Source organism: Pipistrellus kuhlii, unplaced genomic scaffold (assembly GCF_014108245.1).
Source record: "Pipistrellus kuhlii isolate mPipKuh1 unplaced genomic scaffold, mPipKuh1.p scaffold_m20_p_59, whole genome shotgun sequence".
NCBI classification, from domain to species: Eukaryota; Metazoa; Chordata; class Mammalia; order Chiroptera; family Vespertilionidae; genus Pipistrellus; species Pipistrellus kuhlii.
The window spans coordinates 506717-574046 of NW_023425561.1; the positions used below are offsets into that span (position 1 = coordinate 506717).

At 62.1% G+C, this 67330-nt stretch overlaps 4 protein-coding genes across 10 annotated transcripts; 1 reads left to right on the forward strand and 3 right to left on the reverse strand.

The window, feature by feature from the left end:
* Positions 1 to 431: 431 nt before the first annotated feature.
* On the reverse strand, positions 432 to 15128 carry FADS3 (fatty acid desaturase 3). The gene is made up of 12 exons (XM_036417210.2): positions 14735 to 15128; positions 5257 to 5367; positions 4608 to 4805; positions 3768 to 3869; positions 3539 to 3661; positions 3209 to 3269; positions 2693 to 2769; positions 2319 to 2416; positions 1978 to 2074; positions 1770 to 1849; positions 1468 to 1593; positions 432 to 740 (listed from the first exon to the last, which is right to left on the reverse strand). Exons 1-12 carry the CDS (start codon positions 14957 to 14959, stop codon positions 689 to 691), a joined length of 1350 nt encoding a protein of 449 aa, XP_036273103.1. The 5' UTR covers positions 14960 to 15128; the 3' UTR covers positions 432 to 688.
* Positions 15129 to 23941: 8813 nt separating this feature from the next.
* On the reverse strand, positions 23942 to 40680 carry RAB3IL1 (RAB3A interacting protein like 1). 7 transcript variants are annotated; one of them, XM_045574045.1, is made up of 11 exons: positions 40457 to 40680; positions 30208 to 30445; positions 29748 to 29843; positions 29596 to 29673; positions 28814 to 29032; positions 27839 to 27985; positions 27299 to 27427; positions 27106 to 27218; positions 25827 to 25926; positions 25010 to 25076; positions 23942 to 24183 (listed from the first exon to the last, which is right to left on the reverse strand). In XM_045574045.1, exons 1-11 carry the CDS (start codon positions 40606 to 40608, stop codon positions 24104 to 24106), a joined length of 1419 nt encoding a protein of 472 aa, XP_045430001.1. In that variant the 5' UTR covers positions 40609 to 40680; the 3' UTR covers positions 23942 to 24103. The 7 variants fall into 7 exon arrangements, with proteins under 7 accessions (XP_045430001.1, XP_045430000.1, XP_045430002.1 ...); XM_045574044.1 differs by having other exon boundaries at positions 23942 to 24186; positions 40457 to 40676; XM_045574046.1 differs by having other exon boundaries at positions 23942 to 24186; positions 27839 to 27934; positions 40457 to 40675.
* Positions 40681 to 57588: 16908 nt separating this feature from the next.
* Positions 57589 to 59647, forward strand: BEST1 (bestrophin 1). The gene is given in 4 exon segments (XM_036417221.2): positions 57589 to 57640; positions 57643 to 57709; positions 58980 to 59183; positions 59185 to 59647. Coding segments are annotated over 4 exon segments (771 nt in total). The 5' UTR covers positions 57589 to 57603.
* A 1221-nt stretch (positions 59648 to 60868) lies between these two features.
* FTH1 (ferritin heavy chain 1) lies at positions 60869 to 63278 on the reverse strand. The gene is made up of 4 exons (XM_036417220.2): positions 62959 to 63278; positions 61613 to 61759; positions 61275 to 61400; positions 60869 to 61183 (listed from the first exon to the last, which is right to left on the reverse strand). Exons 1-4 carry the CDS (start codon positions 63073 to 63075, stop codon positions 61022 to 61024), a joined length of 552 nt encoding a protein of 183 aa, XP_036273113.1. The 5' UTR covers positions 63076 to 63278; the 3' UTR covers positions 60869 to 61021.
* Between the last annotated feature and the right edge of the window lie 4052 nt (positions 63279 to 67330).

Below are 67330 nucleotides of genomic sequence, written 5' to 3' on the forward strand. Positions count from 1 at the left end.
GCAGTGGCTGCCCGCAGGGTGAGCCCACAAGCTGCTCTCAGACTTCAGGATGGAAGTCTTTGCAGCTGCAGCAAAGCACCCGCTCCCGGCAGGCCGGGGAGAGCCGGCGCCACCTGTGTGGGGTCAGAGGCTCCGGGAGAAGGCAGTGCAGGTCCAGGACGTACTGGCTTCTCCATCCCGCATGCGTCCACCTGCACGGTGGCCCTCAGCCCAGGACCTGGTCCGCTGTGCCCAGGAGTACAGAGAGGGGAGCCTGTGTGACCCCCCAGGTTGCTGGGGAGGGGGTGCAGCACAGGAAGGAGCCAGGCCCTTAGCTGTGTAAGCCCACGCAGCTGCCAGCTCCCGACCCACCATCCCCCCATCCTCCCGCCCCCAGCACCCCGGTGGCCCTCAACTCCTCTTGGGGATCTCGGCGGAATCCAGCTCCAAAATTCATGCAAGTTCAATACTTTATTCCATCGTAGATCTGGGGTTGTCTTTATATAAAAATAACAGGTTGCCTAAACTTTTGCTCCAGGAAAACGTGCCATGCTCACCTTGCGGCTTCATGTCCCATCCCCCTCGCCCTGTCCTGTAGGGCCCAGAGCTGTGGTCTTAGGGCTGCGAGAGGGCGGAGGGAAGGTGGCAGGGCCAGGAGGTGGCGGGGCAGAGCCTGCCCACTGGCCGTGGGGCGCCCCGGGTGCCACCTTCACTGCTGGAGGTAGGCTTTCAGCCAGAGGTTGCCAGACTTCTTCAGGGACCTGGGAGGCAGGGGTGGGGTGGGGTGGGTGTTGGGGGCCTGGCCCCGCTCCCCACTGCCCAGGCCCCTGCCGCCCGGCCCACCCTCCCTCACCGCCGGGACTGCCGCAGGGGCCCACCCGCTCTGTCTGCTTCCGCTCTCCCCCCTCCTGCGCATTCTCACAGGCAGGGCATCTTCCCAGAACCAATTCCTGTGGGTCACACAAGCCCACCCCCCGCCAGTTCCCGCTCAGCGGCGCCCACACACCCGCACCTGCTCGGGTTTTTGCACTGCTTTCCCTGCCCAGAATATTCTTCCTCACACGTCTCCATGGCCAGCCCTTCCCCCCCCCCCCCTCCCGGCCTGTCTGCTCCCTCGTCACCTCAGTGCCGGCCCCTGCCCGCCACCAGCCACTGTGGCCCCTGCCCAGCGCTCCCAGCCCCCTCCGGCCTCCATCCGTAGGTTCTGCAGTTTTGTTTTCTGTCACTTCCTTATTTTAGGCGCTTGCTCTCTGCGTCCCCTGCGAGGATGCCAGGCCCAGGAGGCAGGGGTCCAGAGCCCTGGTGGCACCTCGGACGGGGCCTGGGCCCAGGGCAGGGGGCCGGTGCGTGAAGGCTGGGGAGGGAGGCCAAGGGCTGGGGACAGAGAGGCTGCTGGGCACGGCCTCCTGGCCAGCTCCGAGCGGGGCTGGGGGCTCAGAGCGGGCAGGAGGGACGGGGGCAGGGCCCGGGAGCCACCAGGAGCCGCACCTGACGATGTCCACCAGGGCGGTGAGGAAGGGCTTCACCTCGTAGGTGAGGCCGTGCTTGGCGCACAGCGCCCTCACCAGCGGCGCGACCCGGTGGTAGTTGTGCCGGGGCATCGTGGGGAAGAGGCTGGGGGAGGTGGGGAGGCACGTGTTGGCACCGGAGGAGAGGGTGCCAGAGGGGCCACCACCCATTTCCCCTCCTCCCCCCGCGCCCCCCGGCCCTGCTCACACCCTCCCCGGCCCCAAGGAGCCAGACCTGCCGTGGAGGACGCACGCCCACCCCGGGGCCCGGGCCGCACTCACTGGTGCTCGATCTGGAAGTTGAGGTGCCCGCTGAACCAGTCGATGAAGGGCGAGGACTCCACGTTGCAGGTGGCCGCCAGCTGGGGGCGGGCGGGGGCTCCGGTGAGGGAGGCGGGCACGAGGCCCCGAGCCCCTCAGGGGCCCCCTTCCCTCTCAGCTGTGCCCCCGCCCCCACCCCACCCCCCCCACCCCTCACCCCGCTGCCCACCTGCGAGCTGGCCCAGTCCCGGTGCTTCTCGTGGCCAATCTCCTTAGGGATGTGGTTCATCTGCGTGACCCACACGAACCAGTGGCTCTCCAGGACCCTGCGGGGAAGGCTCAGCGCTGCCTCAGCTTCCTCCTCTGTGCGGTGGGCTGCGGCTCCCCCTCCCCCGCGGACATCCACGGGGCCGCTTCCCCCAGACCCACGTCCCGCGCAGCCCGCCAGTCCTGTCACCCAGGTCTCCCATGCCCGGGAGGCTGTCCTGCTGGCCGTCCCGCAGACGGGCACGTGGAGGCTCCGAGGGCGAGGGCGGTGGCGGGCCCGCGGCCGGCGTGTGAACCCCGTACCTGACCGCCACGAAGAGCAGCAGGGCCCCGGACACGCTGTAGAAGGGGACGTAGGACCAGAAGAAGCGGCAGTAGAAGCTTGCGGCCCAGAGCAGGTCCTGAGAGAGCGGAGGGCAGAGGTCGCCCCCTTCCTGCTGGAGGTGCCTTGGAGCCCTGGGCAGGACACTGCCCCTCGCAGCCGGGGGAGGGGGGTGGAGGTGGGGGCTTGCCCGGCCCAGTGAGCACGGAAGTGAGGGTGCCAGCAGAGGCTGGGGTGGGGAACCCCTGCCTGGGAGACACTTGCTGGGTGGAGTCATCCGGGGGGATCCCCACCCCGGGGAGAACCCCCGCCCCCAGCCCCCCGCCCCGCTCCCAGCGCCCCCTCCCGCGCTCACCTGCCACTGCAGGCACAGCAGCATGTAGGCCAGGTTCTCCACCTCGAAGTTCACCAGCGTGAGCAGCGGCGGGCCGACTGCAAGGACAGAGGCTCAGACCGGGCGGCGCCCGCGGGCCTCGTGGGGCTGCGACTCCGGGATGCCCGGCCCTGGATGCGGGGCCCAGCCAGGGACGGCCCCATCACCCCCAAGGCCTGGTCCCCGCTCTCCCCTCCGCGGCCGAGCCTCCTCAGGCCGCCCCTGGCCTCACCGCCTCCGTGCCCCCCTGCAGGCGAGGGCGCTGGCAGGGGGCACCCCAGGAGGGGCCAGCGAGGGCACAGGCGTGGCAATGGGGCGGTCGGCTCAGGCTGCGGGCAGGGGTGGCAGAGCAGGGGCTGCGAGGCGCCGTGAGGAGGATGGCTGACAGGTGCCCCTTCCCCGAGGGGCGGCCGGCAGCTGCCCAGCGGGCACAAGCGGACAGTGTAGGCTCAGGCGTGCCCCCCGCCGTGCCCCCGCCGAGGGGGGACAGGGACTCACTGAGGAAGAAGTACAGGTGCTGGTGGTTGTAGGGCAGGTATCGGCGCTTCTTCCTGCCGTACTGTGGAGACAGGCGGCCGCTGGGGTGGCGCTCTCCGGGGCCCCCTCCTCCCGGGCAGGGGCAGGGGGCCAACCGGGGGGGCCCCCCCCCCCGGCAACGACAACTCTAGATTCTAGCAACCACGCCCCTCGTCACAGCAGGCTGGGCGGTGGGGAGGGGGCACCTCTGGGCTAGGGGCTCAGCCTGGAACTAGAGTGGGGGCTCGGTCAGGGCCCGGCCCCCCTCCACCGGGAGGCCCAGCCGCTGGGGTCCACGCCCTCCCCACGAACCTCGACGGACGACTCCCCCAGGAGGAAGATGGGCGCCAAGGTCACGTCGGGGTCCTTGTGGGACACGTTGGGCTTGGCGTGGTGCTGGAAGTGGCGGAAGTTCCACCAGTGGGCGGAGAAGCCCTGCGGGGAGACGGGGCTCAGGGGGGCCGGCCACGCCCACCACCCGTGCCCGCGCGCTGGGCACCCCGGCTCAGCCCTTGCTTGCCTGCCACGTGCCCGCTCTCACCTTGAGCTGCCCCATCACAAACTGCTGGGCCACGTGGTTCCACCGGGGCCTCCGGAAGACAGACGTGTGGCCCAGGTCGTGCTGCAGATACCAGCTCTGGGCCTGGGGACAAGGGCAGGCTCAGGGCCCCTGGCCCCTGACTCCGGCCATGGGAGAGGGTGCTGGCTGCCTGGGGGGCCCAGCCCTGGAGTCCCAGTGCACCCTCAGCTCACGGGGCACACCCACAGCGACCCGTCCCTTTTAGGACCCGGTCCGCCAGCTTCCTCTTTGCACAGAACACCGAGTTCCAGGCGGGCTGGGGCCTGCACGTCATGGAGCCCGGGTAGCGCCCTCTGGCTCCCTGCCCTGCGCTCGCTCAGGGCTAAGGAAGGCGCTTCCTCAGCTCCTTGCAATGCAGCTGGAGGCCTGGCCGCAGGCTCCAGGGTCAGAGCGCCTGCCCAAGGGTCGCCAGTTCGATTCCCCGGTCAAGGTCAACGTACCTCATCCCTCGGTGACAGGTTGCCCAGCCCCAGGGGGGAGTATGTGGGAGGCAACCCATCCATGTGTCCCTCTCAGGTAGACACTTCCCTCTCTCCCCTGCTCTGCCCACCTCCCCTCCCCGCTTCCACTCTAGAAGCCCAGGGGAAAAGGTCCTCAGGTGAGGCTTAAAGTAATTCATTTATTAGTTAAATAAAATGCAGCTTGACCCTCAGATACACACCTATGGAGTCTCTGCTCCGTCGTTCATTCATTCACTCGTCCATTCATTCATTCATTCATTCAGCAAGTGAGTCCGGCATGTCCACGTGTGTCCGCTGGGCAGGTCGGGGGCTGCAAGAGGGCGGGGCACGTGGCGGTCACCTGGGAGACGGTGAGGATGAGGGCCGTGAGGGTGCTGGGCAGCCAGCCGGGGCCCAGGAGGTAGACGATGAGCCAGGCCAGCAGCTCCAGGGCCAGGATGTGGGCCAGCAGGAGTGCGAAGAAGGCGGGCTGGGCCTCAAACAGCCTCATGTCCTCGGCCTCCTGGCGCAGGGCGCGGAAGTCCTCCACCAGCTGGGCCTGCACGGCGAGCGGCCGGTCAGGGGGGGAAGCCAAGTCCCGGCTGCCCCCAGAAGTGCCCCGCAGCCACTCTGCCCTGCCAGGCCCCAGGGGTGTGGCTGAAAGGGCCAGATAGACAGGGGCTCCGGGCTTGGGGTGTGGCCTGGATTGCTACCTGGAGGCAAAGGCCCCCCTGCAAAGAGTGGGTGTCTGGGAGCAGCAGGAACAGCCGGAGTGGGCTGCGCCCTTCAAGCTCAGCTCATCCAAACGCTCCTTGTAGACGGGGATGCCAGGCCCGGAGCAGGGAGGGCTCCTGGAGGCGGCCCTGCAGCTCACCCTCACCTGCCTGCCGAGGAGGGGCCGGCAGACACCGTGGCCCTGGTCCCCTTGGGGCACTGCCGGCGGAGCTGCTATGGCCGTGCCCCCCCGCCACCCCGCCCCGATGGCTCAGCCTCCACCAGCCGCGGCTCACGTTCTGGGCTCCATCCTGGCTGGGCTCCTCGGGGGCCAGCTCTCCGATCAGCAGGGGCTGCAGGAACTTGCGCACAAAGCTGAGGTCCTGGTGGAAGGCACGGAAGGCGTCCTGAGGGAGAGCAGACAGTCAGGTGGGCGGACAGACAGGCAGACGGACTGCAGAGCAGCGCCCAGAGGCCGCCAGCGAGCTCGAGGACAGCTGACGGGAGGGCACAGCAGACAGACAGACAGACAGACAGACGGGCGGATTCTGCTGGCTGTTCCGTGGCCACAGGACAAGCCGCACAGGGGCCAGCCTCGCCCGGGAGCCGCCTGGTCCTCTCCGGCCCCGGGACCCTGCCAGCCAGGCCCGGCTGCTCGGACTGTGTGCAGCCTTCTCCCCACCTGCTGGTGCACACGTCTCCAGGTTTGGAGGTCTCCTTGAAAGCCTCGTGATTCCTTTTACGATCGTTTACAACGTAAAAAAAAAAAAATCTCTGGGAAGCTTTCTGGAAGTCACATGCTTTTCTGCGGCATCGAAAATAAGGTCTGGGTCACGGGAGTCCCGTTTGGCCGCGGGGGAGGGAGGGGCCGCTCACAGAGGGCCAGGCAGGCTGAGTTCTCGGGGGTTTGCAGGGAGGACACTCAGCAGTCAAACCCGTTAGGTTTTAAAAGCTGGAGCAGAAACTGGGCCTTTCAAAAAGGAAATGAAGTAAGTCTGACCTCCTCTGTGAAGAGCAGGGTGGGTGGGAGCAGTGCAGGCGCGGGGATCGGAGGGAGAGACAGATAACGGGCCAGACACTGGCCGGGGAGGGGCCTGGGCATGCCGAGTGCGGTGACCTTGACCGGCACCCCAGGACCCTCAGCCTTCCCGCTCTGGCCTTGGTGCCAGGGGCTCGCTGCCCCTCACAGCTCAGCTGCTGTCACCTCGGGGCGCTCAGAGGTGGAGGAGCCGGCCACAGCCCCTGCCGCCGAGCTGAGGAGGCAGGGGCCGGCGGTGCTGTCCCCCGGGCCCCGGTAGGTGACTGGGTAGGTGACTGGGCTGCTGACGGAGGTGCCGCTGAGGAAGGGGACTGGACAGGGGCGGACCCTGTCCTCTCATAGCGAGCCTCCAGCTGCTGGTGAGTTAAACAGAAGTGGCAGCCGGGCCTGTCCTCACTGCCAGGCGTCCTGCAGTCCTGGAGGGGAAGCAGCTGGGGAACCCCGGCCCCCCCAACCCCCCTCCCGGGTCCTCAGGGGCCACACCTGCAGGAGGCCTGCTCTCTCACTGGCCCGGGAAGCCTGGGCAGGAGGAGTGTGGGGGTGGGGGGTGGAGAGGGGAGCTGGGAAGGTGAAGCTTATGGAATAAGCGAGGCCCGCGGGGAGGGAAGAGGCGGCTGTGTACACTGTGGGGTGCAGACCCTCTCCTGGAGGAACCCTGACGGAGGGGCACACGGCTGGGAGGGAGGGCAGGAGGGAGGCTGGTCCCCCGGAAGCTGCCAGGACCCTGCCCAGCTGGAGGGGGCAGGGAGGGACTCGACGGACCCTCTTTGTGACCTTGAGTGGGTCCGTTCTGCCTGGAACTAGGCAAATCCAGGGGCAAGACTCCAGGCCATTCTGGCTCCGGACTGCTAAGGTTGTTTTCCTTAATTACGAAAATACATATGTTCTTATTGGTTTTAGAGAGAGGGGGGGGAGAGGGAGACGGAGATGGAGAGAAACACGGATCAGCTGCCGCCCGCACGCACCCTGCAGTGCACAGGATGACCTCCACCCCGAGCCCCGGGCTTTACCTCTCACCCGGCAGAGCCACGTACGTGCACGCGGTCACCGTTCCCCAGAGGCAGGCAGGCAGCCATCACCACGCCCCCCCACCCCCCAGGGCTTTCTCATGTCCCGAACTCGGCGCTCCCACTGACCGCAAACCCCTCCCCAGCCCGCGGCCCGGCAGTTCTGCGTTCCGTCCCCTGACTGTAAGGGTCCGGGACCTCACGGAGGAGAATGGTACAGCGTCTGTCCCTTTGTGACTGGCTGCCACTCAGCATCCTGCCTGCGAGGCTCAAATGCTGTCCCGTGTCAGAACGTCGGTCCTTTCTAAGGCCCATGAGCGCTGACTCCGATTCCCTCTGAACCTCCCCTGGCAGCGCACAGAGGCACATGCACAGGGACACACACAGGGGTGCACGCACCAGGGCACACACAGGAGCACACGCACAGGGGCACACGCATAGGGGCACACACACAGGGGCACACACACACACAGAGGCACATGCACAGGAATACGCACAGGGGCACACGCATAGGGGCACACACACAGGGGCACACACACACACACACAGGAACACGCACAGGGGCACACACAGGGGTGCATGCACTGGGGCACACACAGGGTCACACACATAGGGGCGCACACACAGGGTCACACACATAGGGGCACACGCACAGGGGCGCACACACAGGAGCACGCACAGGGGCACACACAGGGGTGCACACACCGGGGCACACACAGGGTCACACACATAGGGGCACACGCATAGGGGCACACACACAGGGGCACACACACAGGAGCACACGCACAGGAGCACACGCACAGGGGCGCACGCACAGAGGCACATACACACACAGAGGCACGCACAGGGGCACATACACACACATAGAGGCACATGCACAGGGGCATGCACATGGGCGCACGCACAGGGGCACATACACACACAGAGGCACACGCACAGGGGCACACACACAGGGGCACGCACACAGGGGCACACGCACAGGGGCACACACAAGGGCACACGCACACACGCACACAGGGGCACACGCAGAGGCACATGCACAGAGGCGCAGCAGGTCCTTGGAGAGCAGGGCGGTATGGGTGGGGCGCCCCCTGCCTGTGCTCCCAGCGAGGTGGGTCCCTGGCCCAGACCACACCTTGACTCCCAAGCAAACTGCTTGCTTCCCTGGAGCCTGTCCCCTCTGTGATCCCGTCCCCGGCTGCTGCCTAAGGACCGGCCGCAGCGAGGCTGAGCCGCTGTCCGCTCCCCTCCATGGGGGCCGGCTCAGAACCCTCCGACTGGACAGAGTGCTTGTGGCCACTCAGCAGCCCTACGAGGTGTGTGTGTGTGTGTGTGTGTGTGTGTGTGTGTGTCTGTGTTGGGGGGGAGCCCTCACCATGAGGCTGGTCGCCGTCCCACCAGCCGAGGACCCGCTGCCCTGGGACAGCTGGGGGAACGGGGGCGGGGGGGGTGGGGTGCTGGCGTCTCTTGGCCACTCTGGCCACGTTGCAGGAAGCAGCGGGGCACCCGTCGTCCGCTCTGGGGCGCTCAGAGCTGACCTTCCAGGGACGTGTACAAACCCAGGACCCCCTCCCACCTGGCGAGCCGGAGGTGGCACTCCAGGTCTCTCCCTGAGTCCTGGGGCAAAGCTAGGGGTAGCACCGGGCCCCTCACACACTGCTGCCAGTGGCAGGCCCGGCTCTGCTCACAGTGCTGCCCCGGGCGGGGGCCGGGTAGGAGCGGGGGCGGGATAGGGACGGGGACCAGGTATGGCTGGGGGCCGGGTAGGGGGCGGGGCCAGGTAGGACTGGGGGCCGAGCAGGGGGCGGGGCCGGGCAGGGGGCGGGGCCAGGGAGGGGGCAGGGGCAGGGAGCAGGGGTGGGACGTGGACAAGAGTGGACCCTGCACCGCCCGAGGCGGGTGAGGAACGGAGGCCGGGTGCTGGGAGCCGAGGGCAGCCTGCAGGGCAGAGCTGGGGGTGAAACCCAGGTCCTCTGCGATGCCCACGCCCTCAGCTCAGCTCCGCAGCCCCGCCTCAGCCCCTGGGTCGCTGGGAGAGGCTCCGCCCGCTGAGGGCGGGAGTGGGAGGGCGCCGGGCAGGCCTGCCGGGCAGGGAATGTGAGCCGCCACTCCGAGCGGGGCTTGGGGTCACCAACATCACCCCTCCACTCGATTTCTCATCAGGAACCCAATGTCCCTCTGTGGGAGGACACAGCCAGCAGGTGGAGCACTCAGAGGGGCCTGGTGCTGACCGGAGCGGCTGTGGCCTGCCCTGAGTCCCTCCGATGGGGAGCAGGGAAGGTGGGCGCAGGGTGGCACGTGCTGTGGGTCCTGCGTGGTCAGGTCCCGAGGGAATTGAGGGGGCACCCCTCCACCTAGAGATACAGCAGGAGCAAGGGACCATTTCTGGCCACGCTCCAAAGATTCTGGAATATTCCAGATCAGACAGATGGTGGAGCCCCGGCCAGTTTGGCTCAGTGGGTAGAGCATTAGGGTCCCAGGTTCAATTTCAGTCAAGGGCACAAACCTCGGTCACAGGCTCCATCCCCAGCCCTGGTGGGCACATGCGGGGGGCAGCCAATCAATGTGTCTCTCTCACATTGATGTTTCTCTCCGTCTCTCTCTCTCCCTTCCACTCTCTCTAAAAATCAATGGAAAAATATCCTCAGGTAACAAAAAGTTTTAAAAAAGAAAGAAAGAGGGTGGGGTAGGCAGGGGGTGACCTGGGCCTGCACCTTAAGCCTTTGCTGAGGAGGCAGTGGCTATGGAGATAGGGGTGAGGGGAGACCTACCTCCTTCCTTCCCTCCCTCCCTCATTTCCTCACGCCCTCCTTCCCTCCCTCCCTGCTCCTCCCTCCCCCCTCTCCCGGGCGAGGACAGCACAGGAGCGCATGCCCAGCGCTCAGGCTCCCCTTCCGGCCTCTCCCTGGCACGCCTCACAGGCAGCCAACAGGTGAGCGCCACAGTATCCCCATTTCGCAGTTGTGAAAACCGAGGCACAAGAGGCCGCAGGGCACCCAGCTGGGAACATGGCAAATCCAACTCCCACCTGTATGCAAGGCCCAGCTCAAGGACAGAGCCCCCAGCGGCCGCCCAGTGTCCCAGCTCTGCTGGTGGCCTGTGACCGGCCGGCCCGCCTCTCAGGGACTCGGCCACCCAGCACTCTCGGCCTCATGTGCCCCTGGCCCAGTGGTGACACCCCCCAGGCAGGCCCTCTGGCTGCTGGTCCTCGCTCCGCCACTTGGCTCTGGCCCTGCTCGGCTGCTCTGTGAGATGCCCATGGCAGCGTGGGGACCCCTGGGAAGACACGCGGAGGACTGCCAGCACCCCTCTCTGCACGCTGCGCCCCTGGGAAGGGGCTGGGGGTGGGGATGCAAAAAGCGCCCATGGAGCCCAGAGAGGTCACAGGTCACCAGGCAGCAGGGTGTTCCCAGCAGCCAGCGTGGTGGGCGGGAGCAGAGTGTGAGCTCTGAAGCCAGGTCCTCCATGGTCATGGCCGGTCCCCGCTGCCCCTACCCTCACTGGAGCCTCAGGATGGGCCCTGCCTCTCCCCGACCCCCACCAGACACAGCCCCACCCTCTAAGCCCAAGGAGGGAGGCCCTGCTGTTCAAGGGCCCCAAGAAGGTGCTTTTCCATCACCCAGAGTCAGCCTCAGTCTCCCCATCTGCAAAATGGGCTGACACTACTACCTGCCTCTGCCCTGACCACACCTGTCCCTTCCCGGGCAGCTCTGCCTCCCCTCCCCATGAGGGGTCATTTCAGATCTGTGTCAGAGCCCCCCGGCTTCCCTGCTATGCCCTGCTAGGCTCTGCTTTTACCCTTGGACCTGCCCGCCTGCCCCTCCGCCCAGCTCCACACCAGCCCTGCAGACCGCCCGCTGGTCTTTGAACACAGAGCAGGTCCCCTCGGGGCCCGTGCTCCAGCCGGTCCGCCTGCCCAGGGGCTCCCTCCTGGCGGTTTCCACAGCCATCTCCTCGGCGAGGACAGACACGGGGATGTGCTCCCTGGCTGTCTGCTGATGGCACCGCAACTCAACATGAAAACCAGTGAGTGAGTGAGCGAGCAAACGGAATAAACAGCTAAGTCCAGTGTATCGATAGCATGTGGCAAAGAGCATGTGCTGTGGGTTCAAATCCCAGACCTGACTTTATAAAAAAAAAAATATATATATATATTGATATATTGATATATATATATTGATATATATATATTGATATATATTGATATATATATATATATTGATATATATATATTGATATATATATGTATCTGAGTGCATAATAATCTGGCCACTCAGTGTATATCTTATATAATAAAAGGCTAACATACAAATTGTCCCCTTGACCAGGAGTTTGACCAGCAGGCAGGCCCATGTCCCCTTCCCCTGGCCAAGCTGGCCGGGCCCCACCCAGGCATGAATTCATGCACCGGGCCTGTAACACACACACACACACACACACACACACACACACAAACATTATTATGCCTTCAGAGATCATAATAATCTGGTCACTCAATGTGTGTGTGTGTGTGTGTGTGTGTGTGTGTGTGTGTGATGTCAGAGAGGAAGGGAGAGGGAGAGAGAGAAACATCAGTGGAGAGAGAATCATGGATCGGCTGCCTCCTGCATGCTCCACACTGGGGGTCAGGCCCACACCCAGGCATGTGCCTGACTGAGAATCAAACCGTGACCTCCTGGTTCATAGGTCGATGCTCAAGCCCTGAGCCCGCCGCAGATCTAACTTTTAATTCCGAGTCACTTTGCCTGGCTGAGCTGAGCCCCTGCCTCCTGGTCTGTGAAGCGGGAATGATACACAGGACGTGGGGTGAAAAGGGAGGGTAACAATAAACCTGGCTTCAGAGCCACGGTGGGTGCCCAGCCCAGGCACACCCTGGCCGTGGAGTCCCAGCAGCCTCTTTGGCAACAGCCAGCACTTGCCTCTCCCGCTGGTTCCGCTCCCTGCAGGCCGCCTATGACTCTTAGACAAACCTGGCCCCGAGCCCAGAGCTTCTCCCCGGGGTGCCGCTCTGGATCCCAGGACGGCCACAGGCTGACTTAATGGCCCAGGAACTCTGGGAATTTCCTGGCAGGAAGGCTCCTGTTGCCTGGACATGAGCACAGCTGATGGACGGCCCTGGCAGGACAGCTGCCCCACCCCCACCTGGTCTCCCGGACCTGGGATCCGAAGCCTGGGGTCTGGGCTAGATCCCGCAGGGCAGCCACTGGGCTGGTCCAATTCCTGGTGTGTCTGGTGGGGCCGTATGGACAAAGATGGGGGTCCCCCAACCTCAGCCACCTCATAACCCTTTTGGCCTGAACAGACCAGGTGTTCCTGGCCATTCCCGCCCAGCGTTTGGGGCCTTGAGGAAGCTAAGAGGTGGCTCTTTCCTGTGACAGACGTGGCAGGACCAGACACGGTCACCCAGTAAGGAGTGGCTATGCCACGGCTGCCCCCACGCACCACACAGTCTGCAGGGCACACACACTCATCAGGCAGATACCGACCAGGAGCAATGACGTGGCCGCCCTGTGGCCACGGAGCTGCGAAGGCCCAGTCCTGCCCTCAGCTGCTTGCTGTCTGGCCCTGCTCTCCCCATTTTACAGATAAGGAAACTGAGGCTCAGAGGAATGACATGCCTGGTTCAAGGTCACTCCGGGCCTCCAATGGCTGAACTGTGACCCAGCCCCAGGGAACATTTTTTTCTGAAACAAGAAACAGACTTCATTGGTGATGAATCAGTAAGAAAACCATCTGATGGAGGTCTCAGGGTCAAGGGCTAACTGTGTGATAGGGTTTCACACTGCATGGGGGGGGGGGGGTCCCCACACTGCATGGGAGGGTCCCCAGCACGGGTTTGGGCAGCAAGGAGGAACACGCAGTTCCTGAAGGCTTTCTGTCGACTTCTCGCCTGCCCCCCTCCCGCCCTACAGACCAGAGTTTGGAAAAGGCCAGCACGCGCTTCCACAGGGTCTGTGAGGGGCACCAGGGCCCAGCCAGGCTGAGAGGGGCGGGCTGTGGCACCTGGTACCCCCAGATCTTGACAGAGGTGCACACACACACAGCGCTCTCACACATGCGGGTCTGCACACGGTCACACACTTACTGGCCATGGTCAGCTTCACCTCCGTGGCCACCACCCGGCCTCTGGGCCCAAGGACAAGGCTTTCTGTCCGTTTCTGGAGGTTTGGGGGGCTCGGACCCTCACCCCTCAGCCTCCTGAGGTGGAAGTGGGGAAAGAGGCCCTCTTTCCTTTAGAAACAGCCTTTTCAAACGGTGTGCCCCGGTAGGAACACCGGCGCGCTGAAGAATGTTTAAACTTTGCAATATCTGCCCCCGCCGGTTTGGCTCAGTGGATAGAGCATCAGCCTGCATGCAGACTGAAGGTCCTGGGTTCGATTCCCATCATGGTTGCAGGCTCTTCCCTAGCCCGGGGCCCTGGTTGGGGCAGGTGCAGGAGGCAACCAATCAATGTGTTTCTCTCACCTCCATGTCTCTCTCTGTCTTTCCCTCTCTTTCACACTCTCTAAAAATCAATGGGAAAATATCCTTGGGTGCGAATTAAATAATAATAATAATAAAACATGCAATACCTGACTAGTCAGGGGCACTGACCTCTTTGCCTTCGATTGTTAAATTTTTAAAAAATGACAATAGGTAGCACAGTAGTTGTCCGGTGTGAATGAATCAAAATTATACGTGTGTGTGTGTGTGGCCAGAGGAGAACACTATCATTTCTGGTGTGTTGTCACAGAATTGTGACAGCTCGTGAGCTGGGCGATGAGAGGCTGGGAATCGCTGCTCTAGAGTCTGGGTAAGACTGGGCGGGAGGCGGGAGGTGGGAGGCGGGAGGCAGAGAGCAGGGGCCAGCAACAGGGAGCCGGCCCTCCTGGGACGGGACGCGCTCCCTTTGCCGCCTAAAGTTTTGACAGGGGCTCATCCCCTGGAATCTGGTACCTCCCAAGGCCAAGGACAGAAGAGCACGCCCGGCTCCCCTGCCCCCGTGGGGAGCTCGGGAACCGGCGTGAGGAGTCCTAGTTGGCTGCTCTGCCGCTGCACTCCAGCCAGATGGTCCCCCTGGACCAGGCCACACCCCTCCACGGCCGGCAAGTCTAGACACGGGCTGGGAAGGGGAAGCCGGGGTCTCGGGAGCCAGCCTGTGCCAGGGGTGACTGTGCTTCCCGAGGAGGCCCACCCAGCCCGGCTGGCAGAGTGCTCCCACGGCAGCTGCCAGCCCTGGAGAGGTGAGTCACTGACCCTCTGACATTCACCGCGGCTCTTGGGCAAGCCGCATACCTTTGGGCCGGGACTCTGCCGCCCAGCCCCCAGCTCCGATGGAACATCCTCGCCCAGCCCCCAGGGTCCCCGCCCTGCCCTTGGCACCCAGCGCGAGGGACCTGGCTGGGAGGGGAGAGGGGGGGAGACCCCAGAACTGAGAGGAGAAATCTCAGAGGTGTGTGGGGGGGGCTCTTTCGGTCATGACACACCCACTTCTGAGAGCCCCCCTCCACCCAGCTCCGACCCCGGCCCACGGCCCGAGGTGCGTCCTCCCAGCAGGGACGTGGCCCGCTTCCTCCACAGGAGGCCTTGGCCAGCCCATCCCAAGTCAGGGTCCCTGGCCAGGAGGTCAGAGGTCAGCTAGGGGAGGGCGCTAAGCTCCCCCTCACCCCCCGCAGTCAAAGCGGGGCGCCGTGCCCAGGATCCGGCACCGGGCGCCCCGGGCTCCCTCCCGCGCCGGCGGCCCCTTACCGTGGCGTCCTCGGCGCCGTGGTGGCCGATGAGGCGGCTGCCCCCCGGGTGCCGCTGCGCCCAGCGGCTGATGTCGTAGACGCGGCGCTCGATCACCAGCCACTTGTCGCCCGGCAGGTCGTGCGGGCGGATCTGCTCCCAGCGGAAGGCGGGCAGCGGCCCCCCACGCCGCGCCGGCCCCCCGTGCGCCCCCGGCCCCCCGCCGGGCTCCCCGACGCCGCCCATGGCTGCGCGCAAAAGCCCTGGGCGCTGGGTCCCCCCGAAGTCCCCGCGGGACACCCAGGCGAGCGAGGGGGCCTCTCCGGGCTCCTGCCCTCGCCACCGGCTCCCCGGTCCCCCCGCGGCCGCGCCCGGCGATGCCAACCCCAGAGGAGCGCGCGGCTCTGCCCTCCGAGCGGAACTTTCCTGCTTATAACGCGCCGCCCGCCCCGCCCGCCCCGCGCGCCAATCCCCGCGCCGCGCCCCGGGCCCCGCGCGCCCCATTGGCTGCGGGCGCCCCGGCCGGGGAGGCCGGTCCGGGCGGGCCCGCCCCGCCCCGGCCCGGCCGGGCCGGGCCACCGCCGCCCGCTGTCCCCAGTCCCCGGCTCCGTCCTCCGCGGGCTCCCGGCTCGGCGGGCGGGGCGGGAGGGGGAGGGGACGGGTCCGCCGCGCCCTCAGGGGCCCCGTCTGCGCCCCGCCGGCCGGAACAGCGGTCCGTCTGGTCTGTCCTATGGGCTTGCTGCCTCTCGTCCCGGGACGCGGCACCAGAGCGCAGAGGTGGGGCGCTACCTCCGGGACCGCAAACAGCAATCAGACAGCAGAGCCCCAACGTCTGAGCCAAGGGCAGAGGGCTTGGCCCTGTCCCGCAGGGTTTCGGGGTGAAGCGGGGCAGGTTAGGGTAGGGGTGGGGGGCAGTGGTCTTCCCGCCGCCGTCGCTGTAGGGTTGAGTGAGGGGTGGCCACTGGGGCGAATGGGAGGGAGGGGCACCGGAGTCAGCAGTAGTGAGGCGCTGCCATTCACTGGGGGTTCGGCTGGGCGGCTTGCACCCCATTTTTTACTGAAATAAACTCAGGTTCTTTTGGGAGTGTGGGTTTTCTCCAAACGACCTCGTAGGTCTCTGAATAAAGATCTCACGTAGGAGTTGACACCCACAGCAGATGGAGCCAGGCAGCATGCTGGGGGCAGCTGTCAAACTTGTCTGCGGGTCCGGTTCCCAGGGGCTCACTGAGCCGCGCCTGCAGGGCAGCCTGGACAGGGACTCGGGGATTGCACCAGTCCCCAGGCGGAGCTGATGGCCGGGTTCAGGAATGCACTCGGAGAACCCCAAGCCCGTGGACCCTTGAACAACAGGGGATGGAACTTTGTGGGCGGATTTTTTTCAGTAAACGCCATGGGCCTCCACATTTCTGGAGACGGAAAGCAGCGTTTTCCAGGCCAGGGTGGGAGTCCCTGGATGCGGAGGGCCGACTGGATGCTTCGTTATACACCGTTTCACATGAGGGACTTGAGCAGCCATGGATCTTGGTATCTGGGGTGGGGGTCCGTGGAACACTACCGTTTGGGAGACTCAGCAGTGATACGTAGATTTAAAGCAATTTTTTTTCCTACGTATTGATGTGAGAGAGGAAAGAAGAGAAAGAGAAACATGGTTTGTTGTCTCACTCATTCACACATCCGCTGGTTGATACTTGTCTGTGCCCTGACCTGGGGCCACACCTGCAACCCAGGCCTGTCAGGGTGACATTCCAGCCGACCGAGCTCCCCGGCCAGGGGTACATGGAGACTTCTGGCTGCAGGGCATTGGCACCCCTAGTCCCTGTGCTGTTCCAGGGCCAGCGGTGTAGTTCTCCGATGTGCTACTGTTTGTCTGGTCTAACCATCTGTAGGCCATCATTGTGGCTAGCATTTGTGGGGCGGGCACACCAGGGCCCAGAAGAAGGGCTGAGGGGGCCTCTGGGCTCTCCCTGGTACCAGGAGCACCTGCTTTGGTTGTCAGGACAACCGGAAATGCTGTGAAGTTGTCACCAGTGGAACTACCTACTCCATCCTCGTGACCATGGTGGGAGCAGGGGGATCTGCAGTGACCTCCAGCCTCAGCTGCCCCCCCTCCTACCCCTTACACACACACACACACACACACACACACACAGGCTGTGGAGCGGGTTTGAGGAAGCAGCCCCTTAAAGGAAAGATAGAGCTACTAGAGGCCTGGTGTACAAAATTCATGCATGGGGAGGGGTCCCTCAGCCCGGCCTGCCCTCTCTCACAATCCAAGACCCCTCGGGGGATGTCTGACCACCTCTGCCTCTGTCCCCGTTGTGGCTGCTTCATCTGGAAGGACATGCGGAATGACATCTGGAAGGCCGTTCGGCTGCCCAGTCTAATTAGCATATTATACTTTTATTATTATAGATAAGCTGATGGAGGGAGGGGGGTGAGTGAAAAAAAACGCCAACAAAAAGCCTCTGGGGCTGCCCTAGCCGGTTTGGCTCAGTAGATAGAGCATCGGCCTTCGGACTGAAGGGGTCTCAGGTTTGATTATAGTCAAGGGCACATGCTCCAGTTGTGAGCTCGATCCCCAGTAAGGGGTGTGAAGGAGGCAGCCAAGCGGTGATTCTCTCTCATCATTGATGTTTCTCTCTCTCTCTCCCTCTTCCTTCCTCTCTGAAATAATTTTTTTTTTTTTTTTTTAAAGAAAAAAGCCTCCAGCATGGCGGCGTCCATGCTGGCTGCCCGCTCCTTCTGGCAGAGGTGGGTCAGCAAGTAGCAGGAGGAGGAGCCGGGCCCACCCCCTGTCCCTGCAAATGACTCTAAGTGATGCAACTGCCTGGTGTGTGTTGCATGAGTCCATCCACAAGTATCCCTTTGCCCTGGTAAAATATATATACTTAGGCCAAAAAAAAAAATAAGGAGGAGGGGGAAATTAAGGTCCTAAACATAGGACATGAAACCAAAAACTCCTTAAAGGAAACATTGGGGGGCGGGGGGGGGGGGGGCTCTTGACATTGGTTTTGGCAACAATTTTGTGAATATAACCCAAAAGCACAAGCAACAAAAGCAAAAACTAATGAGTGGGGCTACACCAGTGGTTGGCAAACTGCAGCTCGCGAGCCGCAATTTGCCACTCTGTTGACACATGAGTTTGTGGATCACTGGGGTAGGGACTTAATCACAAGAACAACAACAGCCTGTCATTATTGGAAATCAAGAGTCTAGGTCAGTGGTCAGCAAACTCATTAGTCAATAGAGTCGCAAACTGTGGCTCGCGAGCTGCAGTTTGCCGATGACTAAATTACACCAAACCAAACAGCTTCTGCACAGCAAAAGAATCAGCAAAATGAAAAGGTCACCTCTAGAATGAGAGAAAATACTTGCCAAAGCTCTCTCTGGTAAGAGGTTAATATACAAAAGATGTAAAGAACTTGATAGCAAAACAGCAAACAGTCTGATTTAAAAATGAGCAAAGGAACTGAACAGAGATTTGCCAAATAAAAGGTGCCTGGCCTCAGGGGAAGGCCAATCAAAACCACACTGAGATATAACCCGTTAGAAGACTTCATAAAAAAGATGAGAGCTAACAAGTGTTGTCGAGGACGCGAAGAAAAGGGAGCCTTGTGAGTGGAACTGATGCAGCCACTGGGGGAGCAGCATGGAGACCCTTCGCACATCAAAGACTGCACTCCCGTGTGGCCTGGCAACCCCACTTCCGGGTATACATCTAGAGGAATGAAAACACAATCTTTTCTTTTTTTTAAATATATTTTATTGATTTTTTTACAGAGAGGAAGGGAGAGAGAGATAGAGAGATAGAAACATCGATGAGAGCAAAACATCGACCAGCTGCCTCTTGCACACCCCCTACTGGGGATGTGCCCGCAAGCAATGTACATGCCCTTGACCGGAATCGAACCTGGGACCTTTCAGTCTGCAGACCAACGCTCTACCACTGAGCCAAACTGGCTTCAGCCTGAAAACACAATCTTAAAGAGGTATGTGCACTCCCATGTTCACTGCAGGATTGTTCACTGTGACTGAGCTGTGCTGTGGGAACATCTCGGTGTCCACTGACAGATGAATGAAGAGGTGAGATAATCTATATATATAAAAGCCTAAGCAACGACAGAACGACACAATAACCAGAATGACCCGTGCTATGCCGTGTGCGCTGACCACCAAGGGGCAGGTGCTTAATGAGGAGCTGCCCCCAGCCCGCAGGCCCTGATTGCCAATGGGGCCTGCTGGTCAACCTCCCAGCCCCTCCCCTGGACTGGAAGGTCCCGATCTCCAAGTCAGGGCCAGGCCCAGGGTCAGGGCTGGGAAACAGGGCCGGGGGGTGGGGGGTGGGATGGGGGATGGCAGACACGGGCAGCGAGGGAAGGCGGAGGGCGAGAGGCAGGGCGGGGAGGAGGCCGGGAGGTGGGGAGCCTAACCGGCCCTGATCCCCAGCCAGGCCCAGGGACCCCACCCATCCACGAATTTCGTGCCCCGGGCCTCTAGTGTGGAACACTCTTTAGCCATGAGAAAAGCAGGCACTCCCGCCATGGTGCCAACATGGAGGGCATTCTGCTAAGTGAAGTAAGTCAAACAGCAGGAGACAACTACCATATAATCTTCCTCCTAGGTGGACTCTACAAAGTCAGCTCGTAGCGGCAGAGTGAAATGGCGGCTGGCAGCTGGAGGGACCGGGAAGCGGGGAGATGTTGGCTGAAGGTAAAAGCTTTCAGCGATGAGATGACTAATCTGGGGACCTGAGGGGCAGCGTAGTGACCACAGTGATGCTATAGTCCACGCCTGGAAACGGCCTCCACAGCGGCAGCCCTCACCCCTTCCTCTGGGACGGACCTGACCCCTGGCACCCTCTCTGGACCTGGCCTGCTCTCAGCGCATGGTGAGGCCGCTGGGGGTGGGGTGTGTTAGGTCCTCCACACCCCCAGCTGCACCCGGAAAGACAGGAAGGTGAGGCCGGCACCGAGTCCCCCAGGAGGGAGGCAGGGACAAGGCCCAGTGCCATCCCCCCTCCAGGCACTGCACCCGGGCAAGAAGAGCCAAGGGCCCAGCCCTCCCGCCGCCCCATAAAGCCTGACCTGTGCCTCCTCCCCACCGCGCCCCACGTGGCTGCTCTGCCGGCCTTGGGGCTTCCATAGGTCCCTTCACCTCCCTGGGCTGCAACTCAGGGGCTCCTGAGTCTCCTGGAGTGTTTGTGGGGTGGGGGTGGGGTGAAAGAGGAACTTGGGGCTCCATTGTCCCCACCCCCCGCAGAGCGAGCGAGCGAGCCTCTCTGGCCACTTGGAGAGGGAGAGGCACCGCTTGACATTCCTGAGCAGCCGCTGGGCCGAGGCCAGTGCTGGTTCAGGGAGGAGGAGGAGGGGGAACTGGCCCAAAGGTGAGGGAGGGCCCGGGCATGAAGCATCGTGGGAGGGGGCCCTCCAACACGGCCCTTGCCCAGCCCCCGCCGCACTGGCCCTGCCAGGAGCTGCCACACAGGCCCCTTGTTGGACACACCGACGTCTCCACCCTGCGGAGCTGCCAGCCGCTGTCCGGGAGCCAAGCACTGCATGTGCCCTCCGGCCGGCCGGCGGGGCTCGGCCAGCGGCATGGGCGCACCGGTGCGTTAGGGGAGCGCCAGGCACCCCCCTCCCCCCAGGGCAGCCACAGAGCCCGATGGTCCCTCCTGGGCACACACACAGCGGACTCCCTGAGCCTCAGGATTCGCCTGGCAGCTCAAGCTCACCTCCCCGCCGGCTTGGTCCCCGCACATCCTCCTCTTGAGGGGCTGGGGGGCAGGGCCGCAGGGTACTCACACCCTGCCTCCCTCCCCGCCACGAAGGCGAGGCCGCACAGAGGGCGCACAGAGCTCCTCAGAGCCTTAGCCAGGAGGCCGCACAGATGCCGGAGCACAGGCACACAGGAAGATGCTCAGCAGCATTAGCATCAGAGAAATGCAAGTCAGAACCGCAAGGAGCCGCCCCGCAGCCATTAGCAGCCCATTATCCGCGGGCAGCGAGGGAGGGGGTGCGGGAGGTGGTGCCGGGGATGTGGCGCCATCGGAACCGTGCGCACCGCGGAGGGTGGTGAAGCAGCAGGCGCCATGGAAGACGGTGTGGAGGCTCCTGAGCGCACCTGCCACCCCATCCACCTCTCAGCGAACATCCAAAGGAATGGGAAGCGGGATAGGGGAGAGAGGGAGAGGGAGAGAGAGAGAGAGAGAGAGAGAGAGGGAGGGAGGGAGGGAGGGAGGGAGGGAGGGAGAACGCGAGAGAGCGCTGTGCGCCATGCCACGGCGGCAGTGGTGGCAAGACTGTGTCCATCGGTGGGTGGATGAGGCCGTGGATCCATACGCACCACGGAAGGTTACCCGGCCCCCCGCTGCCGCAGCCGGTGTGAACCGGAAGTGGACAAACACGGCACGGTCCACAGACAGGGTCTGCAGTGACCGTCCCGGGAGCGAGCGCGGCCCGCGGCCCGCGGCGGGGAGGGCTGTCTCGGACAGAGCCGCAGACCGGCAGGATGAGAAAGCACCGGACATGTTTCACAGCGGTGTGAACACAACCAACACCACAGGCCGCTGTGGCTCAGTGGCTGAGCGTCGACCTATGAACCAGGAGGTCACGGTTCCATTCACGATCGGGGGGGGGGCCCACAAGCCCGGGTTGCAGGCTCAATCCCCAGTACGAGGCATGCGGAAGGCAGCCTATCAATGAGCCTCTCTCGTCATTGATGTTTCTCCCTCTCCCTTCCTCTCTGGAATAAAAAATACTATATATATAATTTTTTTTTTTTAATGGTTAAGATGGTAAACTTTTCTTTACCACAATAAAATAAAGGAGAAAAGGGGGAGGGGACCTTAAACGGGATGTCAGCCAATCTTCCCAATTCACAGATGAGAAAACTGAGGCCCAGAGAGGAGCGCAGGGCCCAGGTCTGGAGCCCCGGCAGGATCAGGCCAGGACAGGCGTGGCAGGCTGTGAGATGTGGCCGAGTGGTGGCTGGGCTCAGCTCAATGGCCTGGTGGTGCTAGCTTTCAAGAGGTGGCCTCATGTGCCAGGGCCAATGGGCTATCTAGAAAATTCACTCAAGAGGAATAACACCTGTGCGGCTGATGTCAGCCGACTGTTGCCTCCCTGAGCCCCCGCCTACCTCACTCAAGCCAGAAGAACAGGGCGGGGCAGGGGTCACGGGGTAAAAATGTGGAAAACAAACCTGGACTCAAACCTGCCTCTGCCGCGGCCGCCACCTCAGCTTCTCCACCTCCAAGACCCGGGGAAGGGCCTGGCTCCTCACCAGGAACATGGCCGGGGTTTGAATTTTATTTTATTTTTTTAGAGAGGGAGAGAAACGTCAACAGGAGAGCGAGAGATCCATGGGCTGCCTCCTGCACACCCTCTCCTGGGGATCAAGCCTACAACCGGGAACTGGACCGGTCACTTTGTACGTGGAGACGTTTAGTAAACGGAGTCTAGGACACTGGCTGACACTCTGGGGCCGGGCTCATGTTGTGGGGACCCTGGTTCCTGTGTGCCCTCCCAGTGCCTCAGTCTACTCATCTGCAGAACGGGGATAACAGTACCGCGTGGGGCTGCTGTGGGGATCACAGGAGCTTGTTCATGGAAGGGGCTTGACACCAGGTTTGGGACAGGACCAGTGCTCAGCAGTGAGGTAGTGTTGGGAGATAATGGGGCCAGAGTGTTCCCATCCCTCACACACCCCTGGGTATCTCAGCTACTGCTCGCTCCTATGGCCCCACGAGGGCCTGACAACAGAAGTGCTCTTTGTTGCCGAAACCGGTTTGGCTCAGTGGATAGAGCGTCGGGCTGCGGACTCCAAGGTCCCGGGTTCGATTCCGGTCAAGGGCATGTACCTTATATGCGGGCACATCCCCAGTGGGGGGTATGCAGGAGGCAGCTGATCGATGATTCTCTCTCATCGATGTTTCTAACTCTCTATCCCTCTCAATCCTTCTCTGTGTAAAGTCAATAAAATATATTTAAAAGAGAGAGAGAGAGAGCGCGAAGTGCTCTTTGTTGGAGGGGCAGGCAGAGCAGGTCTGGAGGGTGGGGTCCTCGGCCAGGCCTCTGCAATGTCACCCTGTGTTTCCCTGGCCCTGGGTGTGACAGAGTCAGGGCAATGGGTGTGGGGGGAGAGCAGAGCTGGGTAGTGCCAGGCCCCAGCCCTTCATCCTCCCGTGTCCCTGATGGTTGCCACAAGCAGACACCACCAGTCAACCCTGCCACTGTCCCCTGAGCGCCAGGCAGCTGACTGTGGGCTCCAGGCTTCCTTTGGCCTGAGGCAGGGAGACTGGAGGGCCCCCCCGCCCCCAAAGGCCCTCAGGAGGCACGGCCTAGCCAACCATTCTCCCGACAGCAGCCGCTCCTCCCCCAACAGCCCACAGCCCCACGGAACCCCGGGAGCACCAAGGAGTCCTCCCTACAGCCACCCCGCAGGATCTGGCTTAATCCCGAGCACGAGGGCGGTGGGCGAGGAGAGGATTTGGTTTCATTCCTGCCGATGCCCGCGCCTTGGCCCGGGCCCCGGGGCACAGGAGCGAGGCCGCACCTCCGCCAACAAAGGCTTCCTTTATTAGACGGAGATGCGCTGCATTCCATTCCGAGGCGGACCCTGGACGTGGGGAGCTACGTGTCCGGGTGGTACCGGGACCTGAATGGGCTGGGAGGGGTGAGGAGGGCCTGGGGCCGGCCTATCCCACCCCTGTCCCGCGGGCAGGGCTTGGGGACCTCGGCCCACGCAGTCTGAAGGCAGGCATGGCGCGCTGAGGCCCCGTCTGTGCTCTGCTCTGGGGAAAAGTGCCCGGTCCTTCCAGCGGTGGGGGCATTGCCTCCCAGAGCACAGGGCTCAGAGGGGCGGGGGCAGGTCAAATGGGAGGGCCCTTGTCCATCGGAGAAACTTGGAGGCAGTTCTCAAGCAGGTTCCAGCTGGCATGGAAGTCCTTGGCACCACTGCCCCGGGGGCAGGTCCACTGGGACGGGGAGAGGGATGGCCACAAGGGGGCGCTGGTGCCCAGGGCTTGGGAACTGGGGTGGGCAATCCCAGGACACCAGGCTGCCCAGCAGCCACAGCACCTGCAGGCAGCAGCTCTCGGACCTGGGGCCGAGGGTGCTGGCCGCCGAGGTGTCCCCTCCCGAAAGCTGAGCCCTGAGTGCGGTCCGGGTCCTTGGTCTTTGGTGCCTTCTAGAGTCTCGTGGTGGCTGTGCCACGGGGAAGGGAGAAGGTCCTGTCTCCCTGGGCTGGGCGTGTGGGGCCGGCGCAGTGCGCCTCCTCGGCTGGCCGTCTGTCCGGCTGTTCAGCTTCCGGCTCGGGGCGGCTCCTGCCCCGCCTTCCCGTCCGTCTGCCGGGCCTGGGCAGCTGCTGCTCCGGCTCCGGGCCCCGCCGGGCCTAGGCCTCCTGGGGGAAGAAGCCCAGCTTGGCCAGCGACATCTCCTTCCGCAGCCTGGTGACCTCCCAGAACATGGGCTCTGCTGCAGGGCAGAGAGGGGGCGGCTTGGCGACGGCTCGGGGTCACCTCGGGCGGACAGCCTGACTGGACAGGGCAGCGGCAGGCACTCTGGGGTCCCCCGGTCCCCAGGACGAGGGGCTGCTCTCTCTGGGGCTCCCGTCTGCGGCTCTGGGGACTGCGGAGGGGGCACGTGAGGGAGCTGCACTGTCCAGGCAGCGGGTGGCGGGGGCCCCCACAGCCGGACACATCAGCAGGTCACACGGCCACACACTCGCAAAGCCTTCCCTCCTCTCCTCCCGAGGCTTCACCGGGACCCTGAGCAGGGCGCAGGGCGCAGGGCCAGTCCCTGCAGCTGGAAGGAGGTGGCCCCTCTGGCCTTCCTGAGGGAGGGATTTGGCCCCCCAGGCTGGGGGAGAGGCGCTCACTCCAAACTGGCTCAGGAGGCTCTCAGGGAACCAAGTGTGGAGAAATGGAATCCAGGCTATGCAGGGGGGTGGGAGGGGGCCAGGGGCATCCGAAGGCCACACCTGGAGGAGAGGGGTGCCTAGGGGAGGCCCCTCCTGCAGGTCCTCAAACGCCAGGCCAGTGACAGGGAGCTGTCCCTGCAGGGCCCTGGGCCAGGGAGAAAGCAGTCCCACCCAGGCAGGCGGGTGGCATCAGGCTAGCGTTACCTGGTGAAGCGGGTTCAGAGGCTCCTTTGGCAGCTCACATCAGCGCCTGGCTGACCAGCGCTTTCCTAACCCAGCGTCTCCCCCTCCCAGAGTTCTGGCCCCAGCCTGGGACAGCAGAAGCCTCTGATGGACCCCAGGGCGCCCTCCCCGCGGCGGCCACCAGGGGGCGCTCACCATCCTGCCGCACCAGGCCTTGCTGGATGTAGCGGATGTAGGTGAAGAAGTTGCACACGGCAGTGATCTGTGGGAAGAAGCGGGGAGCATGTGACCAGCCAGTCCTCAGACTTGGGGTCCCTCAAACGCCAGGGCAGGTCAGAGACCAGAGCGGGACGCCCCGTGTCCTGTCCCATCAGAGCCTGAATCGGACGGGGCTGGTCTGTTTTAAGAATAACGGTACTGCCGAAACCGGTTTGGCTCAATGGATAGAGCGTCGGTTTGGGGACTGAAGGGTCCCGGGTTCGATTCCGGTCAAGGGCATGTACCTTGGTTGCGGGCATATCCCCAGTAGGGGGTGAGCAAGAGGCAGCTGATCGATGACTCTCTCTCATCGATGTTTCTAACTCTCTATCTCTCTCCCTTCCTCTCTGTACAAAATCAATAAAATATATCGAATATTTAAAAAAAAAAAAGAATAACAGTACTATTTACGACTTGTACTGAAACTAGCACTGCATCAAGGGCACGCTCTACGGGCCTCTCCTGCCCTGTTCCTCGGGGAAAACGGAGGCTCCAGAAACGAAGCCAGCTGACAAGTGTGGAGGTCACGGATACCTCGGCTGCTGCCCAGGGGACCTGATCTGGGCACCCTGCTAAGATGGGCCCAGACCACTGACCAGGGAGGTGAGAAGCAATGGGTGTTGGGAGCCATGGCGTTTATGGCATTTGTTCTGGTGTGGCTGTGTGGCCTGATCCTCTGAGCCTGCTCTGTAGACCAGAGTCCCAGCCCTGGGGGCCCCTCAGGAGCCATGCGGTGCGCTAAGCGGTGACTCACTCTGGCCCGGGACGACGGTGAGATGTAGTAGTGGCTCTCGGAGTCCCCGAGCCGGATTCGGTGGCGACAGGCCCGGGCCAGCCCGCTCAGGGCGCACGTGCTGCGGGGAAGCAGGGGCCGAGGGGGCCGGCTGGGCTCACCCGCCCGCTCATGCAGGGGGAGGCACAGCCGAGGGGGAGGCAGTGGGAGGGGCGGCAGATGGACACCGGGGCGGACCTGGCGTCCTCTCCCCAGGCCCAGCCTCCCGAGGAGCCCAGGGCAGGCCAGGCCAAGAACTCCCGGGGCTGGACCGTTACACTAAGCTGGGGAGCCCCTGCCCCTCCCCCCCGAGGGCAGAACGTGGGGAACCGCACGCTGGCTGAACCGAGAAGCCCCTACGATGCCCCTCAGACCATCACCCCTTCCCGGACGAAGCAGAGGCCACCCTGTCCTCCCCTTGGTCACCAAGGCCCCAGGCGAGGCCATGCCAGCAGGGCCTTTGCCAGCTCCCCTCAGCTCCGAGCAGCCCGGTGCTGCCTTCTCCTTCACGCGGCCGTGGGTGCCAAGGAGCCGGCGCCTCCAACGCTCCACACCTCGCCCCTCGTCTCCTCTGCTGCTCGCCCTGCCCCGGAAGTAGCCACGGAGAACCCCGAGCAAAGGAAGGCCAGCCAGGCTGCTCGGCTGGGGGACTTGTCAGGGCCTTCGCTGCCCCCGGGTCACCGAGGCTTCCGGGTGGACCAGGGAGCCCCTTTTCAGGGACATGGTTGGTGGTTTGAGAAAGGCTGGCAGAGCAGGTTAACACCCAGGTCTCACTGGCTCCCACCCCTGGCAGCCAAGAGCACTGATCCCCAAGCTCCACCCTTGCTCCCCCCACACTCCCCCCCTCATCGCCCCCCACAAGCCTCTTGGTTCTGCTCTGGCCCTACTCAGTGCAGCCTGAGCAGAGAAAGGACAAGGGGCCAGGGCCCCTGGGCCCTTAGGACCAGAAGGCCGAGCTGGCCACTGACACCACTCACAGTCGAGGCCCGGACCCCACTGTGGGAGGGAGGGGGTGGGGAGGGGGTGCCAGGCCAGCAAGGAAGAAGGACACCCCACCCCCGGACTCCCTGGCGAGTCTGGGGCCCGTGACTAGGGGCAGGATGGTCAGTGGGCAGAGCCACCGTCCCTCTTCTGCCTGGTGCCCCTGTACCCGCCCCCTGCCCACCCGGAGCCCCACAGCGCTCTCTGGGCATGCCCTGCGGAGCTCGTCCTCTCCGGCCAGGCCCCTGGGGGGAGCAGCAGGGGCAGGGAGCCGGCTTACTTGGTGCTGCCATAGCCAGCGGCGGCTGCCTTCACCGTGGGCGGTGTGTGCGAAGCCACGGGCTCGATGGTGAGCGTGTTGTCCTCCACGGCGGCCCGCACCAGCGCCGAGAGCTGCGCGGACCAGGGCGCGGTTGGGCGGTGCGGGCGGCCGGCGGAGGGGCTGGGCCTGCCGGCCGCCCACGCCCACTCACCTCCTGCGCCGTGAAGTCCAGGCAGGGCCCCACGTCCTCGCGGTACACGCGCCCCAGGAAGGCGCTGTCCTTGTCCAAGCTGGGCGACTCCCGCCAGGCCTGGAACTCCGCAAACAGCGTGGTGTCCACCTGCGGGGGAGGGAGGGGGAGGGTCAGGGCGCGGGGCAGACGCAGGGGCGGGCAGAACCGAGGAGGGGGCAGCAGGGAGGACGCAGGGCAGGCAGCAGCATGCCGGGGTTTCCCAGGGCCCCCCTGGGCCTGCAGGAGAGCTCAGCTTCAAGGCGCTCCGGCTTCCTTTGCACCAGCCGCTGGCAGGCTCGGCCCCCTGCGCTGTCTCCGTGCGCCCTGGGCACGCACCTGGTCCAGCCTCATCGGGAAGAGCCCTGCCTCCTCCAGGAGGAAGGGCTGGAGTGCCCCCACAGGTCCACCAGGCCCCGCACACCGAGCACACACACACAGAAGGGAGCACAGGGCGCTGGGTGGGGGGGGGGGCATGCAGAGTGAGGCACAGGGGCAAAGGGGCGGCCCCGGAGCCGTTACCTGGCGGGAACAGGAGAGAGAGGCAGCGGAGGCGGGGGCCGCGGGCCGCTCCCCAGGCGGGAGCTGCCAGGCCGGCTCGTAGGTGAGGTGAACCGCCTTACTGGGGACCACACAGAGGGGCAGGGACAGGAGGGGGGGCAGCCTGGGCTGGGCAGGCGGGGCCAGCAGGGCAGACAGACAGCGGGTGCAGGAGACAGAGGGAGGAGCAGAGGTTAGTGTTCGGTCAGAGCTCAGAACGCAGAGGGGGACAGAGGCCGGGCCCGCACCTCCTCCCAGGAAGCTCTGAGACGCGGGGCAGGATGGGGCTGGGGCCACACGGGCATTAGAGACCCAGGAAGCCTGGGCCCACTGGAGCCCTCGGGGGTGCTTGCTGGGTGCAGCCCCGCGCCGAGCTCCGACACCCACGCTCCTCCACCCCTCTCCGCCCCCGAGCCCCCACGTCCCACGCGAGGAGACTGAGGCGCCGACAGGAGCCCCCACTTGCTCGAGGACAAGGGTACCCCGGGCCAGCGTCCACCCGACCCACGTGCTCCATGTGCCCGGCCGAGGAGGGAGACGGCCCCTCGGAGGCCATGCCTGTCCCGGCACCATAGCCACAGGGTCCCCAGGCCTCGAGTGCAGGGCGTCCCGGGTGGTGCCGGCCTCAGGGCTGCGGCCACAGGGCCCATCGCCGTCACGGAGGCTCAGCGTTGCCGCCGGAGGGCAGGCGATCAGGCCGAGGCAGCTGGGTGCAGGGCGCCACTTCCGCGTGGAGGAGTGGGGCGGGGGGCCAGACCCCAGGCTGCACACTGGGAGCTGAGGGCCATAGTGTCCTTTACAGGAGCCTGCCAGCCCTCACGGCCAAGGACACACGCCCAGAGAGGGCAGGGCAGGCTCCGGGGTGGGGGTGGTGGGGGAGAGGTCCGGCCTGGTCCCACCTGGCCCCTCTGCCTGGCTGACAGTGGGTCAGTGCCACGGCCCGCCCCCCGCCCTCACCTCTCTGCCCTCCTTGTCCGGGGGGAGGATGTGGCCTGCCGCGGGGCACGCGAGGGGGCAGAGGGCGCTGCTGGTGCTCTTGTGGCGCAGGTGGCCCTTGCGGGGCCCGGCCTTGGCGGGGCTCAGCAGCTGGGGGTGCAGCTCGCGGTTGGGAGAGGCGGGCGTGGACGTGATGACCAGCGTCTTCAGGGCGGTCACCTCCGCCTGCAGCATGTCGATCTGGCCGGGACGAGAAGGGTGCCAACCGTCGCCCAGGGTGACGCGGCCCTTCCCCTCCCCCCCTGCTGCCCGGCAGCCAGGATGGCAGCACGGAGCACCCACCCCCACCAGGTACCCCCACTGTGAGCCGGACCCTGAGATGCCCTGTCGGCGAGCTAGCCTCCCACGGAGGCGCACCCCGGAGCTAGGACAGCCAGGCCTCCCATTTTAGACGCACAAACACGCTACTTGCCCAGGCTCTCACAGCCAGACAGAGGACCCTGCTGTGTTGAGGGCGTGTGTGTGTGTGTGTGTGTGTGTGTGTGAGCTCGTGTGTGCGTTGGGGGGGGGTGGGGCAGGGGGTGTGTGTGACAATGACCATAGGATCCTCCCAGCCCCTGGAAGGCCCCAGGTCTCTGTGGCACCATGAATTCCAGCCCCACCCTCTGGGCCTCGGTGTGCCCACCCCTGGCGCCCTGCCAGGCTGTGCAGGGTATGTATGTGTGTATGTGTGTGTGTGTGTGTGTGTGTGTGTGCGTGTGACTGATCGGAGGAGAGGGGGTGTGGGCAATGTCGGGGCTCACCTTGCCCCGAGCCTCTTTCAGCTGCTTTTCTGACGCCGCCTGCTTCGTGTTGGCTTCTCGCACCATCTTGTGGGCTTCCTGGGAAGACGGCGGTGGTGAGGAGCCGATGGCGCCCAGCAGCCCGGCCCCCGCCGCCCCGCGGCCCCGCGTACCTCGAACAGGCTGGCTGTCAGCTCCTCCAGCTCCCGCTCCAGCTGCTCCCGGACCCTGCACAGCCGCTCGCACTCCTCATCCTTCAGCTTCAGCTCCTGGGGGCACCGGGCGGGCGGCTGTCAGCCCCTCCGGGGCCCTCGGGCCCGACACTGGGGCGACCAGGCCCCTTCCGGGCCCCATGCCCGGGTCGCCTTGGTGGCGGGGGCTGAGCTCGCCTCTGCTGCTCTAGCTTATGAGGCGTTTTCCATTCAGCTGCTGGCAGGGGGGGCACCCCGGCTGCCGGTGCCTCAGAGCCTGGAGCAGGTTTTCGGGGACCACCCTTCTACAAGGCACCCTACAACTGCTGTCCTCTGTCTGCACTCCGCCGTGCCCGTGCAGGCCTGGACCGGTGCCTGAGGCCTCTGGGCATCCGGCCCCCCCCCCCCCCCCCCCCCGCTCTCCCCGACCCCCGGCCCCCACCTTCTGGGCCTTGTGCAGCTCCTCCTTCAGGAACTCGGAGCCCTTCTCGCGGATCTCCATGGACGAGCTGCACAGGCGGGACACGTCCAGCTGGGCGGCGGCGGCAGGGCCCTCCTCGCCTTGGGTCCCCTCCCCGGCAGCGGCCTCCGCCTCGGCTCCCGGGGGCTCCCTGCGGCTCTTCCAGGAGGCCGGGGCAGCTTCGAGGGGCGGTGGGCGGCCCTCGTCCGGGTGGGGCTGGCTGCGAGGCAAACGGCAAGCACAGGATGCAGTTCTCAGACCTAGAGAGCTGAGCCTCTGCCTGCCACCCTGGGCCTCAGTTTATAAAATAGGGACGCCAGCACCAGGGTTGTCCCAAGGGCAGAATGGCCAAACACGAAATACCTCGGGGGCAAGACTTCATCTTTGTCCACCACACCCACTCCAGCCCAGGGCCTAGGGCTCTGTGTGGCACCCAGTAGGTGGTCAGCACCCAGTAGGTGCTTGGCTCTGGGTGTCCAACAGGTGACTGTCCATTCATCAGGGCTGAGAACCTGAGCGTCCACCTCTGTAGAGGTGGACAACCCCTGTGGTCCTGCCTCAAGGGCCACTGAACGCAGAGAGATGTGCATAAAGCCTTGGCACACAGGAGGCACCTAAGTGGGCACTGCTTTTGTTGTTACGGTTAATGCAAATGTTATGCAAATTAAGGACGGATCAAAGACGAAGGACCAGCCATGGCCGGCAGGGCTGAGGCCCAAAGGTTCTTCAACCACCAGGCAAGGCAGACCCACCCACTTCCTGCCTCCCAGGCCCAGCTCTCCCTGGCCAGCCCAGTGGCCTCCCCCGACCCCATTCTGGGCCTCAGGACCCTCCTCCCCTGGAGGGGGGGGCACCAGCCTCTGTCCTCACCTCCTTAGGCTAATCCACACTCCCCCCTCCAAGAGGACCCTGGGGAGGGGGCAGGGGAGGAGAGAGGGAAGAGGCCTTAGCCAGAAGCGCTTTGTGCCAAGACAGCACCTCTGGACTCGCTCACTCAGCAAAAGCTGGCGGCTCCTGAGCCAGCAGCTTCTAGGCGGCCGCGGCTGGGCTGAGGGTGGGGGCTGGGCCAGGCCGCGGGTAACATGCGGAAGTGGAGGTGGGGGGCTCCGAGGGGCCCACCCAGGAGGCAGGAAAGACAAGGCCAGAGTCGTCGGGTTCGGGATTGCTGCAGGGAGTGGTGAGAGGCAAGGCCGGGGACTGGCCTCCTCCTGTCCTCTGGACCCTGGAGCCATCACCAAGCAGCCCCCCAGCCTCAGTTTCCCCCAGGGCAACACAGAGGGGCTGGCCACCCGGGGAGCCCAGCAACGAGCCCTTTCCTAACCCTTCACACGGCCCTGAGCAGCCGGCCAGCCCGGCCCAGCCTCTGCTCTGGAGCTGCCCAGAGTGTGGCCTGGAGGTCTCGGGGCTGGTCCTGCTGGTGAGTGTTTGGCTGGGACACCCCTCCTCCGCTCCATCAGCAGAGTGTGTGCCAGACAGGTCTCCCTACTTCCCTCGTGGGAAAGGGTCTCGTTGGCAGGGCGTCCCTGGGGCCTGTGGGCATGGCAGTGCCACGGGGTCCCCGGCCTACAGCCGGCGTCCCGGGCCTTACACTCGCTAGAACCGCCCGGGGTGCTCCGCTCACACATCTCATACCACACTCAACAGCAGCGAGGCCAGGCCCCGTCCTAAGAGGAGGGGGAGTCTCGGCGAGGGACACCACCAGGCCAGGTCACAGAGCCAGCTGGTGGGTGGCAGTGCGGGAACAGGTGCCGGGTCTTCAGTCCAGGCCCAGCGCCCCCAGTGGGCGGGGTGTGAGTGGTGGGATGTGTGCTTGGCCCCGGAGCCGGGACCGCTGGGCCCAGGGGACCCAGGAAGCCGCCCCCCCCGCGTGGTGCAGCGAGCGCAGAGGCCAGCGGTGGGCAAGCCCAAGGCCACACCAGACTCTGAGCTGCAGCGCAGGCTGCACGTGAGCCCCCGGGAATGTCCCGGAAACACCTGCCCCTGCTTCCCGCCGGTGGCTGGGGCTAAAGCCTGCAGGAGGTGCGCTGACAGTTAAGGGCAAGTCCCCGGACACAGCCCCAGGTAGATGGCGTTTGGCAGACACCACTCTACCCCACCTCACTCCACCCCACCCCACCCCACGCCTGCTGGCTCTGGGTCCCACCGCTGAGCCCTCTGGCCCGGAGAGCTGCGCCCACTGGCCATGCGGAGGTCAGGGGCTCGGCCCTCAATGTGGGGGGGGAGAGTGGGGGGCAGCAGGCCCACCTCGGAGTTGCCCACTTGGATAGAATAAGCAAGAACCAGACCAGAGGCCAAGAGTGGGGGTGACCCCCGGGGACAGCACAGGTCACGGACAGGACCCCAGGCCTCAGGCACCCAGACTCTGAGCCTGTCCCTCTGCAAGGCCCACCCGGCCTGCCCAGGAAGAGACGGCACCAGTCCCGCCCAGAGCACCCAATGCTGCCCACCAGTGTGGCCTGGGCCTCTCCCGCTGGTCCCAAGGGCAGGGTGGGGGTGGGGCCCGACAGGCCCCCATCATTTTCCCAACCGGCTCTCACTGCAGCCCCTGCCAGGGGGATGGGACTCTGTTCTGCCACCGGAGGAGACGGAGGCCCCGAGACAGTCTCTGCGTCACCCCCCACCCCCGAAAAGCCCAGCACAGCCCAGCGGCAGAGCGTGGGGACAGCAGGACCACCCTGTGGTCACCAGCTGCCCAGCTGTCCAGGGCCGGGGCCAGGGTGCAGGCGCAGGCAAGGCCCACCCCATCCCGGGAGGGAAGCTCCGATCTGAGGACCCTTTTCCTCCCACTTCCGCCTGCGAGGCCAGCTCGGTGACTCAGAACCTTCAGGCTCAGCAGGGACCCAGGCCCCTCCCTCCTAGGGTCCAGCCCAGGCCAGAATCCTGTCCCGCAAGCTCAGCCCCGCACGGGCCCGCGGTGCCCTGGGCGTGAGCCCCTGTGTGGGGCGGACACGCTCTCAGCAGAGAGGGGGCTCCCTCGGAAGTGCTCCCCTGTGTCCCCTGCAGCCCGTCCCCACCCCCTGCCCAGACCTCCCCAGTCCCCGTTCCCCGCAGACAGCCCAGCGTCCAGGATACGGGCCCTGGAAGGTCGGCTCCGGGGCAAGAGACGGGAAGAGTCAAGGCCACAAGTGGGGGTGTTTCCTGGAGCCCCGGCAGTTCAGACAGGAAGCGCCCCGGGGGGTCACTTCCCCTGGAAGCACGCCGGGGTGCGGGGAGTGCAGCCCCGCGCCCCCACACCCATCCAGGCCGCCCGGGAGGGCAGCGTGCTTCTCTCCCCAATCACAAAAATGGGCCAAAATGGATCCTACGGTCCCGCCACCCAGCAACCCCACTGGAGCAGAGGCCATTCCTGAGGCCAGGAGGGCCCCACGAGGTCCGCTGTGCCCCCCAGCCCCCGCCGGCCCAGCCAGCCACACAGTCCCTCTGCCCAGGTCACCTCTATGAGCCAAAGGCCCTGAGCTGATGGGCATCACAGGCTGGTTAGGCCGAGAGGGAAGCTCCGGAGCCGGGGCAGCAGAGGGCTGGAGGGGCGCTGGGACCTTCCCCTCTGCCCAGGGCAGGTGGCTGCGGCTGGTCAGGTCAGCGGGCGCCCTGGAGGGGCCAGGAGACCCCTGCCCTCACTCAGCAGCGCCCAGTCACCCCGAGGGCATGAGGCCGGCAGTCAGTGACCCTCCTCTGGAGACCAGCCGCGGAGGGAGACCCCAGGACAGGTTCCGCGTTGGCTCCCCATCAGCCTCCCGCCCAGCGGGCTCCCCTGACCAGGAGGGGCCGGGACAGCTCCAAACCCCGCAGGTGGGAACCCCGAGCCGCGGCCCACCCGCCCGGGCGGAGAGAGGGTTCGGGGCGCAGGTGTCACCTCGGGGAGGAACCTCCTTCGGCCGCTGCGGGAGATGCTTTCCCCATCCCGGTTTGACAGGAGATTCAGAGAAGGATGGCGACTTGGCGGGAAGTGGCCGGGTGGGAACTGCACCCGAGTGCTGGCACTGGTGAGTCATGTGACCTGTCACCCAGAGAAACCCCAGGGCGGGGGCGGGGGGGGGGGATGGGGCTTTCGGAGAAGTGAGGCAGGAGGCAGACGGCTTTGGGGAAGTTGGAGATGGTGCCAGACGGTGGGGGGGGCGGGCCCCGGGCTCCCCCCACGGCTGTTGAGAAGCCAGGTGGCTCTGAGCCAGGAGGGGCCACACAGACACCAAGGACTCCCAGAGGGGGCTCGTGGGAAAACCAGGGGCCGGGGTGGGGTGGGGGGAACAGAACAAATGGACATCGCAGCCATTAATCAATGTGATCGGAAACCCAGGAATGAGGCGAACAGTGGTACCCGGGGCAGCACCAAGAGGCTGGGGTGGGGTCTTTCGGGGAAGGGAAGGGGGTGGCTGAGGCATTGGGGAAGGGGCGGCTGGAGGGAGGTACCCGGCCAGAGGGAGCACCCACAGCCTGAGCCTGGATGAGGTATGGGGGGCAGAGGCGGGGAGGCCGGAGAGCCAGCCTGGGGACCTGGGAGGAGCACTGCCTGGCGGTGGAGAGGTGGGGAGTTCAGAAGAGGGGAACATAGTCGACAAGGGACAGAGCAGGACTCTGGAGGGGGGGCGGGGCTGGGTCCACTGCAGGAAGGGGAAGCAGGTGTGTGCACAAGAGGGAGGGAGGGAGGGAGGGATAGAGGGAAGAAGGGAGAGAGGGAGGAGGAGGAGCAGGAGCAGGGAGGGGCGGGGCAGCCTCAGGATGCTAAGGAGGGAGGTCAGGACCTGAAGCAGGTGGGCCAGGCCACGCCTCTCCCCGCCCCCACCCCAGGCGGCAATCCAGCCGTGTCTCACAGAGAGCCAGCACCCAGCATGTGCCTCAGTCCGTACGAAGAGAACCTGACACCCATGACCTCCGACATCCCACACACACACCGTGAGTCCCCAGCACAGACGCGTGGCTGGGCAGCGGGAGAGATACCTGCTGAGGGGAGGGGAAGCAGGAATCCTGAGGGCTTCCGGGAGGCGGCCACGGGGGTGGCACAACCCCTCCCCTGCTCCTGACCCAGAGCCCCAGGCCATACTTCAGGGAGGCATTTGAGATCTTGCCTCCTGGCCATGTGGTTAGTTTTTCTCAAGTAAAATTTATAAAAGTAAAAAAGAAAAAAAAGGCTCAGAGCTGTCATCCCCATGACTTAGGCCTCCAGGCAAGAGGAGCACCGAGGGAAGCCGCCCAGAGCAGTTAAGTGACTGGCTCAGAACCCACCGCGCTCTGCGCCGGACCCCCCACCCCGCCCCGCCTGCTGCAGACACACCCTCCCTGGCGTCCGGGGCGTCTCATCCCCCTGGTGCAGCCCCCGGAGTGAGAGGTTTGCTTAGACCGGGGGCCTACACCAGTGGCCGGCAAACTCATTAGTCAACAGAGCCAACTAGCCACAAGAGGATGATCGAAATTTCTTTTGAGAGTCACATTTTTAAACGTAAACTTCTTCTAATGCCACTTCTTCCAAATAGATTCGCCCAGGCCATGGTATTCTGTGGAAGAGCCACACTCAAGGGGACAAAGAGCCGCGTGTGGCTCGAGAGCTGCAGTGTGCCGACCACTGGCCTACACCAACATCCTGTGGCCGCTCCATGGCAAAACCTGGCCCAGATTCCAGACTCTGGCCTCAGAGGACCAAGTCCCCAGCGCCTTGCACAGTGTTAGCGGCCGAAGCACCCAAGGTGCTGTCCGGGCCCCAGCCCCTCGGAGCAGGTGTGGTGCCCACAACTACAGACTTGGGGCCTTTTGGGGGTTAGAGGGGTGCAGCCAGCTGGGTCCAGAGCTATGGCCCCTGCTCAGAGTCCCAAAGGAGCAGGTGCACCTGAGCCCGGCAGAGTCCTGGCCCAGCACCCGTCCTGGCCACGAGCAGCCGGCACCCCAAGAGCGATGCTCGGAGTTCCCATGAGTACAGCTAGCCATAGTTAGAGAGGCAAGAGTGAACCCCCAGCTGCTGCTGGGTCTGGGTGAGCTCCTAGGGTCCTGGCAGTGAGTGCTGGAAGCTGGGCCCCTGACCTGTCCATCCCTGCCTCCCATATCCAACGGAGGGGTCCATAAAAAGGCAAGGGTCAAGGTTACCCCAAAACCCTGCCTCTCACTCCGTGGACACCCGGCTCCCCATCCTGCCCCCTCATGCTCTCCATCTGCATTTAAAAAGCACCTACTTCGTGCTCGGCCCCTCGGCTAGACCCCGGGGAGTCCCTGTTCATACAGGAGGGAGACCACGTGGGGCCACGTGGGGTGGGCGTGGCAGCGGGTTTATCCCGAGCTTCTCCAGCTCTATCCACTGAGTCCTTAAAGAGGGGCGGCTCCCAGGGGGCCCTGCCAGTCGGTCCGGCCCCGGCTTGGATGCCTCCAGGGCCTGGATCACTCCCCACCCCACCCGCTCCGTCACCCAGAGCCCAGAGAGGGGAGCTCATACACTCAAGGTCGGATAGCAACTACGTGCTGAGGTTTGCTGTGGGCACACCCCAGCCTCCTCCGGGCCTGGCTGCCCTCAGGCACAGTTAAAGCCAGGCAGGCCTGCCCTCCCCTCCCCTCCCCGGGTACCTCCAACCCCCTCCTCATCGTCCCTAAACGCCTTCCCTCCAGGTGCAGCTCAAAGAACCCGCCTCCCTCTAGCAGCCTCCAGCCTCTCACTCAGGGGCTCAGGGTGGAGCGTTGACTTAAGAATCAGGAGGTCACTGCTCGGTTCCGGCCAAGGGCACATGCCCGTGTTTGCGGGCTCGATCCCCAGTAGGGGGCACGCAGGAGGCAGAGAACCAGTGATTCTCCCTCATCAGTGATGTTTCTCTCTCTCTCTCCCCCCCTTCCTCCCTGAAATCATATATATATATTTAAATACATATTATATATAATATGTATTTAAATATATATTTATATAAATATATTTTATTGATTTTCCACAGAGAGGAAGGGAGAAGGACAGAGAGCTAGTAACATTGATGAAACACACCCCCAAGAAGGTGCATGCCCTTGACCGGAATTGAACCTGAGACCTTTCAATCGCAGGCTGACGCTCTATCCACTGAGCCATATATATATATATATATATATAAAAATTTTTTTAAAGAGTCTTCAGGCTCTCTACACCTCCCGGCTCCCCTCCCAGGAGCCCACTCTCAGCTCTCCCCCTCCCCCTGAAGTACCAGTCCCGGTTGGAGCACCGGGCTCTGGCCTGCGGGAACTCTCTGGCCCCCGCCTCCCCCGCCCCCCCCCCCCCCCCGCCGCCCTCACTCCCGGTGAGTGGGAGCCCTGTCCCGGGCCGGTCCATCTGGCCCGGTTCTTACAGGAACACAGCCACCCTCACTGGGGCCACATCCCGACCAGGACCTGGTCTTCCCGGGAAGGGGAAGTGTCTGCCGGCCCCATGGCTCCCCTGAGCCAGAGGCAGACCAGGGTGCGAGGGGCGCCCGCCGCACCTCCGAGCCCAGCCGCCCGGGGCCCGGCCAGAGGCTCCGAAACTTGCAAGCGACTTCGGCGGAGACCAGCCCCTTCCCGACCGCGCTGCTTCCCAAGGGTGTCCCCAGCCTGGGCGCACCCCGGATTCTCTGACTTACACCCACCCGCCCCGCACACACCCCCACCCGCCCCGCTCTGCAGATGAGCCCGGAGTTGGCGCTGTCACGGCGCAGCCCGGCACGGTCTCCGCCGCGCCCCCAGCCTCCCGCCCCGCGGAGGGCCCCCTCGGCCCTTGTGCGGGGACGGAGCCCCGCCCAGCCCGGGGCGCAGACCCGGCAGGGATCCCCGATCTTCCCAGCCTGGAGGCAGCCCCGCCGGGACCTACCCGCTCCACATCCCGGAGCTCTGGGCGCCGGGCGTCCGTCCCGCCGCCGCCGCGACCCCCGGCCCCGCGTCCCCGCCGCCGCCTGTCCGCCCGCCCGCGCCCCGGCCCGTCAGCCCGAACCCTGCCCGCGGGGTCACGTGGCGCAGGGCGGCCGGGGGACACGTGCCCGGCCCCGCCTCCGCCGCCGCCGCCGCCGCCGCCGCCGCGGGGACTGGCCGCCGGCGCGGGGAGGAGCCGCATCCATCGCCCGCGGCTCCGGGGCTCCAGGCTCCCGGGCTCCACTCTGGTCCGCCGCTCCGCTCCGGACCCACCGTGCTCCCGGCTTTCCGCTTCCTGATTCCGGTGGGATCGCACTCTGGGTCAGCACACCCTCCACCCCAGGGCCGAGCTCCCCGCCCCAGCTGCCCCCCGACAGCACCCCCGGAGGCAGCACCCCCCTCCCGTGACAGCACCCCCCGGGACAGCACCCCCCCTCGGTGACAGCACCACACACCACCCCCCCCCCCCCCCCCCCCGTGACAGCACTCCCCCCCCCACAGCGCCCCCTGGGACAACCCCCCCCCCACAGCACCCCCCCCTCGATAGCACTCCCTGGGACAACACCCCCTGGGACAGCACCCCCACCCTCGGTGACAGCACCCCCTGGGACAGTCGACCCCCCCCCCGACAGACCCCAAAGAGTGGGTTCCAGGCAGGAGCCACCGTGTCCCAAGTCACCAACCCTCACCCTGGCCCACAGTCCTCTCTCTGGAGCAATGCACCACCCCCCACCCCCAACACACACCCCTGTCTGCTCCCACAGCCTCTGCACAACTCCCTGAACCCCAGACCCTGGGCCCTCGTGCACCTCAAACTCCCTGACCCTCGCTGCCCTCGTGAGCTGTGACCTGGGTCCAGGGACAGCACAGCCTCCTCTTCGGGGGCCCATGACTCCCGCCCCCCGTTCCCGGGCCTGGAAGGAGGTACTTCCCACAGGGCCCAGGCTTGGCTTGGTCAGGTTTCCTTCTGGGGCACCTCTGTATTCCATTCAGTCATTCACTCATTCACACAGAGAACAAACTGGGGACCTTACAAGAGCTGGGGACCCAGAGGGAGCGGCTCTGGGACGGTGGGGGGATGGGAGGACGGGCCACACTTTCCGCCTCCACGTCCAGGGCCATGGCTTGCCCAGGGCGCTTCTGCTGCCGCCACCTTCCGGTTTGTCCAGAACAGAGAGCAGTTCCTTCCCTCGGGGCTCAGCTTACCCGGGCTCAGGGCTCCGTGAGTGGAGCAGCCAGGCTTCCGGTTTCCTGGGCCAGCTCCTGGACAGGGACCCCCTGGGCCTCCTCTGAGTGAGTCCTTCCAGAATCATCCCGCCCACACCCCCCAGCCCTCAGTCCGCAGGGCAATGGTTTCCAAGACCCTGGTTCCCCAAGGACAGGGACCAGCTCCTTCCTGGGTGCTACCCACCCCACCCCACCCACCCCACCCTAGCCCAGCCCAGCCCTGCCCAGCCCACCCTACCCCAGCCCAGCCCAGCCCAGCCAGCCCCCAGGGTCTGGCTGAAAGCAGATGTCATCGTGTTTGTTGATTTGTCACCAAACCTGCTGTCCGCCTGGCCCTGTTTACTATTTAGGGGAAGAGGGAGGCGACACACAGCTCAGCAGGACCCTTCCCCTCCATCCTCACAGCCCGGACAGGAGACACCAGACACGGGAGGGCCGGGAGGAGGGCTGGTGGGCTGAGATGCTTGAGCGACACCTCAGCAGATGAGTGTGGGGTCACCATTCTGGGAGCAGTGACACCCCGATTACTAACCAGAACCATCCCACCACCTATGGATCCAGTTATCCGGGACCCGCAGGCTCACCAGCTTCTCCCACCGCCCAGCTCGCCCTCCTGCCCGCCTGGAAAGGCTGGGCTCAGAGAGGGTCAGGCACCTGCCTGAGGCCACACAGCCAGAGGCGACGGGGCTGAGACCCCTTGTACCAGCGTCCTGAAAAGACAGCCCAGAAACCACTGGAAGCTACCGCCGCTCCCAGGCGGCACCGAGGGGAGCCGACCAGGTGCGGGGAGAAATAGAAAAAGGCGTGTCCTCTGCCCCGAGCCACTGCCCCCCAATCTCCCTCCCCGGCAACGTCCTGGCTGACCTGGCCCCCCAGCCCAGCTCCGGCCCTTGGCTGGAGCGGGGTGTGGAGCAGAGCTGCCCGCCTGGACAACCTGTCTCCTGACTCTGTCCTCGGCCCACGGCGCTGCCCGGGGACTGACAGCTCCTCTCTGAGCTTGGACTCTGCGGCTGCAGAACCACCAAGCTGGGCAAGGAGGGCCGCCCCCTCGCTGACCTCATAAGAGGCTCACATCATTCCTCCCAGCGCCAGGCCAGTCCCTGTGCGAAACCTGGATCTCACCCTCCCCTCGCCCCCTGGGGAGCGGCAAGGTCCCCCTCCCCTCCGCGCCCTGGGTCCCACTTACCTGTCTGAGTCCGGGGGCTCCTCTCCCAGGCTCCCCTCCAGGGCAGGGCCCAGACCTGACGGGGCATAGCGAACAGTCCCTGAGCTCACCGCCAGGTACACGGGGCACTTCCCGCGGGCAGGGCAGCTGGGGCGCTCCTCCGGGGGGTTCATGCCTGGAGGGCGGACTGAGGGTCCCTCTGGAGAGGCGGGCAGGCGGGCAGGTGCCGAGCCCTCTCCCCGGCCCGGCTCACGCTAACCTTTGCTATCTCTGCGAAGCAGCTGCCTGGGAGGGCGGAGCCTCCGGACAGGCCTCTATCTCCTCAGACCCGTAATTATTAACTCCCCTGGCTCTGCAGGCCCCAGAGAGCGCTGGGGCCCTCCTTCAAGGCTCTGGGCCTGGGAACGGGGCCCTCAAAGGCTGCGGGAGCCTCCTCCGCGGGCCCCAGGCCCCAGGCTCCAGCTAGGCCCTTCCCTGCTCGCCTGCGTGGGCACTGGGCAGCCTGGCCGGCCCTGGCTCTCTCCCTCGCTGGCTGTGTGGCCCTGGGTATGGCCCCCTGCTCCCCAACCCTAACCCCTGGCCTCCCTGTCCCCTTCACACCCGCAGCCGCCCGCAGAAAGGGGCAGCTCAGCGAAGTGGTCTGGGGCCACACAGGCTGGACTCAGGCCCTCTCCCAGACTGCGAACCTCTGGACACATGGGGCTCTCCATGCCTCAGTTTCCCCAGCTGTGCGAGGGCATCTCAGCCCCTCGATGTCCCTGCCCAGATATGGCCGACAACCTCCCTCCCCTCACATTAACCCTCTCCCTCCGGTCTGCACCCGCCCCAGCCCGCTGGCGAATCTCTCTTCTGCTCACGCCCCTCCTCCAGGGGGCCTCCTCCGTGGTTGCTCTCTCACACCGAGAGCCCTGGGGCCCCTCCTCTGGCTCACGGCAGCCTCATCCACCCGGAGGGGCTGGAAGCTTCGCCCCGACCCATTCGGCCTGAATTCGAACCCTGGTCCTGCCACGCCCTGGCTGTGTGGCCTTGGGCCAGTCACTGAGCCTCTCTGGGACTCAGTTGCCTCATCTGTAAAATGGGGACAGTTCTGCCCTGGGACGTTGCGAACACCTCAGGAAGTAGCATTTGTGAAGTGGCTGCCAAGGTGGAGACCGACCTTTCCTGTCCCTTCGCCCCTGCTTCCCTCTCTCTCCGGTCAGCCTCCGAGTTCCCGCTGGGAGCAGCTGCCGTCCGGCTAGCAGTCACGCCCCGCCCGCCCGACACCGCCCGCGGATAACGGTATCTCCCTCTCGGCCTTGGGCTCCAAGCTCTCAGCCTAATGCAAACCAGATGTGGCCTCCCCTTCCTGGCGGAGAATTTTCCACGGCCTGCTCCCACCCCCTTCCTGTTTTTGCTCCTCACTGATCCCCTGCGAAATTCTTCTGTGCCCCCACCTTCCTCTGCAGGCCACCTCTGGGCCCACCTGGAAACAATTAATGGGAAACAGGATGTGTGAAGGGGGGGCGTCACCCCAACATGGCAGGAGGGGAAGGGGCTATGTGAGAGAGAGCCCTCCCTGCCACGTCCCAGCCACGGGGGTGGGGTGGGGTGGGGTGGGGGTGGGGGAAACTGAGTCAGAGTGGCTTTGGGAAGTGTGTAGAGTAAAAAACGTGGCTGTTCTCTGGACACGTGGCACCGCACCGCTGGGGCAGGTGGGCGCTGGGCGGGGCTTATCCCCCGGGGGCGGGGGGGGGGTGAGGGGTGGGGAGAGCTGGGACGTCTTAGGCAAACCCCAGCCCAAGAGGCCACCCCGCTTCCTGTGGCAGGTGAAGAAGCCGAGGCTCCTCTGAGACTTGTCCCGTCACAGAGGAGCCGGAGGCTGGAGGCAGCTGAGACTGCCTGCCAATCAGAGCCGCAGCCCCGTCACCTCGGGGATGCTGTCCCAGCGCCTCCCCCTCCTGCCCCCCACCCCCTGCCTAGTCACGAGGGGAGGCTCACGGCTGCTCGCCCCGGCTGCTCGCCCCGGCTGCTCGCCCCGGCTGCTCAGCCTCCTCCCACAGCCCAGCAGCCCTGCCCTCCCCCTCGCCCCCGGGCCTCGGGTGAGCCCCTGAGCCAGGGCACCCCTCAGGGCGCCAGGGCGGCCCCTCCCCGTGAGGTCTCCACTACTCCATCCGCCCAGGGCTGGGCGCCGGCAGCCCCTCCCTCCGCCAGCTGTGCAGTGTTTGGACAACTGGATGGAATGTTCTGTGAGGAGAGTCCTCCTGGGTCCCTGAGCTCAGATTTCGGGGGGGGGGGGGGGGAGCGAATGCCGGCTCCAGGGAGAGGGGAGGAGGCTCCAGAAGCCAAACGTGGGCCTGGAGGCTCCCCTCCCAGGCCTGGCCACTACCCAGCCCCCCCCTGTCACTGCACCATCCCCCCTCCCAGGCCTGGCTACACTGCTGTCCCCCTTCCCCCCAGGCCTGGCTACCATGCTGCCCCTCCTCCCAGGCCTGACCACCGCACCGCCCTCCAGCTGGGCTCAGCGAGGTGGCAGCTGGAGTCGGGCCCCGGCCCTGAGGAAGGACAGGATGGAGTGGGGCAAACAGTCCCGATAGTGGATCGGGCCGCCCTGTGAGGTCAGGCCCAGGGCCGGGCTGGGCTCCAGGAGGGCCAGCCCAGGACGGCATTTTGAAAACCTTAAGCTCTCAGTAAGGATTGTTCTACGCTCTTCCCCCCCACCCCCCTTTTCTTTTACAGATTGGGCATCTGGGTGTAGAGGGGTCAGGGCAGAGCTGGGCTGGGATGCAGCTCCTGATCACAAGCTTGCTCCAGCTGTCCCCACTCGGACCCCCACCCTCCCGCCCCCCAGCGGATTGTCGTCATCCCTGCTCTTCCCCATGACCCGCTCTGTGCTGTGCTCTGGGGTCACAGAGAGCTCACAGGCCTGGGCTCCCCGCCAGCCAGCGCTGACGCCTCCGACAGGGTGGAGGCCCCGAGAGCCAGGATGCCTGGCAGAGCGCCCACGTCTCCGCCGCCCCCGCGGCCAGGCCTCCCCGAGCCCCCAAGGACGGTGTGTGTGTGTGTGTGTGTGTGTGTGTGTGTGTGTGTGTGAGGCTGGGAGCCTCGCCCCTGCTATACTTGGCCATCGTATTCGTGGGCGCTGATGGAGACTGAACTGTCTCCCAGTGACAAACCCCTTTGTGCTCCACGCAGAGCGGAGGGAGGAGAGGCCTGGGCCCGATGGGGGTGGGAGTCCCACCAAGGTGCCTGCGGCCTGGGCTGGACCCCTAGGGTGGAGCCTGTGGTCTCACCCAACTCCCAAGCAGAAAGCAGCCGCCTAAGGACTTCCGGAGCCGGCCAACCTCCGGGGCAGAGGTGGGAGAGGGAGGGGAGGACACGCCCACACAGACCCCTGGGGACTGCGGCTGGGACCAGGCTGGGTTACCGCATTTGATACCAGGCTCAGTTCACCCTCGCAACCACCCACTGCGGTCCCTCTTTGCCTTCTGTTCCCGAGTTAAAGATGCGGGAACTCTGAGCGCGGCTGGCGTGGCTCAGGGGTTGAGCGTCAACCTGTGTGAACCAGGAGGTCAGGGTTCGATTCCCAGCCAAGGGCACATGCCCAGGTTGTGGGCTCGATCCCCAGTAGGGGGCGCGCAGGAGGCAGCAGATCCATGATTCTCTCTCATCATGGATGTTTCTGTCTCTCCCTCCCTCCTGCTTCCTCTCTGAAATCAATAAAAAAATATATTAAAAAAAAAAAAAAAAAAAGATGAGGGAACGGAGACTTGGAAGGCTAAATAACATGGCAACAGAAACCAAGCGGTGGGCTCAGGGTTTTAACCCAGGCGGTCTGACTCCAACGCTCATGCTCTTCCCACTCCGGCATTAGCTCTCTCGGGAGGAGGGGTAAGGAGGGATGAGGTGGGGCTGTTTGGAAAAAGGAGGGCTTGAAAGAAGAACACGACTTAAATAGATAGAAAGGAATAAAGAGAAAAGCCAAGGAGGCCGGGCCTCCCATGGAGGGGGCGGGCAGGGCCCGTAGAGAGAGAAGTAGACCACTGCCCGGGCCCTCGAGCTAATGTGGGGACAGAGAGGAAGAGGAATCTCGGAAAGCCTTGGGGGGGGGGGGGTGTCGAGTGAACGAGTCTGGACTTGATGCTGAAGGCCAAGGCGACTCCGAGCCGGAGAGCCTGAGCGGGGAGATGAACTTGACAGCGGCGCGAGGAACACACGTGGACACCCATCAGATATCCAGCGAAGGACGGACTTTCTAAACTTAGAAGCGATCGAAGCGTTCTTGAGAGAAAAATCAATAGATCTGCTTACATCCGGATTTAAAGCTTCCCTGTGTTCCTCCCGTGTCCCCAAGCCAGCCAGCGTGAAAGGCAGGCAGCCTGAGGACAGTATGCCCGGCCAGAGGCAGCGCTAAGATCTTTACTGTAAGAACAATTCACACAAAACACCAGGAGAAAGCCCCAGGGAGCTCACTCACAGCTCGTTCATCCACCCAGCGGCTGTGGGCTGCGCACCTGTGCCCGGCACCGAGGAGACGGTGGCGGGCGAGTCGGGGTTCCTGCACCCCTGAAGCTTACAGTTTGGGGGGCGGTGAACGTGGAGGCGTTCAGACATCCAATGACAACGCCGTGCGACAGGCACAGGGGTGGGAAGGACCTCAGGGAAGCCTAACCTAGACTGGGGACTGGGGCCTATTTCCACGGGAACGCTGAAAGAGGGCTGTTGAGAGGGAGGAGTCTGGCAGGAGCACCAGAGCCGAGGTCCCGGGGGCCTGGGGTGCTAGGTGAGGGGCTCCAACTTCACACTGGAAGTCAACGGGGAGTCGCTGAAGGGCTCACGCAGGAGAGTAATATGATCGGATTTACTCGTCAAAAAAATGGCGTTCCTAGCTCTCGCTGGTTTGGCTCAGTGGATAGAGCATCTGTCTGCGGACTGGAGGGTCCCAGGTTCAGTTCCAGCCAAGGGCACATGCCTGGGTTGCGGGCTCGATCCCCAGTCGGGGGCATGCAGGAGGCAGCCGATCCGTGATTCTCTCTCTCATTGATGTTTCTCTCTCCCTCTCCCTTCCTCTCTAAAATCAATCAAATATATATATATATTTTAAAAATGGCGTCCCCATGGCCCCTGTGGATGCGTGCGGGAGGATGTCTGCTTCCAGTGAGGTGGTGGGCGTGGGGCCGTGGGGACCTTTCCCACCACAGAAGAACAACATCCCGGAAAGAGAGGCCACGATGGCTCTCAGCTGGTGGCTCCGTTGTCTACCAAGGTCTCCAAACACTCCCTGACCACAGGAGGAAGCAGAGCGATGTGAGAGGCCAGCCAGAAGGAGGGCAGGTGAGTCAGGAGCAACGACCTTGAGCCAGGACCCTCAGGAGGGCCAACGGGCCCCGTGCAGGCAGTGCCCCCGGCTCCTGGCAGAAGCAGAGGCAATTCTCCTTGGGTGACAGTGTCCAGTTTTGCGTCTGAAGGATTCCCGTTGGTTAATATGGATCAACGCGCTCACAACCAGGAGTCACCAGCACCCAAGGCGGCTAGCCACTGTGGCTAAGAATCAGGAGAAATATAGCACCACAGGTCAACATGCTGTGGGACCTCAGGCATCTGGGTCCTGATACACAACATGGGAAGGTTATGTGCGCATTTAAGATGAGTAAACAGCTGAAACCGGTTTGGCTCAGTGGTAGAGCGTCGGTCTGCGGACTGAAAGGTCCCGGGTTCGATTCCAGTCAAGGGCATGTACCTTGGTTGCGGGCACATCCCCAGTAGGGGGTGTGCAAGAGGCAGCTGGTCGATGTTTCTCTCTCATCGATGTTTCTAGCTCTCTAACTCTTTCTCCTCTTCTCTGTAAAAAAAATCAATAAAATATATTTTTTAAAAAATGAGTAAACCACAAGAGATTATCAAGGAGAACCAAGAAGGTATTTTAAAAATATTTTTAATTGGTATTTAATAAAAGGGGAGAGGGAGAGAGAGAGAAACATCGATGTGAGAGCGGGACATCGGTTGGTTGCCTCCTGCACACTCTCCACCGGGGATTGAGCCCAAAACCTGGGCATACACCCAGCTCAGGAATCAAACTGGCAACCTCCTCAGCCAACTGAACCACACTAGCCAGGGTCCAAGATTTTTAAATGGCCAAATTATTTCTGTATATTAGTGGCCTGGTGAATGCGTAGGGTCCCTAGGCCTGACCAGCAATCAGGGCAAATCTGTGGGGTGACCGGAGGGGTGATCAGGGCCACTGCTCCCACCTGTCTTAGCCTGGTACTGCCTGCTTGCCAGCCCTGCGCTCCCCCTCTCTACCCCGTCCCCCACCACTGCCACCACTAGGTTGCCTTCCTCTGTGGGGCAACCAGCAGTGCGGTCCCCACCACTGCTGGTCAGGGCCTGTAGGCTGGGGGCAGCTCCTGCATTGAGTGTCTGCCCCCTGGTGTCATAGCAACCAGTTGTTCTACCATTCAGTTGATTTGTACATTAGGGATTTATATAGCTAGATGACCAAATTATATATACATACACAACAACAAATTAAATAGACTAGACAGGCCCTAGCTGGTTTGGCTCAGTGGATAGAGCATTACCCTGTGGACTGAAGGGTCCCAGGTTCAGTTCGGTCAAGGGCACAAACCTCGGTTGCAGGCTCAATCCCCAGCCCTGATTGGGTGCGAGTGGGAGGCAACAAATTGATGTGTCTCTCGCACATCGATGTTTCTCTCTGTGTGTCTATCCCCCTCCCTTCCACTCTCTCTAAAAATCAATGGAGAAATATCCTCTGGTGAGGATTAACACCACCACGAAAATAGACCAGACACAGCAAAAGAGAGAATTGGAGTCCTGGAAGATACAGCTAAGGAATTCATCAGAAAGCAGCACAGAGAGTCCCACACAAGGAAAATATGAAAAGCAAGTTTAAAAGAGATATAGCACACAGACTGATGAGGTCTGTGAAACCCAAGCACAGAGGGGGAAAGCATGGAGGGGCAATGATATTCGTTTAATAGAGACAGAGCTTCAGTTTGGGAAGCTGAAAACAGTTCCGGAGATGGATGACTGCTATGGTCATGTTTGCACAATAAGGGACATGTGCTTAATGCCACTAAGCTGTGCCTTAAAATGGTGACGGCTTTAAAAACCCGCGCCTGGCACACCTCAGAGAAAGGCTATAGAAAACGTAAGCTTGAAACGTATACTGTACAGAAGAAGGGTAGCGTGCCCCTATTAATTACTGAGCTTCAAGACAAAAGTCATTATTAAGGGTAGAGATGGCCACTATGCAGTAATAACGTCAAGCAAAATAAAAGCCGAATTCACCAGAAAGATGTGACAATTCATAAAGATAGACATACACGGAGTAGCCAGATTATGATGACCACCTGACATTTGTAGGCAAATTAGCCGCACACTGCACGTATGGGACATGGAAGCCGAAGGCCTGTCCGAACACCTTTTCTGTCTGCAGTTACCAATTCGCACAGGAACACAAGAATTGGACAGTCGAGCGTTGGAAAAAAAGTCACATGGTCTGATGAATCACATTTCCCGTTGCATCATGCAGATGGCAGAGTGAGAATTTCGTGGAAACAGCATGAGTACAACCCTTCAAGCTGGTGGGGGCAGTGTGATGGTTTGGGGCATGTTTTCCTGGCATGATTTGGGCCCTTTAATTCGTGTGGAACAACGTCTGAATAGCACAACCTGCCTAAGTACCATTGCTGATCAAGTTCATCCTATCACGTTGATGGCGTATCCCAATAGAGATGGCTTCTTCCAACAAGACAATGTGCCACGCCCCGGTGCCGCATTGTGCTGGAGCGGCTTCAGGAACATGAGGGAGACTTTCCCTTGCTTGGGTGGCCCCACCATCACCAGATCTCAATCCAATGGAGCACTTGTGGGATGAAGTGAAAAGAGCCATCAGGCAGCTGGTTCCACAACCATCAGATCGCACAGACTGGACAGTGCTATCCATCAGGCCTGGTGTCACATTCCTCGCATCACCTTTCAACATCTCGCGGCGTCAATGCCAAGAAGAATCGCCTCAGCATGTAAGGTAAAAGGTGGCCCAACGAAGTACTGATGAGGTGGTCACAATACTCTGTGTATAGGTCAATGGGACAGAACTGAGCGTCCAGAAATACTAGTAAACCCACACATCGATCGCCCATCCATTTCCACCAGGAGTGCTAACACTGTTCAATGGACGAAGAACAGTCCTTCCAACAAATGGGGCGGGGACAGCTGGCTATCCATAGATGGAAGAATGAAGTTGGACCTGCACCTCACACCACATAGAAGTTTAACTCAACACAGGTCCAAGACCTAAACGCAAGAGCGAAAACTACACAGGTTTTAAGAAGAAATCACGAGCTTGGATTTGGGAATCGTTTCTTAGACATGACACCAAAACACAAACAGAAGGAAAAATTCGATAGACTGGACTTCGTCAAAACTAAAAACTTTTGCCTGGCTGGTGTGGCTCTGTGGTTGAGCGTCGGACACCCAGGAACCAAGAGGTCATAGTTCGATTCCCAGTCAGGGCTCATGCCTGGGTTTGGAGCTTGATCCCTGGGTGGGGGGGTGGGGAGGGGTGCACGTGCAGGAGGCAGCCCAGGGAAGAAAGGCGCACCAGCGCGCTAGACATAGCTGCATTGAGCATGTGCCTGTGGAGCTAAAACCACAGGAACATTCCCGAACAGTAAAGAGACACCCTGCTCTGACTCAGCCAGCAACCTCCTCCCCAGCCCAGCTCTGAGTGGCCTCTTGGGGACTCGAGGCGAACTGACTTCTCTCTCCAGGCCTGGGTGTCTGTCTGCAGTGTGAGCAGCTGGGGGAGAAGCCGTTCACGTCCTCCCAGAGCCGTCGAACCCTCAACATGCCCATTCGACAGAGGAGGCAAACTGAGGCCACCGGCTTGTAGTGAATGCGAGACAGCTCCCAGGTCTCCTCACGCGCAGGAGAAGCCTGACCCAGGATGCTGCTGCTCCTTCTCCTCCTCCTCCTCCCCCTCCTCCCCCTCCTCCTCCTCCTCCTCCTCCTCACTGCCCACTGGCCCGGTCCCGCTGGGGGGTGGAGGGTGGGGGCGTGGCGGGCCGTGCCTCACCTGGATGGCCTCAGAGGGCAGAGACCATGGGGTCAGGGTGGCTCGGAGCCCAGCGTCCTCCCTGCCGGAGCCTGGCGCTGGCTAGTCCATGCTGTTCCGCTGACAGGGCCGGCCTGGGCTTGGTGCCCCCACTCTCCCTGCCTCTTCCGGCCCCTGGTCCTTCGGCAGGAGCCGCAGCTCACGTGTCCATCTCTTGGACGGTTGAGCCTGTGGCGCCCTCAGGTCTGAGGGCAGAGGAGTCTGTCTCGCTTCCGGGCCTCAGGCTGGTGTCCCCCTCCTCCCCTCCCCGTGCACTGTGCCCTCCTTGTCGGTCGTGGCTTCTGCCCTGTTTGTTCTGTGTTTGTCCCGAGAGAGGGGTGTGGGCTGGCAGGTGCCCTCGGTTGAGCCTGGAGGCAGCATCCAGGCCTGGCTGGCCCACCCCACGGCCCCCTGCCCACTGCCCCCAGCCAAGCAGGGTCCCCTCCTCCTGCCGGCTGAGGCAGGCCCTGAGGGGCACAGTGGCAGACCCTCTGTGATGACCCTGTTGCCACGGTGATCCTAGAGGAGGACACAGCATTCTGCCTTCGGAACACCCACCCACAGCGGAGTGCCCGGGGACTCGAGAGCCTCTTCCGGGCACCCTCGCCCCCCCTGAACCCCGGCCAGGACTGCCACCCTGCACCAGGGCTCAGAATCTAGCCTCCGCTGGGAGGCGATGGCAGGGAGTGAACAGGGCCCAGGATTCCGAACAGAAAACCCACATTCCGGTCCCAACCTGGCCCTCATGGCTGTGTGACTGTGGGCAAGGCAGGCGTGGACTGAGCATCCTCTCCTGGGAGCTGGGTCATGCCGCCCCGCCCGTCTGTCTGTGATTCCTCCACAGGGTGTCCCCTGACCCACAACGCCCTTTCCCGGCTCAGGGCTGCTGCGGGGTCTGTGTGCGGAGCCACCCGGCTGGCTGGGACCGTTCGGCTACACCCTGTGCCTGGGATAGTGCCAGGAGCATGTACTGCTCACGGGTGCTTGTGGGATAGCCTGGGGCAGTGGTCGGCAAACTGCGGCTCGCGAGCCACATGCGGCTCTTTGACCCCTTGAATTTTTATTTATTTCTTTATTTGTTTGTTTATCTATCTATCTATCTATCTATCTATTTATTTTTGAGGGGGAAAATGCCAAAATTTATTTTCCAACAGTCAGCATCAGCAGGTAAAACTACAAGGTTTTCTCCGTAGATCGTGCATTCACAAGAGAAAACCTCTGGCGTGTCCTCTGTAACAACAGCCACTTCACAGTGTAAACAGGTGCTAGTATTGTGTTCATTTACAATTTCAGAAGGAAAGGCACAAGTTGGCAAGACAAAAACAAAAATAATTTTTTTTTTTTTTTAAATCCTGAAGTCAGGTGCAATCACTCAGAAACCAGCTTTTGATACACATTTCCGCATGCAGAGGGGAAAGACCCCTTCACCCAGAAACCAGGGTCTTTCCTTCTTCTTCCTCGTTAAACCACCAGAGAAAGTTTCAGCATTTGCTTATTATGTATGCAAGAAAAGAATTTTTAAAAAATCACAAAACATCTTGAAGGTCCAGCCGCTCCCACCAATACATCAACTCTTAGGTTTAAGACAGGGACTGGGAACACTTTCAACAGTCATAAAATAGGAAAAGAGACTAAAGCTACAAAAATAAAAAATAAATGAGGTAGATAAATTAAAGCTTTCATAACCAGGACTCGCCTGTTCCAACTTCATAACCTTCATGCAATACTCATGGGGGGAAAGAATCTTCACCATTACTTGGCATAAGTCACATCAAAGCTTTTGTAAAAACTTTGGTTTGGCTCAGTGGATAGAGCTTCAACCTGCTGACTGAAGGGTCCCAGGTTCGATTCTGGTCAAGGGCGTGTACCTTGATTGTGGGCACATCCCCAGCAGGGGGGTGCAGGAGGCAGCTGATCAATGTTTCTCTCTCACTGATGTTTCTAGCTCTCTATCCCTCTCCCTTCCTCTCTTTAAAAAAAAAAAAAAAATCAATAAAATATATATATTTTAAAAATTAGTATGTGAACCTCTTATCCAAAAACTGCCCTTCCATGAGTTTCTTCAGAATGAGAGACTCATTTCTTCTCTGGAGCAGGCACTGGTGAGCTACATTAAGTCACCTGAGGTCCCCTGCTCAGTGCCCACCTGTCCTGGTGGTCAGGAAGGCGGCACCTGGAAGCGGGGAATGCATTGGCACTCTTAGGGCTCCAACTGAATGGTATTTCAACAAGCAGCAGCTCACACACTGACTGCTGAGGGCCTAAGATCATCCATGAGAGAGCATCCTACTTACGGTCCCAAGGTTGAAGGAATTTTGTAATTCCGCACCTTAGTTAAAAAGAAAGAAGAAAGAAAGAAAGAAAGAAAGAAAGAAAGAAAGAAAGAAAGAAAGAAAGAAAGAAAGAAAGAAAGAGCCGAAACCGGTTTGGCTCAGTGGTAGAGCGTCGGTCTCCGGACTGAAAGGTCCCGGGTTCGATTCCGGTCAAGGGCATGTACCTTGGTTGCGGGCACATCCCCGGTGGGGGGCGTGCAAGAGGCAGCTGGTCGATGTTTCTCTCTCATCGACGTTTCTAGCTCTCTATCCCTCTCTCCTCCTCTCTGTAAAAAATCAATAAAATATATTTAAAAAAAAGAAAGAAAGAAAGAAAGAAAGAAAGAAAGAAAGAAAGAAAGAAAGAAAGAAAGAATATTCAAAAAGAAGACTATGCCGGGACCGGTTTGGCTCAATGGATAGAGCGTCGGCTTGGGGACTGAAGGGTCCCGGGTTCGATTCCGGTCAAGGGCATGTACCTTGGTTGCGGGCACATCCCCAGTAGGGGGTGTGCAAGAGGCAGCTGATCGATGACTCTCTCTCATCGATGTTTCTAACTCTCTATCTCTCTCCCTTCCTCTCTGTATAAAATCAATAAAAAATATATATTTAAAAAAACAAAACAAAACAAAACAAAAAAAAACAAAAAGAAGACTAAACGAAAGATGAGTGCAGGGTTGGGGGACGTACAAAGCAGGTCACCAAGGACAACAGACCTGGTCCACTGACCCGCCCACAGCCACCGGAAGCAGGCAGCTCCCCTCCTCAGTCAGGCCAGGCAGCTTCTTTCCCATCCCTTCGTGGTTTAGTAAGTTCCAACTTGAAGCAGGGGACAGGCTTTGGAGACAGGTCCTCTGGCTTGTACAAAGTCTTTCTATATACATTTTCTCTCGAGTAACAAAGCTACTTTGCAAGACCCGCTTTTTCCAAAATTAAAAAAAAAAAAAAAAAGCAATACTAGTCTGTATTTGTTTTAATGGGTGTGTTTTTGGTTCGGATTTTTTTTTTTTTTTTTTTTTTTTTTTTTTTTTTTTTAGCAAAGCAGCGTAGCAACCTCGTGGTTGTTGGACATGCCTGAGGTTATGGTCACAACTGTAAACACTTGCTCATCAGTCCAAAAACAAACTGGAGGAGACGGGTTCTCAAACAACAGCAACGACGACAACAAAAACAAAATACCGGTTCACGCGGTCACTCTGCGCTTCTCCTTCCCACGGGCCCGCCCGTGGCGAGGCTGACCGAGGTCCTGTTTTCCTCCAGGAGGTGAGGGAGCCGGGGTGTGGGGACACTGTCGGCAGCACCAGCTTTTCCCCCCGCCGCCGCTGCCCGATGGGAGCCATCGATCTTGGAGCCGGTGGCGGTGCTGACGGCGGAGCTGCGCCCGGGGACACCGGGAGGGGAGGGCTGCCTCCAATCCGGGCCACCGAGACCTCGTGGCCAGACCACCGCCGAGCATGGCGGCGTGCTGGTTCCACACGCCAGGGCCCACGTTCACGGAGGGGCCGCGATCTCCGTGGGACACACCTCGGGGACCCCGAAGGGCGGTGGTGTGCTCGACGGCCAGCTCCCTCCCGCGGCCCGGAGCTGTGGTTGGCGCCGTGCGTCATGGAGTGGACCTTCAGGTTGCCTTTGGCGGTGAAAGCTCGCCCACGTGTATGACACGCGAGAGGCTTCTCCCCGGTGTGAGTCCGCTCGTGAATCCGGAGGGCGCCGGCCGACGAGGAGTCCTCCTGCACCGCATGCAGGCGTGCTGCCTGCTCTGGCGGCCTTGGCTGGGCTGCCAGCAGAGGTGCCAGGCCTGGGCACAGGGCAAAGGCCAGCTAGGAGGACCCTAGTGAAGTTAATAACAATGGACCTACCTACATAGTTTAAGTTTAAAAAATGTGGCTCTCAAAAGAAATTCCAGTCGTTGTCCTGTTGATGTTTGGCTCTGGTGACTGATGAGTTTGCCCACCACTGTCCTGGGGCACCTGGGAGGGTGGGAGGGGAGGAAGCCGAGCCGCTCTGCCAGCTGGTCCCAGTGGGCCTGTAGGGATGTGGTGAAGGGGGAAGGGAGGGAGGGAGAGAGGGAGGGAGGGAGGGAGGATTCCATTGTCTCCCAGCTCCCCTCACGGCTTCTCAGCCGCGGGTTGGGGGCCGGGAGCTGAGGGACCAATGCCCACTCCGGTCCACACAGATCCCAGGCGGGGACCCAGCTGCCAGGCCCAGCGGAGCCAGCTGGTCACGGGCGCCCTCCAGCGGCCACAGAGGCCGTGTGTCCCGGATTCCTTCGACCCACAGGGAGGGAGCATGTCTGTGCCAGGTGTGGTGGCAGGCACATGTTTCAACTGAGAACACATCCTCGTCAGTCACCTGCTAACCGGGAGGCGCTCTCGGTGCTGTGCGTGGGGAGAGGGTGCGAGGCGGGCCGTGTTCCTTACAGCGGGCTCTCCGCCCAGCGTGCATCAGCCTCTCATTGGCCTCCCCCAGGAACCTGAGAGAGACGCCTATGCCAGGACCCCGTGCGGACGGATGGCGTCGGAGGGCAGGGCACAGGCACCCCGGGTGCGAGATGTGAGAGTCAACTACGTTTCTGGTTTGGCTCAGTGGATAGAGCGTCGGCCTGCAGACTGAAGGGTCCCGGGTTCGATTCCGGTCAAGGGCATATACCTTGGTGGCAGGCACATCTCCAGAGGGGGGTGTGCAGGAGGCAGCTGGTCGATGTTTCTCTCTCATCAATGTTTCTAATTCTCTATCCTCTCTGTAAAAAATCAATAAAATATATATTTTTTAAAATAAAACGTTTTTTGCCCTTATTCTCACCTGGCTGCTGAGTGAGGTGTTATGGTCCCATTTCCCAGATGAGGAGACTGAGGTCCATGTGAACCTGCCCCTTTCCCGGGTGGGGCAGTGTCTCCCACGGCATGGGGAGAGGGAAGGCCCACAAGCACCACCCCGCCCCTCCCCCCCGGCTGCCGGATCTGAGGAGGCACCATCGGATTGTGTGCCGGGAATAGAAAAGGCCAGCACCGAGGTCACTGGGAAGTGACTGGCACTTTTAAGGAAGCGAGTTAAGAGGCCAAAGGGCACACACCCAGGACAGCGTGGGGGGTGAGGGGTGTCAGAGGGAGGGGAGGGCTCATGTGGGGCTCGGGGTCAGACCGCCAGTCGGGGCTCCTGGAAGCGGGTCCGAGGCCACCGCTGTTAGATGTGCAGCGGCCCTGGCTCCCGCCTCTGGGGAAGACCCTGAAGACCAAGCGCCCCCGCAGTTGTGAGCGTCCCTGCGCCCTTGGGGACACGTCCTCGGCTCCATCCCTCCCGCCAGGGGAGCCCGGAGCCGGTGATGCAGGCGATGAGGAGCCGCTGAGCCGCTAACCTGCAGCCCTCGCCTGGGTTCTGCATCCACTGGGATCCTCACTGCCCACTGAGCCACCCTGCCATCCGCCCGGCGGGACCCACACAAGCTCCCCGACCTTTCTCCTTCCTCACTCACAGCCAGCCTGCTAGCTCCTTACAGCCATGCCACAGCCATGCCACAGCCATGCCACAGCCATGCGACAGCCATGCCACAGCCATGTCGCAGCCATGCCACAGCCATGTCACAGCCATGTCACAGCCATGTCACAGCCATGTCGCAGCCATCAATGATTGATAGGCTGCCTCCTGCACTCCCCCTACTGGGGACCAAGCCCCAAACCCAGGCATGTGCCTTGACTGGGAAGCGAATGATGACCTCCTGTTTCATGGGTCGATGCTCAACCACTGAGCCACACCAGCCAGACCCGATCACGCCATTTTGCTGCTTGCAGTTCTGTGTGCCCCGCGGCTTGCAGGATATCCCTCGACGCCTTAGTGCAAGCACGTCAACCTCAAAGGCTGACACGGGCCAAATAAACAGGTGTAAGTGGATGTGGGCCACAAAAATCAAAAGCTTCATTTTCGTAGAAACGGTGCCAACTACAAAGGGCTGAGATAAATGAGTCGTCGTGAGCATAGAATAATAGAACATTTTAATAAAAATTAATGTTTTTTTTTTCTTGAAAAAGCACTTACCAGACACGGAATAACTGCACAAATTAATAAGCGTAATAGAAATAAACCTATTTTTCTTGTTCTCCAAAAGCGAATTATTTCCCGTTGTGCACACCAAACAAGTCAGTCCAAGACTAATCATGTGGCCATCGGCTGCTGAAATATCTGCCGCTGGTGTTAGTGGAGAGAAATGGTGCACTTACACATAAGGTGCATGAGGGAAATGAAGGCAACACGACTACAGTCATCAGTCATTAGCGAACGCTGTAGTCTGTTACTAATAACTGGAGGCCCGGTGCACAAAACTCGTGCCCTGGAGGGGGGTCCCTCAGCCTGGCCTATCCCTCTTGCAGTCTGGGAGCCCTCCTGCTTGCTGCTCCGCACTGCTGCGGAGGCGGGAGAGGCTCCTGCCACTGCGAATGCCTCTCCCGCCATGAGCCCTGCTTCTGGCTGAGCGGCGCTCCCCCTGTGGGCACGCACTGACCACCAGGGGGCAGCGCCTGCACCGAGCATCTTCCCCCGGCTGGTCAGTGCACATCACAGTGACCAGTCATTCTGGTCGGTCCGCCGTCAAAGTTGCTTAGGCTTTTAGTGTATAGGTTACGTATAACAGGATATTGTAAAAGTTGAGTTACGGAATTTTTATTAAAATGTTTCTTACATACTGTTACCTCGGCTGGGCCGCAAAAATATTTGTTGTGGGCCAAGAGTTTGACATGCTTGCCTTAGCCTCGTGGTCGGCAAACGGCGGCTGGCGAGCCACGTGCAGCTCTTTGGCCCCCTGAGTGTGGCTCTTCCACAAAATACCACGGCCTGGGCGAGTCTATGTTGAAGAAGTGGCGTTAGAAGAAGTTTAAGTTTAAAAAATGTGGCTCTCCTAAGAAATTTCCATTGTTGTGCTGTTGATATTTGGCTCTGTGGGCTAATGAGTTTGCCGACCACTGCCTTAGGCATGGTGCTCACCGCCACTACAGGCCTTGGGAGGCGGCAGAGGTCAGTGCCGGGAGTCTGCCCGCCCGGCTGACCCTTTCATGCAGCACAGCCCCAGCATGTATGCCTGTCGCATCCAAAGGTCATGAATAGATACATGCCTGAAAGCATGAATGAGCAACTGAACAAATGAATAGGTTATACCGCTGCCTGGCTCAGGGGAGTCAGAAAGGGCTGGAGTGCCAGAGGGAAAGGCAATGTGGGGGAGGGTCCCCCTGTGTGCGGGGCTGGAGCCTTGACACAGAGGCTTTGGAGACCATTGTCGGGCGGGTTTGCGGGGGTGGTCCTGGGAGAGGGGCAGAGGCGGAAATGTCGGGAGCGGAGGCTGAATCGAGGGGAGCAAGGCTGCCGGGCTGTGAGGAAGAGCCCAGGGCCTCCCCGGCCCCCCAGGCGGCAGAGCAGCTCAGCAGCCCGTTTGGAGAAGATGACGATGACTTTGAGACCAGCTGGATCGCGGACCGGAGCTTGCAGGTATGGGGGAGGGAGGGAGCCCGGCTAGGAGCTCTCCCCGAACTGGACCCAGGGACGGGGGCCTGACATTCTGTAGACACTGGATGGCCTTCTCTCCCCGCCCAGGATTCTCACCCCGGCTTTTGAGGCTTCAGGTAGGTGTCAGTCTCTCCATTTCGCAAGTAGGGAAACTGAGGCCCAGAGACACAGAAGTGGCCTCTGGCAAGTTCGCGGTCTTGCTTGGCTGACCTCCCTGTTGGCTTTCTGCTCCTGTCCCCAACGGCCAGGTGTCCCTGCCGGCCGTGGACGAGATGCACCGGGACCTGCCCTGGAACGCCCCAGAACCACAGCCCCCTACACGGCCGCTTCTGCCCAGTCTTGCCGGCCTTCCTTCTTTGGCTCCACCTTCAACATCAGGTGGGCAGTGCCCGGGAACCCCTGCGGTGGGGAGAACCCCCCCATCCCCGTGCGTGGGCCCGCCCGGGAACAGAATGGCCTGGTTAACGCACACTGGAGCCCTCCAAGTGCCAGGCGCTGTGCTAAGCCCTCCTCCCCAGGAACCGGGGCTGGTTAGCTCCTGTGTTCATATGGTGAAGGCCCACTTCTCCGCCACACCTTCCCGCTTTCCGTGCCCTGCTTCCGGGCTCTTAGGTGCCTCCAGCCTAAGCCCCTGTGCCCCAGAGGGGCCCTGAGGCCAGAGAGGGAAGGACTTACTCGAGGGCAGTCAGTGAGTGACCAGGGACACCGCTGGGTGTCGGGGCCTGGTTCCTGACACTGGCCCAGAACTGCTCTCTGATAAGCCGGAGCATGTGGAGTGGCGGTGGTGGGATGGGGTGTCTCTGAAATGGGGGCGGGTGGGAGGCACACCCACAGAGGCTGGGTCCTCGCAGGCTGTGCTGCAGAGCAGAGGCCTCGCCGCCCACGTGGGTGCTGTCTCCCCGAAGTGGTCAGAACCCCTTTGCAGCTGCCGCTGGGCCTCCGTGGGCTGACGGGTCGCCCTGAAAGCTCTCTCAGCTGGGAGTGGAGAGGACTCTGGTGCATGTCTATCAAGGTTTCCCGTGTTAGGCTCAGCTCTCTCCTCGCTCTTTAAGGGCACAATATCCCGTTAGCTGGAACCAGAATTAGCGGGTACCTGAGCGGCATGAGCCAGGCTTGGGAAGGTGACTGATGGGGACATTCTGGAGGTTGCCTTCGATCTGCAGACCTGATCCAGCCATGGAAGGCTGTGGAGGGGGAGGGAGAGGCAGGAAGTAATGCATAGGCCTGGCCTCCAGGGAACACGCTTCAGCGAAACTGGATCCACAGCGCAGGCCCCAGAGGCCTGGGAGGGGGCAGGACAGAGGTCACTGTGGCCTCCTGGAGGGCCTGCAGCGGGGCCTGCAGCCTGGGGGTTTGGGCAGGGTGAGGCAGGCTGCTCTGGGTCGGTCGGTCAGGGGGGCTTTCTCTCACAGAGGAGAGGCCTTGAGCTCCGGAAGCCAGGCTTCTCTCCTTGGGACACGGTTGGGTGAGCTGGGCCGGAGGATGGCTGAGGGGGTACAGGATGGGTCAGGAGAGGCGGGCCAGGGCGCTGTGAGGAAGACTGTGTCTCTGACCTGGGGCCCCAGGGAGGGAGAGGGTGAGGGAGAAATAAGGTCGGGTTTGGTCCTTTGGTCCCCTCCTCAGCCCTCGGTGCCTTGCTTCTTTCCAGTCTGCACAAGGAAGAGATGGCGTTCCAGCCCGGCCCGGAGAGGCAGGGGAGGAGGGCACGCCCGCTGGCATCCTCCGCCGCCTCCTGGGCTGCAGTCCCCCCAGCCCCCACCAGGACGAGCTCCAAGACCAAGCTACTGCTGCCCAGGAAGGAAGGCCTCCTGCCTGAGGGCCCGCCCGAGCAGCTTGGGGTGCCATACAGCACTTCGGGGATGGAAGCTGGGGCGGGGGGAGAATGCAGCTAAGCCCCCTGCGCTGTATGGGAGGTCGGGCTACCACAGCACCCGGCAGACACGGCTCAGCCCCACCCCCATGGCGTTCCCACCAGCACCCCCTGCACCCGCCGGTCTCCGCTGAGGCCCTGGCGTCCGGGCAGCCCAGAGCCCGCAGCCTGGGGTGCAAGGGGCCCGGCGGAGCTTGGCGCTGCTCCCGGAGTGCGCAGGGGCCTCAGTGGAGCCCCTGGAGCTGGGTCACATCAAGAGGAAGACGGTGGAGTTTAACCTGACCGACACGTCAGCAGCCCCGAGAGTCCTCTCCGAGAACCACGCACGACACTCGGACCACGACCCCTACTGGGCCTTGGACAGCAGGTCTGTGCTCTGCGCCAGCCAGGCTCACCGCACCCTCCCTGGGCGCCCTCCAGCCCCACCCCAGCTCCCCTTGCTCTGAGCCTACCCTTCCTCCATGACTTCCTCATGGCTGACTTGTGCCAGCACTGGCTTGGGGCACACACTTGGCCACCTGGGCAGGGGCCCTAGGAAAGCGTTAGGGGCTTTGGTGTCCCCGGGAGGAAGTCCCTGCAGCTGCACTGCCGGGACTGCCGGGAAGGGCGACCAGCCCAGGCTTCGATGGGGAGAGGTTGTCCTGGGTCCAGCTCGCTTGGACAGCGTGGGAGACACAGAACCCCACGGGGCAGAGCTGGGAGCTCTAGTAGAAGCCCAAGAATTCAACTCCCTGCCCAGGGTTAGCTGAGGTTGTATAGGAGCAGTCAGTCCCCTAAAGACCAATCACTGGCCTGAAGCTTGGCAAAGGGCCACACCTTTGGATGGTGAGGGCATGCAGGTCCCTTGGGGGCATCGTTGCTTTGGGCACCTGCTCTCCCTGCTTCCTGGCGTCAATCCAAGCTGTCACACCCACCAGTACCCCCTGATCCCAACCTTAGCACCCACCCAGTTATGCATCTGCCCGCCCCACCCCCAGCACATGGGAGGGAAGTTTAACTTCCTATTTCCAGATTCTCAAGAAGTTACTTGTGGTCAGAATACACAGCTTGGAGATCTTAAAAGGGCCACCATCTGCCTAGCTCCCAGGGCTGGTTGGAAACGTAAAGGCCATGGTGACGGACTTGGGGTGGCCTGGCACCACCTTAATACTGAAGATGCCTCCCGCTGAGGCTCATGTTGTATTGGAATGAAGGTACCTTCCATATTCACATCAACTTTCTCAAATTTTCACAGGGACCAAGCACACTCCTAGCCCACCTCCCCAGGGACAGCGTCTCCGGCCTGGTCCGACCTGTGTGTACACTAGCGGTCCACACTGCCGGTCCTGACAGGCTGAATTAAATGGTTAGCTCAATGGAGCACGAGAATCCTTAGTTTCAGGGCTACCTAAGCCTTTAAATAAAGCCCTTTGTACATAAAAATAATGCAAGCTAGAATGAGCCACTAGAAACATGTAATTCAGAATCCAAATCCCACACCCAAGCCTTGGCATCTTCCACAAACTCAGAAGCTTCATAGAACTAAGGATTAATGAACTAAGAATTTTCATAAACAAAGTCCTGTTAGGCGTTTCATCTGTAACCAGTGTGAAGCCCGGCATTTACGGATTTAGCTAAGGCGGCCTGGATATACTGCAAGGCGATCCCAAGAATTTAAAGACAACAACTGGGTACCAAATTCCTTTATTTGAAGGAAGGTACAAATGAGAGGCATGAGGGCTGATTTGGTACAAGTTATAGAAAAGGGAAAGGGAACTCCAACATGCATACTGCTTGGTGACCAGGAAGTCACCCCCAAGGCTACCGGAAGCAGCCAAGGCTTAGCTCTCGTCACAGCTGCCCAGGGTGTGCTTGTCAAAGAGATACTCGGCCATGCCAGCTTCGGGGGCCCCCATCCTGCGCAAGTTGGTTACGTGGTCACCCAGTTCTTTGATGGATTTCACCTGCTCCGTCAGGTAGTGCGTCTCCAGGAAGTCACACAACTGCAAACAGAACGGGGAGGAAACGGTCAACTGCCAGCAGCTAAGGAATACCGTCTCTTCCCTTCCCTTCGCTCGGGCTGCCAATACTCACGTGGGGGTCATTTTTGTCAGTGGCCAGCTTGTGCAGGTCCAGTAGTGACTGATTCACACTTTTCTCCAAGTGCAGGGCACACTCCATTGCATTCAGCCCGTTCTCCCAGTCGTCACGGTCTGGTTTCTAAAAGAAGACGAAGAAGTTAGGGCAAGGCACCCAGTCTCGACCAAGCACACCATGGCAACGTGGCAGGCAAAGCTTTTGGTGAAAGGACATCTGAGTGTCCAACCCTCTCCTTCCCCCTCTAAGATCACTAAAAACAGACTGAAAATGGCGTCTGCGCCATTTCCCACCCCGAGGCGGCCGATTAGCCCGGCATCCAGGAGGGCCCTCACCTTGATATCCTGAAGGAAGATTCGGCCGCCGCGCTGGTTCTGCAGCTTCATCAGCTTCTCGGCATGTTCCCTCTCCTCGTGAGATTGGTGAAGGAAATATTTGGCAAAGTTCTTCAGAGCCACATCATCGCGGTCAAAGTAGTAAGACTGAAGGCGGAACAAGAGCGTTAGGTTAGGGGCGGGCTGTGTTCCTGGACTGAACACAACCACCATCACTTTCCACTCTGAGATGGGAGGAGGAAGCCCGGGCTTTGAAACGGGAAGTCTGGGGTAGGAACTTTGGAGGAATGGCCTCCGGTGCAAACGTGCTGCTGCCCAGTTCTCCCAGCCGGTGTCCCATTTCCCCGGAGGGAGTGCTGGTGAGTTTCCCCGCCTTCGCCCCCTCCTCCCTGGAGGCATGTCAAAACATGAGCGCGGCTTGCAGGCAGACAGCGATTTCTAAAATTAACCCCCGACGCAAGGTCACCACCGTGGCAACGCTCACGTCGGGAGAGGGCGTTGGATTCGCGTCTGCTCGCTGGGCTAGGAGCTCCTAACACCGAGCCCAGGTCTGCTCGCCAGCCATCCTGGAGGCGGCTTTGCGCGGGCCGCTGGCTCCCATCAGACAACTCCAACCAAATCTGTCCCCCCACCCCCGCCCCCAAACTAGGCTTTTGGGAAGCTGACCCCCACCCGCTACAGAGAAAAATGTCTTGCCCAGTAACTGTTGGTGGATTTTATCCAAGAACTGAGCGTCCAATCAGATTAGAGGGCTACAGTCCTTAGACCCCCCCCCCCCAAGGATAAAAAAAATGAAGGACGCAGGCACCAAGACGACCTGGTGTCCCCCAAACGGGAGCCGGCTCAGGGGCTCCGAGATAAGCAGGCCCGCGGGGTGGAGGCGGCGGCTCGGGAGTGGGCGCCCGCGGAAGATAAGCCTCTTCGCCCCGGCCCCCAAGTTGCTATTCGACACCATTACCCAGAAGGCTCCGGCACAGCTGGGGGAGGGGAGGGAGGGAGCCGGACTCTCGGCCCGTTAGCCAGGCAGGCCGAGGGCACCGGGGCACGTGATCGGACGCAGGGGAAGGGATGAAAAGGCAAAAACCCCTTCCCGGCTGCAGAGCTGTGTCCGCGGCCCGTGTCCCCGGAAGCCAGGCTCCCCGCCGACACAAGGCGGGGCGAGGGGGCGGCCCTCCCGGAGGCGGCCGGGGAGGGCCAGGCGCCCGGGGTTTCTGCGCACGGAGCGGCCTGGGAGGCCCCGCGCGGCCTCCATGTTCCCGAAGGGCGCGGGGGGCGCGGGGAGAGAAGGGGGAGCGGGAGCCCCAGCACAGCGGCCGCCCCGCCCCCGGGGAGCCGCCCGCACTCACCATGGACAGGTAGACGTAGGAGGCGTACAGCTCCAGGTTGATCTGGCGGTTGATGGCGGCCTCCGAGTCCTGGTGGTAGTTCTGGCGCACCTGCGAGGCGGGCACGGCGGACGTCATGGCGGCGGCGGCGGAGCGGCGGGGCGCGGCGCTGGAGCGGCGGCGGGGGCCTGGGGTCGTCCGGGTCCGGGTCCGGGGGTCTGAGGCGCTGCGAGGAGGAGGAGGGCGCTGCGAGGAGGCGGCGGCGGAGGCTGCGGGGAGCGCCGGTTCCGTCCAAGCACTGTTGAAGCAGGAAACCTGGCCGCTCTCCGCGGAGACTGTGGCGCAGGCGGCCGCCGCGGGCTTTTATAGCGGCGCCGCGTCCGCCCGCGCCGGCCAATCCCGCCGCCCGCCGCCGCCAAGCCCCGCCCCTTCCCCTGCGCGCGCCCGAGGGGAGGGGCTCATGGGGGGCCACGGGGTGCGTAGGGGCCACGGCGGGGGGGCGGGGGGCGAGGATGGGGGTGAGGCGGGGGGGGGCAGTGAGGTTGGGGGGTGAGGCGGGGGGGGCGGTGAGGTTGGGGGGTGAGAAGGGGGGGCGGCGGAGGGAGGGGAGGGGGATCTGCGCGGCGTGGAGCGCTCTGTGGGTTGGAGGGACGACCTAGGCGGGGGTGGGGGGCCCTGAGGGGTGGGGGGCGGAGGGTGGGGGCCCAGCTCAGGCCCGGACCCCAGTCCTGGACCGGACGGGAGGCCCCCCTGGCTAGGGGCGTCGGGGCGTCCGAGGTCCCTAAAAGCACCCGAGGCCCCAGGTCGGGAGCCTGGTGTCCGTGGCGGGTACCGCGCCCCGAGATCGTGGGACGTGGGAGGCCGGGAGCCGGGCCGGGCGGGCACACTGTCTCTCCCCGGGCCTGGGCGCGGCCGGGCGGCGGCTCCGGCTCCAGCGCGCTGCCCGCCTCTCCCTGTGCGGGAGGCGAACATGGCTCCCGGGCAGTTTGGGCGACAAAGGCGGGGCGGGGGGCGGGGGGGGCCGAGTAGCGGGAGTGTAGGGGGCACAGCTGTCTTCCCGAGGAGCCTGGGCGGGGCCGCCAGCTTTCTGAGAAAGTCGCAGGGGGCGCTTCAAACTCGGAGATCCGAGTTCAGGGGAGAAGGAGAGGCGGCTGGGAGCGGGAGAGGCCCGGCGGCCATGTTGGAGGGCCGCTTTGGTGGCTGGACGGGACGGGACGGCGCCCGGGGCGAGGCTTCTGGGGGACGGCCGGGTCAGGCTGGCTCCCAGGTTCCCTGTTGGGCACGGGGGTGGGGACCTGCCCCAGACCCGCTGGGGACGCTCACAAACGGGAAGCTGGACTTAACCTTAAAGAAAATAAAGAATTCTATTAAGATATCCCAACAAGTGCCCATGGGGTTGCGGTTCATTTCCAAATGAGCGCGAGACACCTTGGGGAGAAGAGGAGAGGGGGGAGAGCTCCACCGAAGGAAGCGGACCGGCGCTGGGAGAGCAGGGGGCAGGGGCCGCCAGGGACAGGAGGTCCCGGGAGGCTTCCCTAAGAGCGACCCGGTTCAAGGGCAGGTGAAGTGGAAGGAGGGGTCCAGGCAGAGAAGTCCACTGCACGGGTGTGAAAGTGCACACGGGTGTTAAGGTACAAACGTGCACACGGTGTGAACATACTCGGGTGTAAAGGTGTGAATGTGCATACAGATGTTAAGGTGCAAATGTGCACACGGGTGTTGAGTGAACTTGCACACGGGTGTTAAGGTGTGAGCGTGCACAGTGCCCCAGGTGCCTTGGGGCGGCGCACTGGCCTGGAGAGCAGAGTCCTGTTGGACAAGGCTGGGTGGGCGGCAGGGCCAGGCCAGGAGGGGCCGAGGGCCCTAGAAAGGGGTTAGGTGTTGCCGGTGGACATGAGACACAAGGGATTTCTAGCCAGGAAGATACCAGGCTGGTTTTGTTTTCCGAAACCTTACACGGAATCAGCAGAAAAGCGAATTAGCATAAGAGTACAGCAAAGTGACCCGTTGCAAAGTTTGCCTGTGTAACAGTCACCACAGTTAGAAAAGGTAATGAAAGAAAAATCATTTTACATTGGCCACAAGAGCTTGGAGTCCCGAGGAGGAAAGCCAACAGGAAGTGTGGAGAGAAAACTACACGTTCACCGAGGGGCAGGTAGAGAAACTGCACCAACAAGAAACCCACGTTTCCAGAGAGCCAGCCTCCGTTGTGTAGAGAAGTCAGTTCTAAAGTGAACTATACGCCGGGACCGGTTTGGCTCAATGGATAGAGCGTCGGCTTGGGGATCGAAAGGTCCCGGGTTCGATTCCAGTTCTGGGCATGTACCTTGGTTGCGGGCATATCCCCAGTAGGGGGTGTGCAGGAGGCAGCTGATCGATGACTCTCTCTCATCGATGTTTCTAACTCTCTATCTCTCTCCCTTCCTCTCTGTACAAAAATCAATAAAATATATTTTAAAAAATAAAAATAAAGTGAACTTATACATTCAATGCAACGTCTAGAAAACTCGGTGGTTTGGGGAAATTGACAACTTCTGACGTTCATTTGAAGGAGTACGTGTATAGAATACACAATAAGCATTGGGGGAGGGGGCACCAGGGAAGATTCGCCCTCTTGGCACACAGTTTAAAAATCGCTGTAAAGCCAGGACCGGTTTGGCTCAGTGGATAGAGGGTCGGCCTGCGGACTGAAAGGTCCCAGGTTCAATTCCGGTCAAGGGCATGTACCTTGGTTGCGGGTACATCCCCGGTGGGGGGTGTGCAAGAGGCAGCTGATCGATGATTCTCTCGCATCGATGTTTCTAACTCTCTATCCCTCTCTCTCTCTGTGAAAAATCAATAAAAATATTTTTAAAAAATCACTGTAAAGTACTGTGAGCGGTTGGTACTGGCACAGGAAGACATGAGCCCATCGGCAACAAAAAGCCTTGCCCCATGGAAAGGGAACTGGAAAGGGAACTGGGCAGGTGCTGAAGCAGCATTTCAAATGAGGGAAGTAAGAGCAGTGCAACACATCACGTTGGCACAGTGGCGAGTCATGCGAAGACAATGACTCACTGTGTTTCAAAACACGCTCCAGATGGACGGGAGAGCCGAGCTGACAAGAAAGAAGCTAATGAAGTTGCTCGAACGAATGTACAGAAGATGCTCTTAGGATTTGGGGGCAGGGTGTGTGCTTCTGAGGCCGTCAAGGGCCATAAGAGGACAGCTGGCAGATCTGAGGCAAAAGATGCCATAAACAACGTTCAAGTTCAGATGGCCAGCAGTAGTGAAGATGCATAGCCATAGTGTATGTCCTTGTGGAAGTCACCCCTGCCAATGCCTCTTTCCTCTTCTTCCCCGCTATGGTGAGCTGCTGGAATAGGCACCACTTCTGTCTTCATCCTGGGCTCCAAGCATTTGGCAAGGTGCTTGGTGCTCGGTGCTCAGTGTTGGTGGAATGAACAGATGGCGGCGTGGATTGAATGTGCAGGATGGATGGGGTCAGGCCGGAGGCTGGGTGCCGGCTGGGAGACAGCAGCCCCAATTCTCACTGAGCCGAGGCACATAGGGGGGTCTGGGAGGCCTGGAGAAGACCCGACTGGATGAGGTGGCTGACTGGGTGTCGTGGGGGGTAGAGGTGAGGAGTGGGAGCCATTCACGGAGACCGGGAGCGCGGGAGGACATGCAGTTTGGGGGAAGGCCAGCGAGGCTTCGGACTGAAGGGGCTGTGGTGGGCAAAGCCCAGGGCGGGGGCTGTGGTGGTGGCTGTGAGGAGTGAGAGGAACATCTTGAGCTGGAGTGTGGGTGTGTGTGGGTGTGTTGCTTAGGGCATTTCCACTTTCTGGGAACCCAGGGTGTCAGAACTGCCAACTCGTTGCTTCTAGAGTCTTCCGAAGCCAGGGCCTGGTCTTTGGACCTTTGTTGACAAGGATTCGGCCTCCCTCCCCTGGGCCCAGCTCCTCGTGACTCTCACTCTGAGGCGGGGAGTTGGCTGGCCTCCAGGGCAGCAGCCTCGGTGGGCGGAGCCACCGGCGAGAAGAGCTGCTATGGTTTCTGGAAGTCTCAGGGGTGGGTGTGGGGTGGGGGTGGAAGCTGCTGTCCCACGGTGACTCAGCACTCTGCTGGTCCTCAGGGCCTGGCCCCAGGCTCCAAAAGTGCTTGGTCATGGAGGGAGGGGGGAGGGCTGGAAAGCACCCCCACTTCCTCCTGTGGCCGGCTGCCCAGCTGCAGGACAAGGGGTCCTCGTCACATACCCCACTCAGGGCCTTCCTGCCTCCTGGGGAGTTCTGCAGAGAGGCCGCTGTGGGATGCCTCTTAGCCTTCCTCGGCTGGAAAAGCCACAGAATGTCAAGGCGTAGGAACGGCTTTAGGATTTACAGATACAGAGGTGGAGCCTGGGCGCTGGGTTGGT

Excerpts from the sequence above, each read along its gene's own strand:
- FADS3 (XM_036417210.2), bottom strand. The coding sequence starts at position 14,959 with ATGGGCGGCGTCGGGGAGCCCGGCGGGGGGCCGGGGGCGCACGGGGGG. Across the intron at positions 3,270-3,538 it reads TGGGGGAGTCGTCCGTCGAG|TACGGCAGGAAGAAGCGCCG; the intron begins GTTCGTGGGGAG and ends CTGTCTCCACAG. Across the intron at positions 1,850-1,977 it reads GGGACTGGGCCAGCTCGCAG|CTGGCGGCCACCTGCAACGT; the intron begins GTGGGCAGCGGG and ends GCCCGCCCCCAG.
- RAB3IL1 (XM_045574044.1), bottom strand. The coding sequence starts at position 40,608 with ATGAACCCCCCGGAGGAGCGCCCCAGCTGCCCTGCCCGCGGGAAGTGC. Across the intron at positions 27,428-27,838 it reads CTCTCTCCTGTTCCCGCCAG|GTGGACACCACGCTGTTTGC; the intron begins GTAACGGCTCCG and ends CCTCCCCCGCAG. Across the intron at positions 27,219-27,298 it reads TGGACTTCACGGCGCAGGAG|CTCTCGGCGCTGGTGCGGGC; the intron begins GTGAGTGGGCGT and ends TGGTCCGCGCAG.
- FTH1 (XM_036417220.2), bottom strand. The coding sequence starts at position 63,075 with ATGACGTCCGCCGTGCCCGCCTCGCAGGTGCGCCAGAACTACCACCAG. Across the intron at positions 61,401-61,612 it reads TCTTCCTTCAGGATATCAAG|AAACCAGACCGTGACGACTG; the intron begins GTGAGGGCCCTC and ends GTCTTCTTTTAG. Across the intron at positions 61,184-61,274 it reads CTGACAAAAATGACCCCCAC|TTGTGTGACTTCCTGGAGAC; the intron begins GTGAGTATTGGC and ends TTCTGTTTGCAG.